At 36.9% G+C, this 72,089-nt stretch overlaps 1 protein-coding gene across 4 annotated transcripts; it reads right to left on the bottom strand.

Moving 5' to 3' along the window:
* Positions 1-26,626: 26,626 nt before the first annotated feature.
* Positions 26,627-57,726, bottom strand: CNR1 (cannabinoid receptor 1). Of its 4 annotated transcripts, none has more exons than XM_044001273.1 (3): positions 57,520-57,726; positions 55,825-55,913; positions 26,627-32,451 (listed from the first exon to the last, which is right to left on the bottom strand). In XM_044001273.1, the coding sequence occupies exon 3, from the start codon at positions 32,387-32,389 to the stop codon at positions 30,968-30,970; it is 1,422 nt and encodes a 473-aa protein (XP_043857208.1). In that variant the 5' UTR covers positions 32,390-32,451; positions 55,825-55,913; positions 57,520-57,726; the 3' UTR covers positions 26,627-30,967. The 4 variants fall into 4 exon arrangements, with proteins under 4 accessions (XP_043857208.1, XP_043857210.1, XP_043857209.1 ...); XM_044001275.1 differs by lacking the exon at positions 57,520-57,726 and adding an exon at positions 57,094-57,112; XM_044001274.1 differs by lacking the exon at positions 57,520-57,726 and adding an exon at positions 54,256-54,293 and having other exon boundaries at positions 55,825-56,097.
* Between the last annotated feature and the right edge of the window lie 14,363 nt (positions 57,727-72,089).

Consider the following 72,089-nt stretch of genomic DNA (forward strand, 5'->3'; position numbering starts at 1 on the left):
TTATCTTTAGTAAATTTATTGATTGTATCTATGATTTTTTTCTTTGATCCATTCATTATTTAGGATTATTTAATTTCCAATTAATTTTAATCCATATTTCCATGGCCCTTTATTGGATATAATTTTTATTGTATTACGATCTGGAAAAGATGAATTTAATATTTCTGCTTTTCTGCATTTGGTTGTGAGATTTTTATTCCCTAACATATAGTCTATATATGTGCGTGTGTGTGTGTGTGTGTGTGTGTGTATGCTATGTGCCACTGAGAAAAAGGTATATATTCCTTAGAGATCTATCATGTCTAACTTTTCTTACACTGTACTCAACATATTTCTTGTTTATTTTGTGGTTATAGTTACCTAATTCTGAGAGGGAAAAGTTTGGATTCCCCACTACTATAGCTTTAATATTTCCTCCTGTTACTCCTATAATTTCATCCTTAAAAATTTGGATGCGATACTATTTGGTGCATATATGCTTAGTATTGATATTATTTCATTGTCTATGGTACCTTTTGACAAGATATAGTTTCCTTCCTCATTTCTTTTAATAGATCTACTTTTGCTTTTGCACTAAAATCAGGACTTCTACCCCTGTTTTTTTTTTCCTCTTCAGCTGAAGCATAATAGATTCTGCTCCAACTACACTGTGTGTGTCTCCCTGCTTCAAATGTGTTTCAAATAAACAACATGTTGCAGTATTTTGTATTTTAATCCATTCTGCTATCTGTTTCCATTTTATGGGTGAGTTCATTCCATTCATAGTTATGATTACTAATGGGTATTTCCCTCCATCCTATTTTCCTCCTGTTTATCCTCTCTTTCTCTTCCTTTACCCTGTCCCTCCTCACAAGTATTTTGCTTCTGTCTCCCACCTCTCGCAATCCAACCTCCCTTCTGTCAGCTCCCCACCTCCTTCTCTTATTTCCCTTCACTCTTACTTCCATATGGGGTAAGATAGATTTCTAAACCTAACTGAATGTGTATGTTATTCCCCCTTTGACCCAATTGTGATAAGAGTAAAGTTCAAGCATTCCCTGCTAGCTACTTTTGCCATCTTCCCCTTCACTGTAATAGTTCTTTCATGCGTCTTTTATGTGAAATCATTTACCCCATTCTACCTCTCCCTTTCCCCTTCACCCAATGTATCCCTCTTTCTCACCCCTTATTTTTTTATATAATCCCATTACAGTTAACTCACACCTGCACCCTCTGTCTATGTACACTTCTAACTGTCCTAATAATGATGAAGTTCTTAAGAGTTATAAGTATCATCTTCCTGTATAGAAATGTAAACAGTTTAACTTTATTACATTTCTTATTTTCTCTTTCCTATCTACCTTTTTATGCTTCTTTTGAGTCTTTTATCTGAAAATCAAATTTTCTTCTCAGCTGTGGTATTTTCGTCAGGAATGCTTGAAAATCCTCTATTTCATTAAATATCCATTTGGTTTTTACTCTGAAGAATGATATGCAGTTTCATTGGGTAGGTGATTCTTGATTATAATACAAGCTCCTTTGCCTTTTGAAATATCTCAAGACCTCCAATACTTTTTATATGGAAGAAGCTAAATCCTGTGTAATCCTGATTGTGGCTACATGATATCTGTATTTTTGTTGTTGTTTGTTTGTTTTTGGCTGCTTGAAGTATTTCTTCCTTGGCCTGAGGGCTCTGGAATTTGGCTATAATATTCCTGGGAGTTTTCATTTGGGGATATTTTAAATGAGGTGATTGGTGGATTCTTTCAATTTCTATTTTACTTTCTGGCTCTAGGATATCAGGGCAACTTTCCTTGATAATTTCATGAAAAATGAGGTCTAAGCTCTTTTTTTTCTCATGGCTTTCAGGTAATCCAGTAATTCTTAAATTACCTTTCGTTGATCTATTTTTCTGGTCATTTTTTTTTCTAAATGAGAGATTACATATTTCCTTCTCTCTTTCCATTAATTTGATTTTGTTGTATTGTTTCTCGATGTCTCATGTAGTAATTTGCTTTTCCTTGCCTAATTCTAACTTTTAAGGAATTATTTTCTTCAGTGAATTTTTGTACCTACTTTTCCATTTGTCCAGTTCTACTTTTTAAGGTGTTTTTTTCTTCAGTTAATTTTTTCCAATTCCCCCCATTTTTTTGTGCAAGCTTTAGCAAGCTGATGACTCTTTTTTCATGATTATATTGTATAACTCTCATTTCTTTCCTCAATTTTTAAAATCTCTCTTTTTGGTTTTTAAAATTCTTTTTGAGCTTTTCCAATAGTTATTTTTGGGCTTGACACCAATTCACATTTTTCTTTGAGGCTTTACATGTACAATTTTGACATTGTTGTCCTCTTCTGAGTTTGTGTTTTGATCTTCTTTGTCACCATAGTAGTTTTCTATGCTTAGATTCTTTTTTGCTGTTGTTTACTCATTTCCTCAGCCTATTTCTTGACTTTTAATTTTATATTAAAGTTGGGCTCTGCTCCTGGGGTGGAGAAGGGCATTGTTCCAAACTTCAGATTTTTCATGATGCTGTTTTCAGAGATAATTCTGGGTACCTATAAGTTTTTGGTTCTTCCAAGGTCTAAGGAGAGGTGTGGTCACTGCTCTCTTGGCCTGTGCTCTGGTTTGTGAGCAACCAGTAGTTCTCTTTTTGGCCCTGGACCTGTGACCAAGATCCTCACTCCCCTGCAGCTGCACACTCTAGTGTTTTAGTGCTCCTGGGACTGTGACCTGGGTCTTTGACTTAGATCCTCATTTGGGCAATGCAAAGTTTCCCCTATAATCTTCTTCTGACCAGTTTTCTGGCCCTCTTACCATCTGTGGTCTGAGAACTCTAGGAGTTAACTATTGCTGATTCATTTAACTTCAAGGCCTGTACTGTCTTCCTGGGGTGAGGTCTCCTATTGGCTTGTGCTGGGGCCCTGAGTTTCACCGATGGCTTGAATGAGAGCTGGACACATGGGGTGGGGGAAGATGGCTTGGGCCCTTACTGTTGGCTTGTGCCTCACTGCTGGACTGTCTGTTGCTGACTTGCCTGAGTCTCCTGCACTGGACTGTGTTTCACCCTCAACTCAGTGAGACAGACCTTTCCTTTCAACCTTCTAAGCTCTCTTGGAGTGGAAATGTTTTCATCCCATCATTCTCTGGTTCTTCAATGTCATAATTCATTTTGAGGCATTATTTTTAAGTTGTTTGGAGGGGAATTTTGGAAAGCTCAGGTGAATTCCTATCTTACTCTGTGATCTTGGCTCCAAGGGTGAGGGGGGATTTTGATAGCATTCTACTAAAAGACAAGGAATGAGAAACTATGGATTTTATTCTAAAATTCAATCGGCTTATTCCTTCTATTCCTCTCTCCCTTGCCATTCAAATTTCTCCCAGCCCACCAAACAAGCACATAGGTCTCTCTCTGCTTTCACATACAAATCCTTGCTGCTTTTGGTGAATAGAAAGACACCAAAGCATTTGAATTCCCAGATCACTGTCTATTTACTATATGATCTGAGAAAAGTCACTAAATTCTCAGACCAGTTTCAATATTTACAATTATAAGTGGGAGGCCATTCTCATCTCAGGATGGTCTTTTAAAAATCAGCATAAATTACTTTGGGCTCCTTGGGTAGAAAAAAAACACTAATGAAAAATGCTAATGGATGAGTCTAATAAATACCAATTATGATTGGAGATGTAGAAAAGCATGCTTACATTCTAACCCATAAAATTCAGAAGGTAAATATACCCAACTGAGTCCAACTAATAAATGATGGGGCATCACTTTACAAAGTAGGAAATGCCACGCAAATGTATGAAAGGACTTTTACTAATTGCAGGGGGATCTTGTATTCTTCAAATACTTGAATCCATCAAGACCATCATGGATCACTTTTATTACTTAAAAGAACTGATTTTAGAATTTACAAAAGGACATTCCAAGTTGTGATTAGGCAAGAAGCACATTTTTCTTGATGGAACTCCAGAAGCTTAAAAGGTATTAGAAGAAGGTTATGACTGTAGCCTATTAAGCTTCTCAGAGGTGAGATAAAGATATTTGAAAGAGGATTAACAGAAAATAGTATGGTATCTCATCTTAAGGGAAAAGGAATTTTAATACTGGATATGTGTAGTACAGAAATATGCTTTGAAAATATAGACTGTAATATAGGCTCTATCAGCCTTATAATTATATAGCTTCTGACTCTCAATTATTTCTCAAAGATTTTTAATAAGATTCGAATAAGTTCTTTGATCCTCAAGTTTCTTTAGGCAATAATTCAAGTAGATGGAAATTGGTATTAAATCGTCTCCATACTAATTTTTAAAGGAATGATAACATTGAATTTAGGGAAACTAATGCTTGTGTTATACAACTAGTAAATATCTGAGGCCATATTTGAACTCAGGTCTTCCTGATTTCAGACCCTACATTCTAACCACCATCTAGATGCATCCCTATGTGCTAGGAAAGCTTTGATATTGCTTCACTGCAAATAACGCTAGCTTTTGGCTATAGAAATACACTTTTGTTGATGTTGTTGAGTTGTTTCAGTAATGACTAACTCTTTGTTACTCCATTTGGGATTTTCTTGGCAAAGTGGGTTGCTATGTCCTTCTCCAGTTCATTTTACAGATAAGAAAACTGAGACAAAGAGCATTAAGTGACTTGCTCAGGGTCAGACAGCCAGATTTGAATTCACAAAGATGAACCTATATGATTCCAGAACCAGCACTCTATGTACTGCACCACCTAGCTGCCCCACCCTATACATTATACTATACAATTGACTATATTATGCTATGCTATGCTATAACTACACTATATTATACTATACTGTCCACGGTATATAGATAGCTGTATAGTATGATTTTTTGCATGCCTGAGTGCTTTATTTGATCAAAGACTTTTCTTTTTATATAATTATATGGTTTTAAAAAAATATAATTGTATTTGTTGTTGTACCAATGTTGAACCATACAATTTGGTCATAAGGAGTACCTTTTTGGAGATATTATAGTCTTCTTGCTAGATTTTAAATATGTGTATCAATATTCATTGGTAAAATTGGTTATTCTCTGTTTTTTTCAATCATTTATGTTTTAGGTCATATTAGTCTCAAAAAACAAGTTTGGTAGGGTACTCAATTTCCCAAGTATTGAGAAAATTTGGGCAGTAAAGATATTAATTGCTTTTAAAATATTTGCTAAAATTCAACTGTTCATCTCTATGGATGGGTGTTTTTATTTTTTGTTTTTATTTTATTCCTTCATTTTCTGAAATTTTAAAAATATTTCTATTTTTTATTTAGTTAATTTGAGTATTTTATGTTTTGTATATAAAATTTTCCTTTACTCACTTTTGCTTTAGGTTCATCACAGAAATTTTGTTATCTGATTTTTAGTGTTTCCTTTTATATAGTTTTTCATAAATTCTTATTTGATCATTTTTTAGACTATCATGGTCAATGCTCATTTTGGTCTGTATCTTTTGCTTTTGTTCCCTATATTAATTAATATTTTAATCATATTATATTTTCTAATGATTATTTTTGTTACATGTAGCTTTATATATTTATTTCTATTTTTTTGTTCCCTTGTGCATTCTACATTTTTGTAAAGTTACACTGACTCTGAAAAACTTGTATATTATTTAATGCTCTCATTCTAAGGATGCCATGGGTCTTTCATATCTAAATTATCTAGGACTTTGTCCAGATTTATCCTTTACTTTTTGTTGTTTTCTTGTTTTATTTATTTATTTCTGAAAGAGAGACATGAAAATTTCCTTAAAATATTGTTACTGTCTTTGTCTCTTGAAAAACAGTTAACTTTTCCATCACAAATGTAATGCTATGTCACTTCTTGTATACACACTTAGTAATGATTTTTTCATTGTCTAAGGCTTTTTAAAATCAGGAGTTCTTAACCTTGCATTCACTAGGGGTCTGTGAATACATTTCAAGGGGTTTATGAACTTGAATAGGAAAAAATTCACAACTTTATTTTCATTACCTCTTCATTTTTTTGTAATCTTATGAAATTTATTTTATGTAGTATTTTACAAACAATAAGCACTTAATAATGGTTTTACTCATACAAAGTTGTCTTTTTTATTTTATATTTAATTAGTTAATGTATTCTACCTGGACTTTGGTTTCCTCATCTATAAAATTTTGGTATTAGATTGGATGGTCTCTGAAGTGCTTTCCCTTACTAGATCTATGACATATGATTTTATTCTTCTGTGCATTACACTGTTAGCTCTTTGAGGGCAGGGATTGTCTTGTTGGCCTTTATATATATCCGTAATGCTTAGCACAGTTCAAGCACAGAGTAGGTGGTTATTAAATGTTCTCTCTATCCAGTAATTACACCACAGGATTTATATCCTAAGGGGGCCAATGACAGGAAAAAAAGTGGCATGCTTACCATAATATTCATAGCATTGCTTATAATAACAAAAAGCTTGTGACATATTTCTGGAGAAGGAAATGGCAAACCACTCCAGTATCTTTGTCAAGAAAACCACAAGTGGGGTCATGAAGATTAGGGCACAACTGAATAACTGAACAACAACAAAAGGAATATATTTGATATCTAAGAACTTGGAAATAGTTTTACAATTTGTGATATACTCATATAATGAAGTATAATTGTGTCACAAAGAACAATGTACACAAAGAGGTCAGAAAAAAACATGGGAAGAATTGTATGAACTGATGCAAAGTGAAGAAAACAATAAAAAGAACAAGATTCACAATAATTAAAATATAAAAACTTCACTAAGAGGCAATAAATCTCAGGTAAAATACAATGGTAAATGTTGTTTCCGAATTCTTAAATGCTAAAGTACATCTTTTTTTCTGTTAACAGAAAGTAAGTTTTTAAAAGGCAAGTAATTTATTATTGGTTGCAATTATTTAATCAGATGGTTTTATTCAATTGTTTTGTTTTTTATGGAAAGATACAATGGGAACTTTTAAAAGGTAAGTGACTGATATACCAAACAAACTTTATGAATAAAAATTTTTACAATGTTAAACATAAAATGAAAACAATCTATAATTTCATCAGTAAGAACAATAAAGATGAAAACTGGTCTATTATTTAGTGCATAGATCTAAGGGAGCTGCATGGTTTCACAGCTAATAAATGTCAGAGGTATGATTTTAATGCCACTCTCCCTAATCAACCTTTGAAAGTGGTTCTGTACCTCCATGCGGCTCAATAAGACAAAGACTCATCACTAAGGGACAGAAAATATTTGACATCAGGGAATTAAAAGTCCATTAGTGAAACAGGTTTCCTGTGTATTATAAGATAATATAGCTTTTCCAAAGTTGTTTCCCCCCCCCTTCAATAGGGGTGATAATAACTATGTTTATTCATAGCTAGTGTTTGTATGGTGCTTTAAGATTTGCAAATCACTTTAAAATATCTCATTTATTGATGAGCAAGGCAGATTTCAAAGAAACCTGGAATGACTAGCATGAACTGATGATGAGTGAGATGAACAGAACCAGGAGAACATTGTACACAGTATCAACAACATTGTGTGTTGATCAACTGTGATAGACTTGATTCTTTTCAGCAATACAATGGTCCAAGATAGTTCCAAGGGGCTCATGATGGAAAAAGCTCTCCAAATCCAGGAAAAAAAAAAAGAACTGTTGAATCTGGATGCAGATCGAACCATACTATTTCTATTTTGTTGTTGTTTTACTTTTTTGAGGTTTTTCCTTTTTGCTCTGATTCTTCTCTCATTATGTGACTGGTGCAGAAATATGTTTGATGTGATTGTACATATATAACCTATATCAGATTACTTGCTGTCTTGTGGAGGGGTGAGAGAGGGAGAAAAATTTGAAACAAAAAATCTTATAAAAACAAATGTTGAAAACTATCTCTACATGTAACTGGAAAATAATAAAATATATAAATATTTTAATATAAATATTTCCATATAAATATGGAAAAAATATAATTTATCCTCACACTCTCCCTGAGAGGTAGGTGCTATTATCATTGTCCATTTACATTTGGGGAAACTGAGGCAGATAGCAGTCATTTGTCCAGGGAGTACAACTAGTAAATGTCTGAGGCAGGTTTTGAATTTAGGTCTTCCTGACTCCAGGTCCAGCACTCTGTCTACTGTGCTACCTAACTGCCTAAAGGTTTGGGTTTTTTAAATAAGTTTTTGTAATAAACATTTGTTCATGCCTCCACAATCTCATATTAGGAGGGAATAACTGCATTTATACAAAGGCTGACTAAACAGTATTGACCTTACCAGGATGGTGTTTTTTCTATGCAACTGAGAGAAGCAGTCACAGGAAGTCCATTAACTACCACATGAATTAAAATATCATGAGATGACATCTGCTCTGAGAAAGTTATCAGGTTATCCTGTTCTGTTTGAGTAGGAAAATGTCTGAATTTGATTCTTCATCTCAGATGATATTGATTCCAAAAAGTAGCACCCACAGCAGAGCAGTGAATAAAGGGCTCTGTAACTGGGAGGAGTTGCTGTGTACCTCAAAATCTGCCAGATATGGTTTCTTTCTTAACTTCAGGACTGTCACTTCATAGCAACATGTATTTAGGCAGTGTAGACCAGCTGTCTGTCATCTCTGGGGAAAATGATGAAAACTGAAAAGGGGTTAACTTTATGTATGAATTCTGGGCACATAAACTGACTGATACTGAGTCACCTAGAAGACCCTGGGGAGATCTAGGTGTCACTGAAATTGATGAAATAAGACAGAATCATATTTTTCAAAATAAATCTCTCCAGTAACTCACAGAAAGCAGGGATTTGCCACTTTTGTCAGTGGAGTTCCACCAACACTGAAGCATTCCTGCAGAGGGGAAGGGTTGAGGTGGGAGATTGACCTATTCCTTGGTTTGAATACAGGAGTTAGGCCCTTTGGAGGGCCTGTGTGAAGTTTTAGATTATGTCAGAAGGACTACTACTCCTACTTGTACCCCTGAAACCTCTCTATAAATACTCTAGGGAGTATGGATGCATATGGAAGCAGAAAGTGGGATTTTATTGGCATAAGGAACTCCCATATATGGCATCTCCCTCTTCCAATGTAGGTCAGCATCTTTTCTGAGACTTCTAGTCTAAGAGAATTGCCCAGAAAGCCCAGGGTCACACAGACAGAATGTGGCAAAGGAGGGACCATGTCTTCTTGACTCTGAGACTGGTTCTATTGCACCAGTCTACATTTCTTTAATGCTATCCTTTACATCACTCCTTCATAATTCCTCATTTGTAAAATGGTACAGCTTGCTCAAACCAACCATGTGTTTCTCCATTGTCCTTTGGGTAATCTTTAACTTTAATTCTTGGAGACCATAGTGTTCCATGGTACAGTCATACAACATGACCCATCATACAGTTATGTGAGGATCAAATGAAATGATGTATATGAAGCACTATTTGAATTTGAGCTATTAATTTTTTTTAAATTAAGTTACCATAACTTTAGGGGTTGGAGGCTTTGGAAAATTAGAAGTGGTATAGTATTGGGTAGAACATCAAGCTGGAAATCAGGAGTCCTGTGTTTGAATCCTGCCTCCAATACTTACCATTTTGGGGGTTAGTTCCTCAATCTATCAGGAACTAATTTTTCTCATCTGTAAAAATGGTTGTAATGTGTTATTTGAAATATTGTGGGACTACACTGTTTCTGTATAAATTATTGGGGAAATAGGCTGGGGTTTCTAAAATATTTCTACTTATAAATTAATGGTTATTGCACCCATTTAGGTAGTAAGCATTTATTACATCATATTAAATGTCAGTAGAGCATTGACCACATTTAACACAAGCTGGAAAACCCCCAGCACCATATTGTCTCTAAGAGAGAGCACATGACTCCAAGCAGAGTTCAGAAGCCCTACATTACCTAACCAGGAGAGAGCTCAGCTATCGGACAGCCTGCTTCACCTAGCATGTGACCCAGAATAGCATTTGCCTCGTGGTCCCAGTCTTTTTCCTCTTCCAATAGAGGTGGCTCTTACACACTGATCAAAGCTAGCATCATTCAATTCCATTGGTTGATGTGACCTGAGGGTGGCCCATATTAAAATGAGTTTTACCTATGACCTAATGGGGAAGTGTGCAAAAAGACCATCTCTGAAGGGCAAGGCAGATGAAGTCCAGGTGTGGCTAATCTCATCCAGTCAATCTCCATTTCTATTGATCTACCCATGGGCTCCTGGGCTGGTCCCAGAAGAGATTAGCTAAAGTTTCTAAGAACTATGCTTTCTGAAGTTGGGGGTGAAAAGGGCTGACTTAGACTGGGTCCCTGTGTCCCCCAAGAAATCCATTATTAATTATTTTCTCACAGAAATAATACTTGTAGCATTTACTTTATGGAGTTGCTGCAAAGAAAGTGTTTTATCAACTTCAGTGGGCAGCTAAGTGGTGTAGTGGATAAAAGCACCAGCCCTGGATTCAGGAGGACCTGAGTTTAAATCCGGCCTCAGACACTTGATACTTACTAGCTGTGTGACCCTGGGCATGTCACTTAACCCTCATTGCCCTGCAAAAAAAAAAAAAACCCAAAACAAAACAAACCACAAAAAAACCCCCACAAAAAAACAAAAAAATTCACAGAGATACAGAAATGTGAGTTATTATTATAGTGTTCTTCACACTGGGATAATAATAAACACTAATAAATAGTCATTGTCTTGTAGTGGTAGTAACTGCTTTTTAGAGAATACCTCCAAAGGCTTTTGAGATATTACTCAAATCTGCTGCCTTTGGAGACATGTGCCAAGGCTTCTTTTATTGGCTTCTTTTATTGGAATGTAAGTTCCTTGAGAGCAAGAACTGTATTGTTTGCTTCTATTTATATTCCCAGGCCAGGGCTTAGCAAAGTGCCTGGCACATAGAAAATACTTTAGAAATGCTTTTCATTCACTTATTCATTCATTCAAATCAGTCCAATTAACCCACTTGCTAGTACAAATGGCAATAGTGGGGTGGGAAACACTGCACATTTTATATAAAGTGATATTCTAGAACTATTTATGGATTTCCTCAGTTATATCTAGCATTTCCTTTGGAAAAGGCATTTGCATGTGCCACATGTAACTGTAAATTATAGAGAGGACATTTCTACTTAACCCTATCCCAGATGGGAGCTTAAGCCAATCAGTATGCTCTGTGCCAAAGATGCCCAAGATTGTTCCAAGTCCATGCTTACTTTGCCTCTATTTCTAGCTTGCCACAGACCCACAAACCAAGATGCTTTATCCTCTCTACCTTTCCATCTAACATCAAGGACCAATTAGTTCAAAAGGGCATTTTGCTGTCTACCAGACTTGTTTACTTTGTCCTACCAAGAACAGTAACCCTAATTCATCTAGAGATCCTGCTTCATCCCTACTCCAGGGGGAGTTAAGTTACTCAGTTTTGAGACCTAGGCCATAACTATTTCACATTGATAAAATGATTCTCCCAGAAGTCATATCTGTCCAACTAGCCACAGACCATGATTCATCCCCCAGTCATCTTGACTTTCATCTTGCCATTGGCCTTCAATGACTCTGGAAGAGAGAGTGAAGTTGCAAACTTTGTACAACTCTGCCTCAATTAAATCCAATTTATACTCAAATCAAGACATCACCACTGTGGTATCTTTGGTCTTCTTTGAAAATGAAGGGTAAACAAAAACAGCATACTATTGTATTCATCCCATTTAGCCATCCACTAGGAAACCAAGGCATAGCCAGTATGGGCATATTGCTATGTGCCCTGTCCTTCCTCCATTTCACCTCTTGTTCAGAGAATAGAAATCAAATCAATATTACCACTGATTCTAGACAGGGCATGACAATCTACTGCCCTATGGTTCTACTCATAATTTCTGTGATTTCTTAGACCAAAGATCCCTTACCTGGCCACCCTACTCCCTGATATGAATTATATAAGAGCAATTCTTGTCTTTGTATGCACATTGTCTAGCCTAGAACCTACAACATGGTATTTAATAAATGTTTGTTGATTGATGGTTTGAATAATATATACTAAAAGAACAACAAAAAAAAAGGAGATCATTCTGTTAGCAGAGATATTTATTAGAAAGCTTTCTGGATTAGTGATTATAGAAAAAGATAGGAAATAGTTGAATGGATAATATTTATTGTATGTTTATATGTGCTTACACTAGTTTTAAGATGCAGTTGTGCCTTATTTTACACCATAGATGAATTCCTGACAAATTGCCTACAAACTGATATTTTTAAAAGTTGAAACCATATTTTAAATCCACTAGAGAATATAATTGCTTAACATATGACCCTTTGGGGAGTGTTAAGAATTCCCTCTTCCTTAAAGCAAATAATCCCCTCCAGCTTTGTTTTTTAAACTTGGAATTTTACATATCGAGTTTTCTAAGATACATTTTATTGACCATCTAGTAGATAATTTGATTAATTGTGCAAACAATAAGCATTTATTATGTTGCTACCATGTGCCATGTACTATACTAAATACTGTGGATACAAATATAGTGGTGAGTCAGTTGCTGACCTTAAAGAGTTAACATTATTTAGGGGGATACAACACATATAGGGGAATAGGTGGAATGAAGGGAGTGGCTTGGGGAGTTATGGGGATATTGAAAGGCTCTATAAAACAGTATATTGACTTACCCTTTCTAGTAGCAAAGATAGTATTGATCTGCTTGCTGTTCACAGAGTAAGAACAAGAAGTAGAGGGATGGATGATATGTATCCACTCCTAGGGCAAGATGGCAACATTTGTTGGGCCTGGGTATATATACTGGGTTAAAATGAGTTTTTGTTCACTCACCCAATCAGAACATCCCAGTCCCTGATTGAGTCCCTTACCCTGAAGGGATTAACTTTCAATGGAGAAAGGTAAGGAAAGGTAGGTTTTCTAGAGGACTGGTCCATGAGCATCCTCATTTCTCCTTGCCCCAATTTTCCATATTCATTTTACTTGTGTAGACTGCCTTAGTTTTCTAACAAAGGGCTACCAAAAACAAACAAAACTAAAAAATAGAGTAAATCTGCTTTCCACTTGACCCCCAAGCCTGACTTCCATTTTATAGATAGGCTTTGGGTATAAAGATGGTTGCCTATCTCTGTAGCTCCTTCATTAGGGCCTCAGGTTTAGAAAGATGACATTGGGTGCCAATCTTCCTGTCATTCCTGTCACTTCTTACATCTAAAGACACATGTTTTCTGCTTAACTAGTGTTCTCACATGCATGCCAACACCTTCCAGAAGGTGACCGAACTGTCTTTGGACCCAGTGAAGCTAAGGATTTGTCCATTGTAAAAGTCAGATGAGAGGACTACATCAACTTTAAAACCTAAGTGAACAATTTGAAGTAAAAAAAATCATATTGTAACTCAGTATTATGACAACCCAATTTCTTTCTGATTCTGAACACCCAAGATCCCATATTTCAAGGAGCTTTCTCTTCTATTTTAATCTTCCCCCAATACCACCTTATTAAAATTTGCTTTCATAATCGTTTTTTCAAGAATCAATTTGGCAGGGGCAGCTAGGTGGCACAATGGATAGAGCACTGGCCCTGGAGTCAGGAGTACCTGAGTTCAAATCCGACCTCAGACACTTGACACTAGCTGTGTGACCCTGGACAAGTCACTTAACCCCAATTGTCTCACCTAAAAAAAGAAGAATCAATTTGGCTTTTTTTTCTTATTTCCATTTGATTCATGGCTGCAATGAATACTCCTTTTATATCTGGGATTGCTTGATATGGTTGCTAGAGAAAAGCCTGCTTATTAACCCAGAAATATTTTCCCTTTTCCCTCTATCCATTTACTTTTCCATTTTTGTCTTCCTGAATGATATGAAAGTAAGGTGGGGAAATGTGTGATCTCTGAAGGACTAGTTCATGAGCAATGTTTATCTTCCTTTCTCCTTACTTCAATTCTGTTCAGTGTGGTTGAATGGGAAGAGAGCTGATTGGATGATCCCTGGGAAACTACAAAACTCTTTAGGACCCTTTGCTTATCCCTGGAACAGAAGTCCATTTTTTTTAACCAATAATATTTGCTCAATGATACTGTATGTCTGTGAGGCACAAACCTTCTCAGAATGGAGGCCTTAAAGTGGAAGTTTACAGGATGAACTGACCAATTAGAGGAATGAGTGGCAAGAACAGAGACTGGCCAAATCAGACACATTGAAAATTGATGGGAACAGTATAATAGACTGAAGTGAATAGTTAGGGTGTCTTTCTCCCTTTTTAATATACACAGGGGATTTAATTTGTTGTGTAACTAACAAGAGAGATTTGTTCATTTAAACAGGGAATAAACCATTGAATAAACAAAAAATACTTAACCACGTTAAGGTTTTATTGCTGTTGTTTAACCTTATAAATTAAAAATGATTAGATTTGTGTGATTCTTTTATGAAAGTACATGGAATGGAATATTTAAGTGAAATGGAAAACAATGATTTCAGATTTGGGGGAAGGCAAAAGAACTTCAGTTTATGTTATGGTTTTATGTCAAATGACAGGGACTTCAGGTGTCACATTCAGACAATTGTTTTTGTTGTTGATGGTGGTTGGTTGAGGTTTTTTTCTTCTTTTTTTCTTTTTTTCTTTGTGAGGCAATTGGGGTTAAGTGACTTGCCCAGGGTCACAAAGCTAGTAAGTGTCAAGCATCTGAGGCCGGATTTGGACTCAGGTCCTCCTGAATCTAGGACCAGTGCTCTATCCACTATGCCACCTAGCTACCCCCAGGTTTGTTTGTTTTTTTAAACCAAATTTATATCTGCTCCCCCCACAATAAGAACTCACATGATATTGTCCCTTAGAAAAAATAAATTTATTTCCCCTTCTTAAAATCTGAATTCTAACTGGAAAAAAACCCCACCAACAACAATACCACACCAGGATCTATTGCTTAAATATGAGAAAAATAAAAAATGACTGAACTTAGTAAGCCTTGGGGCTGAGTGACTTTGGGGTGGGGGTTACAAGATAAGGTTACTCTTACCCTTCCTTATTCTGTAGATTGCACAAAGATTTTAATGTCCCTCAAGGCTAACCAAGTAGCAGTGGCAACAATATTATTTATGAAGGGGCAAGAGGCCACTCAATTGAATGTCTCCAGGCATTGGAATTCACTCTGGGTGGTTAATCCTGGCCCAAGTGATGACTGTTCTATTATAAAGCTAGTTGATGCTTCTATTATTCCTAATAAACAGAAACTCAGTCACTGTCAGATGGACATCTCTTCCTGAATGGCCAATAGGTATATCAAACTAATTATGTCTGAAATCTAACCCATTGTCTTACCCCATATGCCCACCCATCCGCCAAACATCCCTATTTCTCTCGAGAAGAATCACCCAGGCTTGTAACCTTAGAATTATTCCAATACTTTCTTCTTTACTCCCCATAGCCAATCAATTTCCAATTCTTAATGATTCTACCTCCACAACATCTCGGGTTTGTACCCTTTTCTCCATCCATACCATTCTCATTTTCATTTGGATCCTCATTAGATTTCTCCTGTATGATTTGTAATAACCACCTAATTGGTGTCCCTGATTCTAGTCCTTCCCCTTCTTGAATCTATCCTTCACGTAACTGACAAAATAATGATCTTTATAAGGTAAATCACTGATCTCCATGTCACTCCCTTGCCCTCAAAACTTTCAATGGCTCCCCAAAGCCCCTAGGATAAAATATAAACTTCATTTTTTAGAATTCATCTTTTTCTTTTAGCCTCAGTTCAAAAGCTACTTCCCTAAGTGAAGCCTTCTGTTACACCCTCTCCCCTCAAATTAGAGAGTTCCAAGTAAAAATTTTAGAAAGTATTCACTTTTCAAGTAGGCACAATCAAAAGAGTGTAGGACTTGGAGTCAGAAGATGAGTTCAAATCCCATTTCTTTCTGGGCTTCAATTTCTTCATCTGTGAAATGAGAGGGTTGGATTAGATAACTGTTTAGATCCTTTCCAGCCCTAAATCTGTGATTCCATTATCCTTTAAAATTATAAAATAATTGGATCTCCACCCCACCCCCCAAAACACAAACACAAGAGTGATATCATTTGATCATTCCATGTCTATGGAGTCAGCAGTTGACAGGATCTTAATTTGTTTAAACTAGATTATTTTTCACTGAAGTTTGCACTCTCCTTGGGGAGATTATAACTGCTGTGCACATAACTCTCTCATATGCTTATCAAGTAACAGTTCGTATTGGTTAACTTTTTTTTATGATCATATTCTCCTTCTAGACAAAAGTATCATAAAGGAAGAAATCCTTGTTGAATTGAATAAATAATTTCCAGCAATACCACACCTGATATTAAGTCAGTGAAGAGTTTCTGAATGTTCGTAGGGCTTAACCAAAGTAATTATTGTATTTAATCGGAAGTACTTTAAGGAAACTTAGAGGATCCTGAGAACATTTTGTAAATAAGCCTTATTGAAGTAGCAAAATCAGGCCCAAAGTTATCCTGATTCTATTACTTTTGGATTAATCCCCTAGCTTCCTATAGGTCACATTGAAGGTATACTGAATCCAGGTAGCTCTAAGAAATTTGCAGTATTGCTCTTCAGACTAAAACTATTCTGATATTGAAATTTCCAAGGTTTTCAGTCAATTCACACACACACACACACACACACACATATATATGTAATGGCCTAGGAGATCTTAGAAGGGAAGTCAAGTGTAATAGAGCAAGTGTCAGGAAATTGAAGTTAGGAAACATTTGGATTCAGATCTATGAAACTTAATGGCTGTGTGATCATGGCCAAGTCACTTAACCTAACTTTCCTCATTAGTGATAGTACATACCACACGCAGTTTTACTTGTCTCAAATGGTTGTTGTGAGATAACTTTTATATGAGAATCATATAAAATAACAGATTTAAAGAACATTGTAAACCTTAAAGCAAAGATTCTTAACCATTTTTGTGTCACTGACTTCTTTGGGAGTCTGCTGAAATCTATGAACCCCTTCATATAATAATTTTTTTTTTGCAGGGCAATAAGGGTTAAGTGACTTGCCCAGGGTCACACAGCTAGTTAAGTGTCAAGTGTCTAAGGCTGGATTTGAACTCAGGGAGTCCTGAATCCAGGGCCGGTGCTCTATCCACTGTACCACCTAGCTGCCCCATAATAATCTTTTAAAATATATCAAATAGGGGCAGCTAGGTGGTACCAGTGGATAGAGCACTGGCCCTGGATTCAGCAGGACCTGAGTTCAGATCTGGCCTCAGACACTTGACACTTACTAGTTGTTTGACCCTGGGCAAGTCACTTAACCCCAATTGCCTCACCAAAAAAAAAAAATACATCAAATAGGGAGGCAGCTAGGAGGCAGAGTGGGTAAAGCACCAGCCCTGGATTCAGGAGGACCTGAATTCAAATCCAACCTCAAACACTTAAAACTTACTAACTGTGTGACCCTGGGCAAGTCACTTAACCCTAATTGCCCCCCCCCCCCAAAAAATTACATCACATACAAAGGATTACAATGGAAACTGATTAGATTGAAATAGTTAGCAAAATACTAAAAATTAAATTCACTGATCCCCTCAAATTCTATCCATGGTATCTAGAGGGGTCCATGGATCCAGCTTAAGAATCCCTGCCTTAAAAAGATTGAGTCTAGGAAGAAAAATTTGAAACTAGAAATCTTATAAAAACAATTGTTGCAAAACTATCTCTAAATGTAACTGGAAAACAATAAAATCCTTTTATGGAAAAAAAGAATTGCATCTAGACCTGTTTTAGGGATTTACAGGTGAGAAAAAGAATTCTACCAATCAATGGTTCTTATGCAGTTTATATTCTCAGTTTGGAGAGTTTGGAGAGGTTGACCAGAGTCATAAGTATATATATCAAAGGTAGGACTTAAAAAGAGGTCTTCTTGGCTTCAAGGCTCTGTCCCTACTATTCCATAGTTTCCTTTAAGCACTTTATACCATTATATACCTGTCACTTATTATTTTAGCAAGTGTTCTTTAAAGACTTGCTATGCTGAAGAGATGATTTCATAATATGCATTCAATGGAACAGGTAAGTAGAGAGCTATTTCCTGGAGACAAAATGTCTTGCTCCATCCGTTATAAGTCAAAATAGGAAGAAAGTGATTTAAAAACTCCACCCCCACTCCTCAGGAACATAGGAGAAATAACTCAAGGTAGTGAAAGAAGGGACATTTTCACTGTTTCCAGGGAAGAGACAGACTAAATTAAATGTGTAAGATGTCATTCACCCAAAGTAATTAGACATCAAGAAAGAAGTAAATACCAGTTTCAAATATTTTATCATCTACATTCCTATTAGGGTTGATAAGTTAAGAATTCTGAAAAACTGAGACTGGGGAAATAACTGAAAGATAAATACAAGTATGTGGTTATAAGCATAACAATAGTAATACCTATCATTTATATAATGCCTTTAAAAACACTTTATATACACACATTATCTCATTGGAGTCTGACAATAATCCTGCAAAGAAGAAGTTATAGTTATATTATTATATAATATAATTATTACTTCCATTTTACAGATAAGGAAACTGAGTCTCAGAGATTTAAATGATGTCCACACTTAAATATATTACCTAAATCAGTCTTCAAATATTTGAAAAACTATAATATAGGAAAGGGGCTAAACATATTCTGCTTGACCCTAGACAGCAAAACTAGGAGCAATAGTTGGAAGTTGCAAAGAGACAAATTTAATGTTGTTATAAGGAAAATTTTCTTAGCAACTAGCTTTATCCCAAAAGATTTGCAAAGGGCTCCCTCAGGATGTCATGGCTCCCATGTCACTGAAGGTCTTCAAGCAAAGGCTAGATAGATGCCCAGTTATTTGTTGTGTAGCAATTGGAATTCTTTTACAGAGATGGTTTGAACTAAATGAATACTAATCTCCTTTTCAATTCTGAAATGCTATTATTCTATGATTTATGAGAGATGCAAAATATATGTCACATCACAAATCTTTCTTTTGTTGTGAGCACTAGACTTAGTTTTCCTCCCTCCTTCCTTTTCTTCCTTCTTTCCTTCCTTCCTTCCTTCCATTTTGTAGTTTCATTAGTATTGAGAACTCTTAATGAAGAAATTCCGTCTATGAATGCATATCAGCACATTTGTTGAGCATAGTTCAACGGGGATTCTTCTTTAGGCATGGTTTGGGCTAGATGATTGCTTAAGTCCCATCTCACTCTGAAATCCTATTAAGTATCAGAGATCTGATATAAATTTCACAATGCAAATCTCAAATTCATGTGTTATTAAATGATCCCACATTTCATAACACAAGGATTTCACAGAAAAAAAATGTGTGAACACTAGAGATTTAGCTCTTATTTTTTACACTGACTAATTATCTAATTTAGCTTTTATTTTCCACTCACTTGTTTGGCATTAAAAGATGAACAATAATTATCCCAATTATATACATAATATCCCTAGAATTGGGTCAGAAGAAAATTGTAAGGGCAGGTCTAAGATGAGTCTTCTCTAATATGTTAGCAACCACACTGTGTACTCTATAGTACATAGGATCTCACTTATCTCATCTTAAATGTATGAAAGAAAAAGAATATGGACTGGTCCCCTTGTGCGAGGGAGGGATAACTGATGGGGAGCCCAATGGTACCCTCACCCTGTCAAAAGAAAACAAAGAGAGCTCCTGTACAGGTTCAGTTCATTTGCTATAATGAATTTATGGGGAAAAAGACCTTCACAGCCTTGGTTCCAATTCACCTTTTCAGCCTTAACAAGACTCCCCTTTCTGTACTCTTCAGTCCAGACAAATAAACCTTTTTCCTGTCCCTCATGTGTGATATCCCACCTCTTATCTCTGTTCACAGGACATCCTTTATACCTGGAATATATTGATGCTTCTTAGAATCTCCAGTTCCCTTCAAAGCTAAAACCAAAGGACTCTTCCCATAGGAAGCTTATTTTGATATGCTAATACTACCCTAATTGCATTATATTTATTTTTCTATATAAATTGTTTGTATACTTTTATGTGTATATGTCAATTTCTACTATAGAATATAATCTCCATTAGGTAAGAAAAACACATAGTCAACACAAAATAAAAACTTGTGGGTTGATTGAATGAGTGATTGGCACAGTTTGGGCAAGCATGCATGAGTTGCAATCTTCATTTTTATAGGGAATGTCTATATAGAAGAAACCATGGATTTATTTAATTACTAAACATATGAATAAATGATGCTACTTTGACTTGATTGATAGTCATGCCAATTGCCATTGGTGGTGGAGGGACAGAAAGAACTGATTATTATTTATTCTATATGTTTATTATTATTATTATTTTGTGAGTGGGGAGATGGATCTGAGAAAACTATTTAACTGGAGAAGAAACTTGAAGACTGAACCATAATCCTGAAAATACAATGAAATAAGAGTTGGACAAGGGAAGAATGTGGAATCTTTATTGATCCCATATATTATTCTAGCCCTATCAATAAATTAGGGAGCCAGGTGTCCCCAGAAATAGGAACTTTGTAGGAAACCCAATAGAGGTTTTGAATGGGAAAGGTAGTGAGTCTGGGAGCAGAAAAGAGGAATGTGGGAAGTAAGCCTTATGAGCCAGTGCCACATGACCTTCAGAGAGGAAAATTTAAGATTCCAGTGCAAGGACATAGGTGAAGAAAGCAACTTCTCTAGCAAGGGAAGAAACAGCCAAAAACAACTGTCCATTGTGGCCAGAAGTGGGATAAAAGAAATGAGTCAAGGGTATCAGGAGGGAAAACAAGACAGAAGACTTAGTAGTCAGTAGAGAACATTTCAAAATAAAGGCATCTTTGGATACCAAATAGGGAAGAGTCTTCCTCCTCCAGGAAGCCAAGGGAGGAAAGGCAGGACTTCACTGAGCTCATTTTCATTGAAACCAAAGACTTCCAGACCTGAAACCCATGGGAGAACTTAGAAGTCCCTCTCACAAGCCTGGGTCTTCCAAACAGAGCTAAGGATTAGGGAAGCAAGTGCCTTGCCAAATGAAACCAACTTTGGCTAAAATCCTCAAATTTGATTCATTCTCTGGGTCAGACAGAAATTGGTCCATTGGATTCAGATAATGATATTATTATTTTTTTTAATAGGTAACATATGGGGCTTTCAAGTTTGCCCAAATTTACAAATCATTTGATTCAAAGATAAGATGAAGGGGAAGCTAAGTGATGCAATGGATAGAGCACCAGTTCTGGAGTCAGGATCCTGAGATCCCAAGATCAAATACAGTCTCAGACACTTACTAGCTGCGTGACTCTGGGCAAGTCACTTAACTATTGTTACCTCCAAAAAGACCTTCAAAGATGAGATGAAGTAAAGAATTTTGTCAGGCAAAAAGGTTTGGATTCTCTTTTTTTTTGGGGGGGGGGGAAAGGTTAGAGTAGATTTCCGATTAAAGTTTAATATCTTTTGCATGCAAGACTATCATGAACTGATAAGACTTCTATAAACTTGCAGCTAGGGGGCAGCTAGGTGGTGCAGTGGATAGAGCACCAGCCCTGGATTCAGGAGTACCTGAGTTCAAATCCAGCCTCAGACACTTGACACTTACTAGCTGTGTGACCCTGGGCAAGTCACTTAAACCCCACTGCCCTGAAAAAAAAAAGGCAAAAAACAAACAAAAAAAACCTTGCAGCTATTCCCTTTTTATTATTATTATTTTCTGTCTTTATTATTTTAACCTCTGCATATTTTCCTAAAGCCCTTAGAACTGAGGTTCCTAACCATGAACTTAAAAAAAATTACACACACACACATATATATTGCAGGGCAATGAGGGTTAAGTGACTTTCCCAGGATCACACAACTAGTGTCAAGTGTCTGAGGCCAAATTTGAACTCAGGTCCTTTTGAATTCAGGGCCAGTGCTTGACTCACTGTGCCACCTAGGTGCCCCTTTAAGTATATTTCAATGTAATTAGTTTCCTTTGTAATCCTATGTGTTTTATTTTATGCATTTAAAAACATTACTCTGAGAAGGGGTCCACAGACTTTACCAGTTTCCCAAAGGGGTCCATGACACACACACAAATGGTCAAGAGCACCTGACTTAGAAGTTTCACAGAAAGGTTGTATGTTATTTCTATCAGGGAGAAAAGTATGAGATGAAGGAAGCATCTGAATTACATTCTTTCTAATAGGAAAATTCAGGGTGGTTGTTGCTTGTTCTTCATTCTGAAAGAGGACCATGACATTGTGGTGATGTTGTGACTTACAGTGAATTGGATTTAGGTGAGGGGGGGCTGTGCAAAGTTACCAACCTCACTTTCTCCTTCAGAGCTATCTGGATCCAGTGGCAAGATATACATCAGGATGACTGGAGATGTCCCCAGATGTTTAAGGCAATTGGGGTTAAGTGACTTGCCCAAGGTCACATAGAAAGTATCTGTGGTGAGATTTGAACTCAGGTCCTCCCATTTTCAGGGCCAGCACTGCCTCAGGGCAGTTAGCAATTTGGTTTAAGACAAAGTGATGGCAGTAAATAATGTGTAGCAAAATCCTGAGGCTTTCTGATGTAAAAAAAAAAAAGTAGGGGACATGGTATGTGTTAAGATGTGCTGTCACAAGTTGGTAGACCCAAAGGAAAAGTCAAGGGGATCTTTGGGAGTTTTGATTATTCTATCCCCTGGGCACAGTATCTGGCACATAGTAGGCAATTAAATTCTGATGGATTGAGTCCCACAAAAATGGTCCCATTCACTTTACAGTATGCATCTCCACACAGCGTCTTATCTGATCCTCTTATAAACACCATACAATAGGCAGGACAAGCAAATTCTTCTTTTAAATGTAAGAAAACTGAGGCTAAAGGAGATTAAATGATATGTCCCTGATATGTTTATCAGGACAAACCTGATATGTCCCAGGTTACAAGAAAATGACTGAGTAACAAGTCGAGCCTATTTCTTGTGACTCCCAAACTTGCAATATTTCCATCTCACAATGTCTATGCCAGGAAAAACTGGATAATTTTGATGTTCACTTTGATTCAGATTTTAGACGAAAAACTAAAGTTGTTTTGTATAAAAAATAGGGGGAAGTCTTCCCTCATGTAAAGGCTGAAAATATTATTTTTGACTTTTTAGAAGGAGAAAACAATCAAAATTATAATTTTGTTTTATTTTTTTATGTATTGGTCCTGAAAGAGGAATAATTCATTTATTCATTCAATGAGTATTGAGCACTTCTTGTTGATAAGACCTGGGGCTAGATGCTTTGAATGAAAGTGTTGTAGCAATTTGACCATAGTGAAGGGGTTAACAGTGTTTAATTTTTTACTAGAATCTTAAAACTGAAATTTCCTTAAATCCTTCCCCAAAGTTATAACTAGGGTTGACTGACTGGAATTTTGTCTCAGAGCACTGATATTGGGTGTGGGGAGAGCATACTTCCTTTCCGATAAAGTCCTCTGGTCTGACTTCATTATGTCTTGCAGTTCTCCATTGGCCATACCTACATCTGTTCCCTTGATTTTCCCAAGGTCAAATGCACAAGCAGCTATCACCTAGGGTCTTGTCTACCCCATCCACCTGTCAATTTTCTGAGGCTGGATTTGAACTCAGATCCTACTGACTCCAGGGCCAGTGCTCTATCCACTGTGCTACCTAGCTGCCCCATCCTTGACTTTTTCTAGGGATTGAGGAACTGGGTTCACCCATGGGGATAAGCTTCTTCATCTTCAGACCTTTTCTTCTTTCAATTAAATTTGCAAAAATTCTTAGTTATAACTGGTTTTCCCTATAATCTTAACTCATTGACTTACTTTATTTTAGATTTTTTTTTGTGGGGCAATGAGGGTTAAGTGACTTGCCCAGGGTCACAAAGCTAGTAAGTGTCAAGGGTCTGAGACCAGATTTGAACTCAAATCCTCCTGAATCCAGGGCCGGTGCTTTATCCACTGTGCCACCTAGCTGCCCCCTCATTGACTTACTTTTAAATAAACCATTCATCCTCTTACTTTTTTCATTCTTTATAATTTTCACCAAACCTCCTCATTACTGGTTATTGAGGCAATGACTAAATTATCCATATCCCTAAAATGCTCAGAGGCCTAGCAAAAGTGATTTAAAAAACTGTCTACTTGGTCCCATCCTGTCCCTCCCCAAGTTCCCTTAGGAGGCAGGCTGTTAGTACTTTACCTAAGTATCAGGATATATGCATTATAATCAGAGGTTCAAATCTTGGCTCTGCAACTACCTGCATGACCTTGGGAAATTGATTTGCCCTTACTGGACTTCAACATTTTTATCTGTGAAATGAGAGGAGTGGGACTAGATTTACTTTAAGACAGGTTCCTTCTAGCTCTAAAGCTCTAAGAAAATAATAATAATATCACTTCTATCGTGCTTTAACAATAATATTATCATTTATATAATGCTTTAAGGTTTTAAAAGCATTTCATATATATATATATTATCACATTTAATGCTATATATGAGCAACAGAGAGCTCAGGAGCAAGAGCAGAATAGGACTCTGAGAATATCAAGGCAGGGCAAAAAGATGTTTCAAGCTATGACTCTTCCAGATATAGAAGAGGGAAAAAGGGAGAGTTGGAGTAAAGCAGAATGGACTAGAGGGACAATCAGTAATGACCATTTAACCTTTGGGCCTCCTTTTTTCTACTTTGTAAAAATTAGAGGATTGGACTAAGTACCTCTGAGGTGTCTTCCAGCTTTGTCTCTGATCCTATAACCTATAGATTCTGTGCATATTTAAATGATTTCATGTTTCCTTCTAATAATCTCTCTCTCTCTCTCTCTCTCTCTCTCTCTCTCTCTCTCTCTCTCTCTCTCTCTCTCTCTCTCTCTCTCTCTCTCTCTCTGTCTTTCTCCCTCCCTCCTCCCACCCCTCTTGTCTACCCCCACCCCCACTCTCCTATCTACTGCTGAATTGGCACTGAAGTTTTTACCTGTTCTGTTTCTGAACTGCGTTGGTTCACTCCCTTCCTTAAGGAGCCCCATGGCCCCTCATTTCCTGGGGGTTCACTTTATTGGTGTTGACTTAGTATGGATACCTTATGGACTTTAGCCCTACTGCAGCTCAGAACTCTTGAATCCAAGCAATCCACCAGCCTCAGCCTCAGGAATATGAGCAGGTACTACAGGCATGCACCATCTTTTTTTTGTTTGTTTTGGGTTTTTTTGTTTTTTTGGTTTTTGCAGGGCAATGAGGGTTAAGTGACTTGCCCAGGGTCACACAGCTAGTAAGTGTCAAGTGTCTGAGGCTGGATTTGAACTCAGGTACTCCTGACTCCAGGGCTGGTGCTTTACCACTGTGCTATCTAGCTGCCCCCATGCACCATCTTTTAATTCTAAATGTGCCTGTTACATTTGAGTTACCAGGACCTGGGAATTCATTATTGCAGTTCTTGGGTTTTGAATTTAAGATGATGGTGCACAGGTTGTGTTTTCATTGAGGGATAATGTGTAGGCAGAGAGTGAACTCAAGGATTTGGTCATATGAAATTCCTGCATTACAGAATTTGCTCAGTTTTTAAAGATTCATCACCATCAACTCTATCAGATACTAGAGAAAACAATGAGTTTAACAGCCCTTAGATTGCAACTTTTTAAAGTCACAAAGTTGCTTGTCCTTCATTCTCAAATAGGACCATGACATTAGGAGGTGATATCATGACTTGCAGTGAATTGGATTTAAGTGAGAGAAGGCTGTACAAGGTCACCAACCTCACTCTCTCCTCTGGAGCAATCTGGGTCCAATGGCAAGATAGACATCAGGATGACTGGAGATGGCCCCAGATGTTTAAGACAATTGGGGTTGAGTGACTTGCCCAGAGTCACACAGCTAGTAATTGTCTAACACCAGATTTGGACTCAGGAATTCCTGACTCCAGGTGTAGCATTCTATCCATTGTACCACCTAGCTGCCCTTACAACTCATTTGACCTGGATAAATTCATTTTATTTCTACTAGTTCCAGGCTCTTCATCAGTTTACTGATGTAGTAGTGGGGGGTGGAGAGCTCAAAAGTTCTTTCCAGTTCTAAATCCAATTGAGTGATTTCATAAAAGGAATGAAAGTAGTATTTAATTACCATGATGTATCTAGTTGATTTAGCAATGTATACATGCATATAAATGTATAAATGCTATTTAGATTTTACTGAGTCCATTCATACTACAAATCGTAAATTTATTGTAATTTATTGGACTATTCTCCTAAACCTCAATGAATGAATGCTCTTTGGTGACTTGATACATTTTTCTTTACTATTGATCAAGGGATGTGTGTGTGTGTGTGTGTGTGTGTGCACTATTGCTTAATTAAAGTTCACATATTCCTTTGCTCATTCCCCAAGGAAATATGTATATCATTTTGAACCATGATAATTTTTCGATAAATGTGGGAGAGATTAATATAAATGTCTTATTCTTTTCATGTGAACATATGAAATGAGAAAACAGCTTCCAAGATCACTTTAGGTTCTCCATGATAATCTAGGGTTTTGATGGCAGTTTTAAATTTTGAAAATTATGGGCATGATTAAATGGTTCCTCTTTGTGTAAGTTTAATGACCTAATAGACACAAAATATAGTCTGCGCACAGTAGATATTAGATAAATATTACTCTGCCAAAGGTAGTTGAATGGTTGAAGCTACTTTTAATGACAATTTTTCCAGAACTTGTGTACAAAGTTTCATACAGATTACTAACAAGGATATTGCAGCGGTTGCAGGGATGTTACCAGCTCAACAAACATCTAACAATACAATATTCTTCTAAGAGAAAGTAATAATGTTAGATTTACAGACAATAAAGAGTTGTGTTCTTCACTTTGAAACATTAGAAATAAAAGTTCAGATAACTCAGCGTCTCAGCTGCTTATTATTACAAGAAAACATTTCCCTTCTTGGGGAATCATGTGTCCCCAGCACTCAATACATGGGATCTATCTGAAGATAGCTTTTAGGTGGCCATAGCGACTTAAACACACTGCCCTATCTGAAAAGCACTGATTTTTAGGCCACTGATTATACACCTGGCTTTTGAAAAACTTATTTACATACATTCAGCCCAAATCAGTAGAAAAAATGTCTTGTCTATGTTACAATAGGTAACATGAACATTTCATCAGAGGGCCAGTGCAAGAAAAAAAACATTTTAGCCTTAGCACAGCATTTAGGAGATCTTAAAATATCATACAAATATACAATTAGATCATGAGGAGTCTAATTTTGCACATGATATAGGTGGTCTCTTTTACAGATATGAAACACCTGAAATGAACAGATAGAATGATAACTACAGCGCTATTCAAGCAGGGCCAAATTCTCCCACAGCGGATGGTGTTGCTTATTACTTGTGGAAGTGATCTGAAGTACCAGAATCTTCTGAAAATGCCATCACACAGCTTTATGGGGTCCTAACAAATAGCTGGTGTTTAGATAAGCAACCCGCATGACAGTCCATCCTAAACCTCAAGTTTCCTTTACATTATACATATGTACATATAATGGAAAAAATCTGGGCTTGACAACCAGTTACTGAGTTGATTGCAGCTGTGAAGACCAGGCCAAAGGAAGTCGGTGCTTGGGTCAGTTCCTTACAAGAAATAAAGTCAACTGGGAGTATGTCCCTTCATGAATGATGGCCCACAATGGTGAAGTATTTAGGACTAAGACCTGTGAGTTGTTTGGATAATTTTTAATCACCAATGGAAAGCTGATGACTGTGTAGCAGATTTACCTAAAGCATACTCACATTAAAGAAACTAGCTTTGCTTAAGGAACTGATTTGTTAACTAATTGTCGTTCTAGTGACAATTTTCAGCAGGGAGTATGTTTTAGTCACTTGAATTAGCAAGTGATTAAAAAAAAGGCAAAGTGTGCAGAACTGGTTTAGAATGTATGCATGTAAGGTATTGTGACAGATACATGGTAGTATCTTACACAAGATGCTATTTCTTATTATATAGATAAGCACCGAGTTTAGTGCTGACAGCCCCATTGTCCCTTGATTTATTACATACAATTTAGATCTTGAAAGCACAACAAATTTACAAAATCTGCATTGAATTCACAGGAACACAGTTTCAAAAAGAGGATCTTGGATATATTTTTTTTAAAGCTTGGCCTTCCTCCAATTCCTTCTCCCACTCAATTTCACTGAGGACAGAGTTTCATAACAGAGAAGAGAGTTGGTAGCTAGCTACCTGGTGAATTCTGAGCTGTACAGATAACCACTTTGAACAATTCAGGGCAAAAGAATGGTTATTTTTTTTAAAGGGCTATTAGGCCCTAGCAGAATTTATTCATAAGTCAACCTTCTCTTCTTCTCCAGAGAAATTATTATTACCATAGCACCCTAGGGTCTCATCTGCACTTAGAGACTTTGAGGCAATCTGGTCTATGAAGACAGCCAATTCCAGTTTTGTCCACAGAGAAGTTTGATCAGAGATCATAATTGTGAGATGGGAGAATAGGGGAAGGGACTTAAAGACTAGTAGAGAAACTTTTTTTTTTTACTGAATCCACCAGATAATTTTAAACTTTCCACTTCACCTTGTGCTGTACAGACCTAGCCTCAGGGTGCTGCAGGAGTAATGATTTGTCTCTGGAAGGAGAGAAGATTGTGTATAAATAAAATCCATCAGGGTTTATCAGCCTCTTAAATCTCATTCTTTTTGGCAGAATACCCATTTTTGGGCCCCTATGACACCGTGAAGGGATAAAATATTGGGACCTAAAAAAAGCCTCATTTTGACCAATCTTTACTTGTCAATAAATCTCAGTCAACTGCCAGGATTAGGACAGTGGTCTCATAAAAGTGGAGTTTGCACAGGAAATGCAAGACAGAGAGGTCTGTGCATCTACCAAGTGAATCTGGGCAAAAGAGAGAGGTGATCTTGCTGAATTTGGGTTCCAAAAGCGAGTCAGGCTCCAATAATCAAGAACATCTCTTCAGTATCTAAATAAACTGCCCAGCCTACTATCTCCTTGTGCCATGTAGGCTGTGACGAGTAGTCATGCCTCATTAGAGGTGGATTTGAGAAAGGCCTGAGATCCCTTTAGTGTCATTAAAACTAGGATTCACAAGGGCTAGATGAACCATTACTTTTTTTTTTAATGGTTTCAAGTTTACTGTGGCATGTTCATCTTTTTATAATGAGGCCTGCCTCCCTCCCTAGAGATAGATGGGGATATAACTCCCAAATGAGGAAATTCCCTCCAGCAATGCAGGTAGGCAGCTAGTCTGCAGTTTATCATCTTCTATATTTACCTAGCATGATCAGAGCTTAAGTAACTTATCCAGCATCTTGTAACCAGTATGTCAAAAGATCCTTGAACCCATGTCTTCCTGGATCTGAGGCCATCTCTTTATCCATTCATTCTACCATGCTGCCTCCTTATATTTTTTAATGTTCTGTGCTCCAAGTTGGGAAATTAGAATGTTTTTCTTTAGCACTGAAAGTACAGGATTTTTCATTGAATTATATTTAATCAATTGCTCCTTGTTAAGTGTTGTTCTTGACATGTGCTTGACATACTTTCTCAAAGTGGATGAAAATTTTCTGATTTTTTGCAATCTGTAGTTTCATTAACCAAGATGTTGAAAAGAACTCAATTTTAGAAACTGAATTCATGTGCAAAGAGCGCAACAAGTAATACGATTTAAACCTAGCCACAGTTTTCTAACTTTATAATATCACTGTGACACACACACACACATTTACGGCCTATGCACACACACACACACACACACACACACACACAGAAATTCACACTCACGTAGTGTACTTTTGCTAATCCAGACAATATTTCTTTTCAATTAAAATAAATGAAGACTCTTGTTTGGCCTCCTAGGCAGAGAATCTACTTAATCCTGGAATATAAAAATGCAATACTCTTCAAGTATACATCAACGGCACAGTGATAACACCTTACATTAAGATTGACACATGCTGTCTTAAGAGATATGGGGATAGCTAAAGACTTAAGGAAAAAAATTAGGTGTTGTTAAAAGTAGCCATTAATCCTTTGTTCTTCGGTTCTTGGAGTCATACATTATACAACCAAATAGCAATAGTCCAGAAGACCCTGTCATAAGAAATGTCCTTATAAGAAAATGCAAACTGAATTACTCTAGAACTCAAAATTACAATTTCAAGTTGAAAGTTGGGGATCAATGAATGTTGTTCACTATAGGGAATGGATCTTTATACTCCTATTATGCTTATGTTGTGTTAACAGGAAAATTAAGGGTTAGGGGTATTTGAAATGTTAAAAGAAAGAATGAAAATATTGGAGACAATAAAGTGTAAGATTTCTAAAGTCATTATATGGATGATTGGCAAATAAGGGTTTTCACTGGGATTTATCCACTGCATATTCTGTTTTGTTTCCATACAAGTCTGTATCTTTCTATATTGCCCAACTAGACAAATATAAATAACATGTAATAAACATCAGTACACAGTTCACAGGACAATACAGTTTTACAAAATAGCTCTAATTCTGTACTGCAGCTTTTAGGGGGGGAAAACGGAAACCTCTGTTACTTATAGACATCAAATACATTTTACAATAGCATGAAAGTTATGGTTACAAAGGCTTTACTCGTTTGATGGAATTTTTCAAACAGCTACATAACGTTTGGATCATGTTCCCCCACAAGTTTTCCATTTATTTCACTGGAACTTTTTCCTTTATTTAGTCAAACACAGGTGACTCAAGTAACATGCTTTAAGAAAAAAAAAATCAACCAACCAACTTTCTTAATTGTAAAACCTGTGAAGAGTTGTGTTTTAATTTCTCATTGTTTAAAATGACTAATGAGCATTGTGACAATTACCTTTCAACTGAACATGGTTCAAAAATTCAAAAACATGAGAGGATAGACTCCTTTAAACAAACAAATAAACAAACAAACAAACAAAAATAACCTAATTTCTTTTCTCCCAATGTGGCTGAGAAGTCTTCAGCTCACAACGCCTCGGCTGTGGTATCCGTGGACACAGACATGGTTACTTTGGCAATCTTAACTGTACTCTTGATGCAACTTTCAGCAGCCCTGTGAACATTGCCTGCACTATTTGCATGTTTGTGCGGGCAGTCGGATTCCCCCATACTGTTATCCAGGGGCTGTGCTGTGCCTTCGCAAGTGGGAAACATGCTCCGGAAAGCATGCCTCAGGTCCTTGCTCCTCAGAGCATATATGATAGGGTTCACGGTAGAATTCAGTAAGCAGAGCATACTGCAGAAAGCAAACACTGTCTTAATGAGTTTGTTCATTTTCCCAAAGACATCATAGACCATAATGGCCAGCAGTGGACCCCAGCATATAATCAGGACCACCAGGATTAGGACAAGGGTTTTGGCTAACCTGATGTCCATGCGGGTTTGGTCAGGCCTAGTGACCTGCACCTTGCCATCCTCTGATGTGTGAATAATGATGCTCTTTTGAGTGCCTCGTTGGATCATTCTCACTGCATGACTATGTGCTTTCCACAATATATAAACGTAAGCATACACAATGAACAGCAGTAGAACACTAGTGACGCCAATCCAGAACATTAAGTAGGTTTCATCAATAAGAGGAAAGATGTCTGAGCAAACTGACTGGAGCTTCTTGCAATTCCATCCTAGAAGAGGGAGCACAGCAATCACAATAGCGATGGTCCACATGACACAAAACGCTACCACAGCCTTGGGTCTGGTGACGATCCTCTTATAAGCCAGTGGCCTGTGAATAGATATGTATCTGTCAATGGCCGTGAGGAAGAGGCTGCCAACGGAGGCCGTGAAGGAGGCCGTCACTCCACCCAATTTGAACAAGAATACATTTGGACTATCTTTCCGGTGGAATACATGAAAGTCGACAAAGCTGTAGACAAAAATGACACTTCCCAGCAGGTCTGCCACCGCCAGGCTACCGATAAAGTGATAGGAGGGCCGGCAGCGGAGGCTACGGGAGTGGAGGATGACACACAGCACCAACAGGTTCTCCAGGACTGTGAAAGTGCCCAACGTGAGGGACAATACCGCGATGGCCAGCTGCTGACTAGGGTTTAGAATCATGAAGCATTCCATGTCCATGAAGTTCTCTCCACACTGGATATTCTCCTCATTATCCTTGTAGGAGGACAAGGATTTGTTGTTGTAAAACTCTGTGATATTTATCTGGTCTGATGGAATTAACTGGGGATTATCTCCTGCAGTCATTTTTTCTTGGAATGGACTACCCCTAAAAGAAGTTAAAGGGAACTTCTGTGGGAAGTAGCCTAGTTTGGATGCCATGTTGCCTTTGATATCTTCGTACTGAATATCGTTAGAGCCTGCGTAAAGGAGGTCTGTCGTGATGGTCCGGAAGGTGGTATCCGCGAGGCCATCTAGGTTGGACTTCATAACCCCTGTCTTCAATTATGCAAATTTTGAACAGACCCAGAAGAAACACAGGGGAGAAAATCCTAGTGGGAGGGGAAATAAAAGAAACAGTCAAGGAAGATAAAACCAAGGAGACACAAAATAGTACTATAAACAATGAGCTCCAAAGTAAGGCAGCTGGGAGGCACAATGGATAGGGTGCTGGGCTTGTAGGCAGAAAAACCTGAGTTCAAATCTAACTTCAGATACTTGCTAGCTATGTGACCCTGGGCAAGTCATTTAACCTCTGTTTGCCTCAGTTTCCTAAATTGTAAAATAGGGATAACAATATCACTTATCTCCCAGGGTTGTTAGGAAGAACAACTGAGATTATATTTGTAAATCCCTTAGCACAGTGCCTGGCACATAAAGATAATAGGGGTTATATAAACATTAGATATTATTAAGTATTATTTAATGATAGAGTTATACAACTTAGAAATTCAAGTGAGAAGCTCGATCTCACTTAACAAGTCTTTTGAAAGAGCATTGGGGGGTAGCTAGATGGCACAGTGGATAGAGCACCGGCCCTGGAGTCAGGAGTACTTGAGTTCAAATCCGGCCTCAGACACTTAACACTTACTAGCTGTGTGACCCTGGGCAAGTCACTTAACCCCAATTGCCTCACTAAAAAACCAAAACAAAACAAAGAAAGAGCATTGGACCTACAGTCAGGAGAGATCCAAGTTTGAATCTTGCCACTGATACAGTCTGGATACAGATCAAACTATTAATATTAGTCACTCATTTGTGAGAAAGCCACAAAAAGATGTGATACCACTGAGCTAACTAGAGTCATGTTTCCTTCATTCCTTAAACTATTTGCCCATGAACTAGTATTTCCTGAACAGTTCGATAGAAAAAAAATTGAATAAGCATTATCAAAGAGTAACACATATTTCAAAATTGGTGAGTATTTCTAGAGTGTCTGCTATGCCTTGGGGGCTTGAAGTACCAACACCAAAAAAAACGCTAGATATGATCACTCAACCCATTGAACTCAGTGACTTATTAGGGAGATCTAAAACACACAAAACAACTAGAAGATAATATATGATTAAGTGCTCAATTATATAATGCAAATGTTAAGTGTACCTAGGTTCAGTGGATACAAGGGGACAGACACAAAACTAGACAAGAAGCTGGTGGTTTTTAAATCCTCCCTCACACACTTATAAGTCACTTAATTTCTCCCAGTCTTGGTTTCCTCATCTGTCAAAAAAGTGTAATAATGGCATCTACCTCCAAGGGTTGTTATGAGAATAAAATGAGTTAGCATACAAAAAGTACTTTGCAAGCCTCAAAGCACTACTACTAGATGATGGTGGTGATGGTGATGATGATAGAATCCTGAAAGCTAGAGGAGAGGCCTTGGATTCACTGGTTATGGGACTTTGGTCACATTACTCTTTGGGGCTTAAGATAGATTCCTTAGCTACAAAATCAGGGGATGGCACTTGCTGATCATTGAGGCCATCACTAAGAAAGTAGTACTAATCCTCACAGAAACTCACATTTATATAGTGCTTGATAGTTCATAAAGTATCACGTCATACACTGTGATATAGGTGGTACAAGTATCTGAGCCCTAAAATGTCACTTCCATACTAGCCAGGAAAGATTCCATGGAATAAATGAGATTTCAGCTCAGATTGGAAAGATGAGGAGAGTTCGAGAAGATGATAAGGATGGAGAAGGGTATTCTAGGGTGGAATAAGAAAAAAAAACTTACTCTGAGACACAGTGGCATTCTAATACAAATCAGCTTCACTGGCCCCCTATTGCTTCCATGAGAACATATAGAATCATCTTGTTGGAATATCAGGTCTTTCATAATCTGGCCCCTTCCTGCCTTTTCAGTCTTTTGATATTTGACTTCTCTACATTTACTCTGCTCCATCCAGTGACTCCATGCATTATCATTGACTGTCCTCCACATCTAGAATTCTCTTCCCCTCTCTCCCCTTATCTCCACCTCCTGGGATCCTTAAAGTCTCAGCTAAAAATCTAACCTTCTACAAGAAGCCTTTCCTAATTAGTGCCTACCCTTTGACAACTTATATTTACCTTATTTGTACATAGTTGTTTTCATGTTGTCTCCCTCCCTCTCCCCACCCCAGCTTTTTTTCATATCCCAAGTGTTTGGTACAGTGGCTGGTGATTAATAAATGCTCATTGACTTGACCTGAAATCTTCACCCTGAATAAAAAGGAGACATGCCTGACTTAAACAAAAATTTCCTGTTAGGGAGTAGGAAGAAATTGGGGCATAGGATCAAATCAGAATTAGAAGGGATATTAGAAGTCATTAAATTCAACCCCTTCATTCTACAGATGAGGAAAGAGAGGGTGACTTTTTCAGGGTTACAAAGCTAGTAACTATATGAAGTAGGGTTAGAATCCAAGTGTTCTGGACCCTAGGTTGAGTGCCTTATCCACTATTAAAACAGCCACCCTGCTGTTTTAATAGGTATAGAGGGTCAAAAACTTGAATCCTAAGCCCTTGAGTTTGTTATCCAAAGAGGAAAACATTGTGGGTCTCTTAGTAAGTCAATGATTTCCATATCTACAAAAATCTGTTACACTGACATTGCTGCCTTGCTTTTGTGAAATCCAATAACCATAATAAGTTATTAATAAATATATTATTTAATTAATTACAAATTGAATAATTTCATTTAAAAATATGAACTTTGTTCCCAGGCTTGAATGTACTATATATTGCAAAAGGAAAGATATTTATTCCTGCTTCTGGCAACAATGAATTAGCTCAAAATCCCTTCCTGATGGAATTCAGAGATTGCCCCCACTTGAAGCTAGAACTCAGAAAAAGAAGGCTATCTGTTTTGTGTTTCTAATCACAGAATATTGTAAGTATTCCAATCTCCTTTCTTCCTGCCTTGAAGGCATTTCAAAATAGAAGAAATAACTGATCTTTCCATGGGCAATTATCATTCCAAGAGATAAACAAACTCATGAACTCTTTACCCACTATGAATTTGCATTTGCTAACCAACTTGTTTTCAAGTGTATGATGCAGAGAAGTTGTCTGGCATATTTGAAACATAAAAGTATCATGACTAGGGGAATGGGCATTTAAAATAAAGGCTACTTATAGAAAGATGGGCTAATATGATTTATGACAAAGTTCCTTTAATAAAGGAAGAGACAGAAAGAAATATTTGTATTTATATATGTAAATAGCTTAGGCTTAGCCTGACCATGACAAAGAGTGAGCAGCTTTGACCTTGCTCTTGAGAGTAAAATGAATTATTATAAAGAGATTTTTGTATGTCAAGAATTCCTAGGGACTTCTGGAAGCTTCACTTTATATGATTATTTTATAGTATGCAAAAGAAGAGGAAATGGACCCATATGTACAAAAATATGTAAAAATCAGCTCTTTTCATAATTGCTAAAAATGGGAAACTAAGGAGCTGCCCATCTGCTGGGGAATGGCTAAACAGACTGTTTTATATGAATGGGATGGAATATTGTTGGGCCAAAAGAAATGATGAAGTGGACAGTTCAATAGACAATCGAGAAGACCACTATGAACAATGAAAAAACATAGTAGAGGGGGAGAAAAATTTTGAAACATTAGAACTTTAATCAATGCAGCAATAAACCATGAATCCATAGGAGTAAAGATGAACCACTTCACCCACAACCTTCCAGAGATGATGGACTTAAAATATAGAATTATATATATATATATATATATATATATATATATATATTTGACATGGCCAATGTGAGAATTTGTTTTGGTGAGCTATGCATATTTATTATGATGGTTTTCTTTTTCTGTTTTTAAAAACACAGGTCTTCCTTAGATTGAAGTCTTGAGATAATACTTTAGCTCCATCTTCTTTCTGGTACCCCTTCCTCCACAATATTTGTTCATATATTGATCATACAGTCAATCATATAGAGTATATGAAGTGATTTACCATATGTAAATTACAAAACTATATAGATACAGATAGGAAAATTACAAGAACAGGGTTTATTTATAGAATCAGAGTCAAACATGGCTGCACTTAAAAAGGCGGCATTTGAAATGGTGGAAAAAACATTGAAAGGAAGGCAATGTATTTTTATGGAAAGAATGATGGATTTTGTAAATGAAGAAATGGGTTCAAATTCCAACTCTTCAGCTTACTATATGACCTTGCACAAGTTACTTACTTTGAATTTGCCTGTAAAATGAGTGAGCTGTGTCAGGTTACTTCCAGGGTCTTTTTCAAAGCTAGATCTATGGTTATACAAAAGACCCATATTCAAATCCTGATCCTAAACCGTAACCATTTGACCATGTCACTTAATCCAATTTTGTTTCCCAATCTGTAAAATGGGGCTGATGAACTGGTTTAACCACTTCTCAAAGCTATGGACTGTGAAGCCCAACAGGGAGAATACAGAGGAAATGGTTTGCAAATCTTCAAGCTTTACAGAAGCATTAATTACTATGAACATGCAAGTCTGGCTTCTCAGCTTACCTTACTTCACACTTAGGCCAATTAAACTTCAAGACCTTAGGCTCCAAGAACACAATGAAAATAAGGCCCTTTCTGGCTGAGTTCAGACTGAAAACTATTTTCCTACAAAGCTCTGCCCCCCACCCCCAACTCCAAAGCAAACCGTTCTGTGTCTGTTGCTTTCTCTACCTAGAATCTTTTACACTAAACTTCTCCATATGTCACAGGTCCCTCAGTTCTAATAGATTTTTGTTCTTTATACTCTTAACTCCTATTTTTTACTGGGATCTTAAGAGATTATAGTCCCAGGGCTGGAAGGGCCCTCAAGGCCACCTTGTTTAACCTTCTCATATTACACAAAAGGAAATCGAGTTCCTGGGAGGTTGTGATTTGCCCAAAATCATACACACAGCCTCTCTTCACTTAAATCCAACTCATTTGCAAGTCATGACATCACCTTCCTGATGTCATGGTCCTCTTTGAGAATGAAGGACAAACAACAATGAACAAACAGACAAGGAGTAGAGTCCCATTCCTGGATTTTGAAATCTTCCATATACTCCCTCAAATACAATCTCTCCTTTGGTCAGATTGATCTCTTCACTGACCATGAAAGTTGGTGAGCAGGGGATAACATGATGAAAGGAGAATTTAAAGGGATTTTATTGAGAAAATGAGAAATACAATTTTGCTAGGGACATGAATACTAGAAACAGTACACAGCATTTTATAGTGTAAAATGCGGGAAATACTTCATTCATCCCGATCCATATTTGTGTCTGTTTTATACTTAACACAATGCTAATAAAAACTATTATTTATATAGCATTGTGTGTACATTTTTTTCTTTTGATCTTGATAACTGTATAAGGTAAGTAACTACAAGTGTTGCTATCACCCCCTTTTCGTAGATGAGGAAACAGGTTCAGAGAAGATGAAATGATTTAGCAAATTCAAAAAGGTAGATGTTGGAGAGTAGATTCAAACCCAGATTTCTGATTCTAATAGAAACATCTTTTAAAATGTCATTATGCTGACCCTCTAAGTGTTATGAGGGACAAAACAAAATGAATGGATTTTCCTCATTTATAGTGAACTTAATCTAACTAGGGAGACAATTCAATATAATAAGCACTTATTAAGAACCTGATTTGGGCCCAGCATTATGCTAGGCATTAGTGATACCAAGACAAAAATGAAACAGTGCCTACTCTAGGGATTTTTCCACAATCTGGCAACCAACTATGATTCTAACTTTTTTCTCACACCGCTTCCTTTTGTGAACCCTCTGATAAGTTTAGACTTATCTGCTCAAGAACAAATATGATAGAGCAGAAGGAATACTGATCTTAGAGTTACTCAACATTCAAGGTCAATGCCCACCAAAAAAACTTAGCTATGTGACTGAGGGCAAGCCATTTATCCTCTCTAAGGTTCAGTTTACTCATCTGAAAAATTGGAATAACATGTGTAGTACCCACCTCATCAGGTTAACAAGAAGATCAAATGTTTTGCAAACCTACATGGTTTTATAAACCACTAAAGTTATTATTATTTAAATGCAACTCTCTCCTCCTCCCCAACCTGTCTAATGCCTCCTTCCTAAAAAATAATTTGTATTTTCTGTACCTATTTCTTACCCATCCTTTGAGGTCCAGCTCAAACATCACCTTTCTACTAAATGTTTCTCTAACCACAGCTGATGTAATTTTCTGAATTTTAATAGCATTTCTTATGCATGGTACTTCTTACGATTTGCTTTGCATTTTCAGTTTTCTCAATGTATATTCACCTTGTCTTCCTAACTTAAACTTCTAACATAAACTTCTCCAGAGGAGGGGCCATCTTTTACATCTTTTTGTTTACCCTCATAGTGTCTTGGTACATGCAGTAGGTGGACACGTATCATGGTATAACCAAAGATCTATAACAAAGATCCTTTGGCCATCGTATCTTTCAGGAAAGTCTTCTAGCTACATGGAGATAGATGCCTCTTTGAGATATTTGGCCAATACTAACCTTAGAGCATCATCTACTCAAGTACTATTTCCATCTCTAACCAGGAAAATCTGTTCCTTAGCTCATGCAAATCATTAGGATTATGGTATCATCTGGGCTGAGTGGCACAAGCCTATAATATCTTCTCCTGGGGAAGCTGAGGCTAGTGGACCACTTTGGATTGGGGTTTCTGAGTTTCAGTAGTGTATTTGGAAGCCCATAAGGTCACAGCACTAGGTAGAGTACCAGGATGATAAACCCCTAGGAGTGGTGGCCCACCAGGCGGCCTAAGGTAGAACAAACTGGCTCAGGTCAGAAATTGAGCAGATCTAAGCTTCTGGGATGACCAACAGGGGAATTGGGATACTCTGAACTTTCAGCCTGGGTGAGTAGAAGGACCTAGTCTTAACAAAAGGGGAAAAAGGGGTATGATTCCTAGAATACAAATTTTAGATGAGGACATCTTATGGTTTCAAAGATGTTTAAACAAAGAAAGAATGTAAAAGACCAACGTTCTATGATTCCAAAGGTGTTTATCTCTATGATTCAATTTGGTTACTGCACATGTGACCAAAATTCCAATTTAAATTCAACCATAAACTCACATTAAAGCCAGCTTTATAACATTTCAGCTGTAGCTTACTATACAACTAGTCATCACCCAATATGAGATAGGCTTGGAGGATGGAAGTAAAATCATATGATTTTCATGCTATTTGAGTATTCTGGTAATTTAAAAATGCCACTGTTCCTATGCTGTGGTAACAACAAAGTTAATGGGATCATGACAGACAAATCCCTCTCTGCATTTCAATAATTCTTCTTTCTATTTCTACATTTGGATTATTACAGTAATTTCCACCTTATTGTTTTTGCATTGAGACTTTTCTTTGAGAGTACTTGGGAGTTCATTAGTAATATAGTTTAGGCTTTGGGGGATGCTGCTGACATTAATTTTGTTTGTGTTTGCTACTGGGAAAATCATAATTGGAAATCTCTGGCAAAATGTGTGGCTGCACCTATTAAATTGGCAGTTGATTTTTATTAAAGTTGCAGTAAAACAGTGACTCAACAACATCTAAATGGGTTTTACTAGAATTTTACTTGTTTTAATATAGACAATATATTGGGTCCATTTAAGCTATATATGGTACCTACAATGCCACCCACATATTGTCTACTGGATTGTACTGGCAAAATTCATTAATTTCTGGGTAATTGCCTCTCCACACCTCCACATTGCTCCCCTCAAAAATCATCAGCATATAGTGCTGTCAAAGGCATTTCAAGATTGTAGTATCAGGTTTTGTTTGTTTTTTTAAATTGAGTTTCTACCCATAATTTCTATCAGTTTTCCACAGTATTTAAAACCATAATTCTGACAGCTAGGCAATCGTAGGCACACAATAAAAAATGCTTTAATTGGGGCCGTGTTTTTTTTTTTTGCTAGTATAATTGAATGGCAAGTGATTTGTTTTAGCTTTCAAGTCCTCATTCTAGAGATGAATTTCTTTATGCCAGCTAAATCTTCACCCAAATCACAGATTTTATTGTGGTGGTTGTTTTGAGAACTAGATTACTTCTACTATTTTTTTTCTTTTAGAAAAGATATATAGTTGACATCTTTATTAAATCAGGTTATCTACTGTCTTTACTTCATGTAGTATACTTTCATATTTTGTCAGATAAAAAGTTGACAGATGGAACAATGAGATCCTCTATAGCAGGAATTTTTTTTTTTTTTGGCTGGGCAATGGGGGTTAAGTGACTTGCCCAGGGTCACACAGCTAGTAAGTCAAGTGTCTGAGGCCGGGTTTGAACTCAGGTACTCCTGAATCCAAGGCCGGTTCTTTATCCACTGCGCCACCTAGCCGCCCCTATAGCCGGAATTTTTAATGGTGGGTCCACAAATGCCTAAAGACCTATGGATAAATTTCAGAGCATCCATTAACTTGGATGTGAAAACATTTTTTACTAATATCTAACTAAAATTTCATATTTCCTTTCATCATGATTTGGAAAAAAAAATCATAAGAAGGGGTCCATATGCCGCACTGCCAATGAGGTCCATGGCACAAAAGGTAAAGAGCCCTGTGTCCTATAGGTACGTAATGCTGTCCACACTAACATTGAAGTTTTGGGGTTTATTTTAGTCCAATATGCTACCACTTCAAAATAAGGAAGAGCCATCATGGGAAAGTTCTATTTTGAAGTCTTATTTTTACCAAAAAAGAGAACACCATTTGATGGGATGGAAATGATGAGAACCTTGGGAGGAAGTTGCCATTCAGTCTTAGAGTGTGCAATGGAGTAGAGAAAAGCTAAGAATAGTCTGACATGAGCCCTAAATTGTAGGAAAGCAGGTTTCAAAGCATTCAAAAATGAAAAGTAGGATACCATGGATTAAAATTTTACTGGGGGGACATCTAGGTGGTACAATGGATAAAGCACCAGCCCTGTATTCAGGAGGACCTGTGTTCAAATCTGGCCTCAGACACATGACACTTACTAGCTGTGTGACCCTGGGCAAGTCACTTAACCCTCATTGCCCTGCCAAAACAAAATAAAACATTTTATTGGAAAAGTCAGCCCACAGGGGATAAAAATTTCTCAGGAATGAAATTCTAAAGACACAAAGAGAGTCAGTTCCCATAGTGGGGGTGGGGGGTGGGGGGTGGGGGGTGAGTCAGTTAAGACACAATTCAGTTGTGCAGTGAACTCAAAACCCAACTTTCTATAAAAAAAGTATTGATATATAGTGAAGATGGAAGTTAGGGCAGATAACATGGACTAAATACAGAAGTACAACACAGTCCTGTAATGTATCAGAAATGCTAAACCTCAAAATGATCTGAGAGGCCAGCAAGGAAAATGAAAAAAAAATATTAAGGGGAGGGTTTCTTAAGCCATATAGGAATAAAGGGGATCAAAGATGAGATAGTATTTCCATTGGTATGGATGGGCCTAATGACAGATCACTGCTCCAATTTGCTCCTCCTTGATTTTTCAAGATTTTTTGGACTGGAAAAGATAAAACAAAAAAATGTCATGTAGGAAGTTGATACTCAGTAAGATGATAGTAAGAAAGCATTGTTTTGATAAGTTGAGGAATCTGTCCCGAGTTATCTATGATACAACAAAGGTTAAGAACCTCTGGTCTAGAATTTTTCTAGGAATTAAAGTCAAGGTACCTAGATTATAGTTTGCATACTTCATTTTCTTCTCTTTTTTGAAAATTGAGACATTTTTTCTTTCTCTAACTCTGTGGTACCTCTCCTGTTCTTCATAGCCTTTACAATCTCTCTCTCTCTCTCTCTCTCTCTCTCTCTCTCTCTCTCTCTCTCTCTCTCTCTCTCTCTCTCTCTCTCTTTCAGGGCAAGTGACTCACCCATGGTCACACAGCTAGTAAGTGTCAAGTGTCTGAGGCTGGATTTGAACTCAGTTTCTCCTGAATCCAGAGTCAGTGCTTTATTCACTGCACCACCTAGTTGTCCCCTCAAATATTTTTTTGACAGGGATATCCAACTTATTTCAAAGGAAGTTTGTAGATATGGTTTACCAACATTTTAGCAAAGTATATGATAAAGTCTCTCACTCTATTCTTGCAAAAAAGAAGATGTAATATAGGCTAGAAGAGAATATAATTAGATGAATTTGGAGGATATCAAATTGCTGGTAGTAGTTAGTGGAATTGGAAGATCTTCAATATAGTGACCTAGCCATCGCTGCTTGGCTCTATATTGTTTAATAAAAAAATGATAAAGACATACAGAAAAGCAATCTTGTATATTGGGAAAGGGCTCTGGATTTGAAGTCATAAGCTTTGGGTCTAAATCCCATCCCTGTCACTTACTATCTTATGACCTTGGGCAAACCATTTAAACTGACTTTGCCTCAGTTTACTTATTTATAAAATGAGTGATCTGGGCAAATGTCTAATGTCTCCATTATACTCTCCAGCTCCAAGTCTCTTTTCATAAGATTCTGAAATAAATGGCATGTTTATTACATTTTCAGATGATGCAAATCTGGGAGGGAGAGGAAACATACTGGATAACACATTGCAAAAAGGTCTTAAAAGGCTAGAAAATTGAATAAAATTGGATTAGGTAAAGTTTAATAGGGGTGAATATAAAGCCTTACTCTTGGATTTAAAGGACAAGTATATAAAATAAGGGTGGTGTTGCTTAATAGTATTTTCTCAGAAAAAAGTCATGGAGGTTTTAGTGAACTGTAAGCTCAAAGCTTATGCAATCTTAGCCTGAATTGAGAGGCACAAGAGAGGAGATAGACCTGCAGTACTTTGCCCTGGTCAGATGAAACTGAGTACTGCATGTTCGGTTCTGAGCACTGCATTATATGAAAGACATTGATTAACTGGAGAGTGCTCAGAGGTATGGACAATCAGGATGGTGTAGTCTCAACTTCATACTATGTAAAAATCAACTAGAAGAACTGGATATAATTAGGCTGCAGAAGAGATTGAGCTGGACATAACCATATTTGAAAGATTGTCACACACCAAAAAGTATTAGACTTGGGTTTGTTTTTTGTTTTGTTTTTTGACCATTGGAGTATAATTAGAAGCAATGTGAAGATGTTGAAAAAAAAGTTCATTTAGGTTTGATGTTTAGAAAAACTTCCTAAAAATTAGAGCTGTCCAAAAAAAAAAAAATGGAATGGTGAGCTCCCATTCAATGGAGGTCTTCAAAAACCAGTATGGATAATCACTTCTTAGGGATGTTGTAAAGAGGATTCTTACTCAGAAATTGGATGGATTACATTCCCTGCGAGGTCCATTCCAACTTTTAGAACCTGTGATTCTTGATTCACCCTCCAATAAACTTTGTGAGTTCAGAAACATTGGGGAAACATTTTTCATCTTGCCTAAACTGAGAAATCACATGATCACTGAACTAGGAGTTAAGAGACTTGAGATATACACCCAGCTTGACTGCCAACTGTGGGACTTTGAAGAAGGGGTTGGATAAGATCACCTCTAAGGTCCCTTTTTGGTTTAACATTTGATGGTTCTATAGCACCAGAATAGAAGGGGTTCTTGTCCTCTACTAAATTTATTTTCCCTTGCTCAATGGTTCTATATTGTTTTTGATAGACTTATGAAAGGGTTAAGAGAATGAGATATCTAATGGATATACTTATTAAATTAATTAGTTACTTAATTTCAGAGTTCAAATTCCCTTTAATTCAATATTGTAACATCTCTTGCCAATACATGTCCCCCAGATAATAAGGAACATTTTAGTAAGCTATTTTAAATGGATTATATCCAAATCAGGTTCTCAATAGAAATAGTAGACCTTTTTTCTCCCTCAAGCAAAATTCATCACATCAAGGACATGTATTTATTACTATCAAGACTGTGTATGTAAGTCAACAACTAAAACTTGTTACAAAATTGTGCTTATTCAATGTGGTTTAATAATTACATGTAATAATCAATTAAGTAAATTGACTAGTTTGTTTCCTTTTTCTCCAGAGCCAAAGTAAATTGGGAATTTGATTTAGTTATTCCAATATTTCAGATAAAATATATAATCACTTAACTTTAATCATTACTAACATCTTTTCCAATATTAAAAAGAATTCTATTATGGTACAGATAATTCATTGACTCCCAGGCCTTTAGCTCTTCATACACATTTCAGTGGTGGAATGAAAGTGGTAAGTGTATGCTCTAGAAACAACATAGAGTCAACCATTGGAGACTCTTCATGGAGATGTGGAAACTGCTATATGTATATGTATACACACATATAGGTGTATATATTTTACTAAAGATAAAACTCAGTCCTTCTTCAAGACAGAGCTATACAAATACAAATCATGGTTCCTAGGAAGCTATTTTTCCATTTAACCATAATTTGAAAATATTTCCAACCACTTTGTACTTAATGCTATCCACATGAACTCAATCCATAAAAATGTTTTCTTTAAAACACTTAGACAAACATTCCAATTAAGAAAATTACACTAAAAACCCCTAGATGTTTTACACAATTAAAAAGACAGTGAATCATCCTTATAAATTGTGTAAAAACCATCCTTTCCAATGCTCACTTTTTACTTGTTTCTCTTTATATTCAGTTTTATAATAAATACTTAATACATGAATAAAATGTGTATAATATAATATTAATTATATGAAACCACATACATCTCCACTTTATCCTTCACAAGAGAAAGTAATCAGGTGTTAGTAATGTAACATATTTTTTAAAACAAAAGAAAATTAAAAGGGTTTCAACTTAATAGAGACAATAGCTCACATACAAAACTATTAGTGGATACTGGACTTCTTAAATGAAGTTTGGCTATTAAAAGTAAAGATATATCAATTCTTTTCTAATAGCTGGAACATGTACAACAAATACATTCTCTTACTGTACCTTTGACTTCTTAGCATTCAGTAATAAAGGCTTGAAGTCAAAACTATTAAATGTGCTATATGCCCTCCCATTTGCCAAAGACATATTTTCACTTCCTTTCCCTTTGACAAATTAGCAAGAAAGATACTCCTAAGTCCTAGGAAAGACTCAGCACTTAAATAAAGACCAGCTTTAAAGAATGTCTTGTTTCTTAGGATTCAGGACATTATCTTGAAGTATGATTTGTATGAATTAAAAAGAGAGAATTTCTGATTCCTGAATTCTCTCACCAAGAATTGTTGATTCCCCACTACCAACAAATCCTTAAGTATCAGGAGGCCTCAGAAACTGTTCCTTAAGATATACAGCTCTTCAATTCTGGGTAAAAGAGGAAGATTTTGGATTGGTGAGTGGGAATCAAGCACTTGAGGCCTCTTTCCTTTTATCCCCTACTCTCCTACTCCATGCATTAGTCCAAAGGCAAGCCTCACAAAATACTGGAAGGGCATACACCCTTAAAATGGCGCTTGCTTGTCTACATATTACAATAGACTCAGAATTGGAGATAACTTCATAATTTGGAATTTCTAACCCTAGGTTACCAACTGACTTATACAACCTTTGGTCTACAACCTTTCCACTTTACTGCCTTGCTCACCCAAACCAAAACAAAACTAAGTAAACCTGACAATTTCATCAACAGATTGTAATAAAGAGGAAAAATGGAGGAGGGGTGTTTTTCTTTATTTTGTATATTGTGAAAAATATCATTTTGTGTTTTGTTTTAGTGACATCTCTGAAAATTTCATCATGGGGGCAACATAAGGACAGCATAGCTAAGGACAGTTCCCCAAAGAACTTGCCTTTTGGGCTTAGAGGTCTTCTCAAGGTAAGGGATGAAGTACAACATAGATAGCACATGAAAGTTTAAAAGAGACTTCTAAAAATTAAGAAATTCAATTTAGCTTAAAATCAGTGTTAGCTTCACTCTACTAGAAAAGGCACTACTCATCAGTGAGTAGGGGGAAAGAAAAGTTTCCTCCTTTATTCTTCCCTGGAATTAGATTACAATTTAGAATAAGCTTCTATTATCTTACCATCATTGTTATTGAATTCATGGCTATGACAAAAATATATTGTATATATCCATTTAGTATAGTAATGTGACTACTGATTATTGTCCTTAATATTTTCCAGTCCACAGGCCTTTTACATGGTATGTGGCCTAACAGACATATTTGGACAGTGGTATTACTTCCCTTGGAGGACAAGGAAGTAGGTGATATCTCCCTACATAATATAATTTTAATAATATGAAGATACATCTCCCTACAAAAGTATAGTTCCATTGCCTGTATTGAGCAAGCAGACCTAGTTATTAAAACATTCAACAATTACAAGATCTATAATAATGAAATAATAATGGGTTGTCCAAATCTGAAGATGGTGCCTCTGATCAATCCATTCATGGAGGTCCTCTCCTTATTAGCTGTGGCTCATGCTGTGTGCTTAATCATCATCCCTTGTGACCCAGGTTGTGCATATGCAAGACAGATGACTGGGACAAGAAGTTTATGCCTATGGATAGCTTTCTTCCTCCAAAGCCGTGGTTTTTGAATCAGAATCAAATACCAAACAGCCTCATCCTCACTATGACCCAACCAAAACAGCTAAGTCATCTGAGTATGAAGTGATTTCATGGAAAGTATTAATGCCATCAACCACAGAAATTTGTTCCTCACTGTCAAAAGCTAAAATGCCTGCAAGTAGTGTATGAACCATCATCAGGTAAGCATTTTTTTTATTCCAATCTTTGCCTGGCTTATACATGAGTGATTTAGTAAAGAAATATTTATTCACATACACAGATTGTGTTCACATATATTTATATGTGTGTACATATATATGTGTGTATGTATACATGTGTAAATGTATACACACATACATACATGCAAACATACCCACATGTATGTCTCATGAAAAGTTGCAAGGACAATAGCTGGTACTGATATAAGGGCTTGTATTGCCTAAGGCATACTTAAAACCTTAATTATATATACCTGAACTTTAACTTTAAAGTTAATGCACAATCAATTCTTTCTTTACAAAAATGTCCATTAGTCTTTATCAATATTTCCCAAATTCGTTTCTCTACATGCAAGGGACTTTTTACAACTACCATAGTTCTGTAAAATGCCAGCCACTAGATGGAGTGGCATTTACTGAGAGGCATTTATAAACCCACAGTGGCCAATTTGTTTTTTGTTCAATGGCCATGGATTTTGTTTTATGTGGATGAGCAATCTATCTTCCTGCTACAATGTTTTATGCATTTTTACAAATGAATTAATTGAAAGCTAAACGAGAAAAAATTATTTGGGGGGAAATGGGCAATAACAAATCTAATTGCCTTTTTCTAGGCAGAATGGTATGTGGAAATTCTAATACACTGAAAAACAAAATAAATTGTGAATATTTGGAATTTGGCACCAGGAAAATAAATGAAAGTAAAGGAAAATGTTTCTTCCTCTGAAAGCCAATGATATGTCCATGCCAAGAGATGTTAAGAGCAGGAGAGGAAGAATGTCTCAGAGGCCAAAAAATCAATTGCAAGAATAACTATATTGCTCTTTCTAGGAGACACTTGGGTTTCCATTCTTCAGAGCTTGAAAAAAATTGTGAAAGTCACAACATAGGTAATTTTATTTCTTCATTCTATTAAGTATAGTGTTAAATCATCTGTCATAACTCGAAAAAGTATATAGAATTCTCAATCAGCATAGACCTAGTTGAGATTGTAATGGTGAAACTGACCATTGAAACTGCAAACTGTATTCAGATTTGGCCTAAATTTTTGAAAGAGGGTTAATAATCCTTGATTTACTTCAAAATACTCTCCTTTGTCAATACCATTTCAAAAAATTAAAGCTATTTGTTTCTTCTACTCTGGTAAAAGTGTTGAAGGGAAGAACTCTCTAACATCTACAGGTAATACAGCCAAAGGGGAAGGGGAAAAGGAGAGGGAGAGAGAGGGGGGAGAGAGAGGGAGAGAGAAGAGGAAAGAGAGGGGAGAAAGAGAGAGAGAGAGAGAGCTAGTAGATATCAAATGAGAACATAAACAGCACACTGGAAAGAGATCATTGAGATGGAGCTCAATGTGCTTCAGATGGATTTTAAAAGAGAGCATGAAACATAAGCTCCTTGATTTAGTGCTGGCACATAGCTTAGAGGTTATCTAGCCTTATCACTTGATTTTACAGATGATCATATGATTTCAGATATAGAGCTGGAAAGGGCCTTAGAGATCATTGAGTCAAGCCCCCTCATCTTGTAGATGAGAAAACTGAGCTCAGGGCATTTAAGTGACTTCTTCAAGGTTATACAAGTAGTAACTGCCCTAGGTAGCATTTATACCCAAGTCCTAACTCCAGTTTCATTGTTCTTTCTATTATAATATACATATAAACCATCATATAAATCAAAATATGTCTTAGAGAAGCCAGGAGGCATTCTACCCATAACACTGCTTTATACAACTCAGACTCTGAACTGAGTTGTGCCTTGGAAACTTTTGAAAGGGTTCAGAAGACAGTCTCAATGATGGACTTTTTTCAAAATAAAATGATCACCAGGTAGTTAAAAGGACTGATGTTATTCAGTCTTACGTAAGGAAAGGCTGAGCAAAAACTTAATAGTTTTCTTGAGAATAAAAGGCATTAGCATACAGATGGTGACTGGCTGTAAAAGGCAGAAGAAATGAAAGTAAGCTATAAGACTGCAAGTCAGAATTAAAGGAAGACTTCCCTGGTAGTACGGGTTTTTGCAACATTTGGAATGGGTTGCTAAGGGAATCTGCTTATTTTAGAATGTCCTTTCCTAGAGATCTTTTTAAAAAAAATTAGAAAAATTCTTATCTAATTGGAATAGTATTGGGGTAGTACTATCTAAGGATAAGGGTAAAGAGTAAATATTCTCTGCACTTTTTTCTAGTATTTGAATTCTTTGTGTTTCTAGACTTATCCAGGAAGGGTAATATCATATATTTAGTCCAGAAAATGAAAGTGACTTTTAGCACTAGGGTGTATATTTAGTTACATAATATACAAAAACAATTAAGAACCCCCCCCCAGCAAAGTTTTCCTAATTATATTTGCAAAATCTATCCAATTTTTTCTGTGTATGTACTGCCAAAACATATATTTACTCTCAATAACTTTGCTTAGGAGTTCATGATTACTCATTTTTAAAAAAAACAAAGGTGAAAAGAAAGGAAAAGTGATTACAATTCACCTTTTCATATTATAAAATGCATAATTTTCAAAACTCTGGCTAAATGCTGCAATGCAGGATGTAAAATTAGGGCTATACAAAGTGAAATAGAGGACTTTGTGACTACCTGAGTAATTCAGGCCCACAGCCAATGGTTTTGCTTGAATTTCCCAGTTAATTATGCAACTCAGTACTCTATAGAGAGGGCCAGATCATTAAAAAACAACAACAACCCTCAGAATTAGAAATATATGAGTAGGGTCTTAAAGCTTAGGTAGTGTGATTCCTTCAGAGAGGATTTATTAAATAAATCAGATAATTTAGATAATCATTAATGTCTTTATTAATGAACTAAGATACAGCTATACATATACATACTGTAATATACAGGTATCTAGAATATGCTGTAATATACAGGTATCTAGATAAAGGGGATTCAAGCAAGATAATATAACTCTATGCAACGTTTCTATCTTGTTAACCCATATGAAATGAAAACCAGCTATTTTCAGAAGTAGCCAATCCTTTTTTCATAACTAAATTCCTTTTGTTTGCTTGTTTTTGCAAAAATGCTTTTTGAAAAATATTTGTCTCCATAAACTCGGTAATAACATAGCTTATTTTGCTTTGTTTTCCCCACATTGTATACACTCTCTGTTCACTTTAACTGGTATTAATTCTCAAGGTAAAAATTTTCCAGTGTCTAAAGAGGTAGGATTGACAACATTTTGAAATTTTGGTTCACTCATATTGGAGTAAACAAAACATCTAAGAGCCCAGTAAGGACCAACTCAAGCTGACTTTTAAGTTATTATAAACTGTTTAAGAGAAAGAACAGTAGGATGAAGACTTGAGTTCATAATGTTCCATACATGTGAATCCCCCTCCCCCTTTTTTTAAGCTTCTTCCCCTACAGAAGTTCAGCTCAGAGCATCACTTAATGTATGTGCTAGAGACAAGAGATTTATTCAAAGTACTGGAATATACCACTGATTTAAATGAAACTCCCTCCCCCCTTGGCACTCTCAGCAGAAACAAAATCCTCTTTAATTACACTTTCATTTTAGTAAATAGTCTAAAAAAGGGAAAGGACAAAAAAATGGTTGAGAGGTGATAATGGAGGCCTCCCATATGTGTTCCTGGGCTCTAAAACATGAAAGGAAACTAATTTCTTCATTATATTAGTATTTTAATGCCATTTAGATACTCTGCTGACATACATAAACAACTTGTTAAAAGTATTTGTCAGTATATTAAGCCACCACACCAGATTGCCTGGCAAGGGTACACATCTTTGAAATATGCCTCTGCTTTTCTTTAAAAAGGAATAGCATATAACTCGTTAGTAAGAATGATAGAAAAACAAGCTATAATATATGCCTACTTTAAGAGCCCATACAACATTCTATCTACTGCCATAAAACACATAATGTAATTCAAAGATATTTTAATAAATAATTAACTAAGCTGAAAGATCACCAATATCTTTTATCCAACCAATCCAAATTCCTAGTTCTAACTGGATAATATGCAAATCTAGGAGGGGGGGGGGATTGGCAAAAGGACACTAAAATGGGAATATACTGACCTCAGAAAAGTTACTTACCACCTATCCTGGGGGGAGAAAAAGAGGGGAACAAACCAACTAAAAACCGATTTGTTTCCTTTTTTTTTTTTTTTTTTGCATTTCTCAAACTCCAATTTCATTTTATGAGCTAACTTATTCATGGAGCTAAAAGCTACTTACTGCACTAGTACCTTCTAAGAGAAGAAAGCTATTAAATGATGACTATTTATATCAGCCACATTTCACATATTTAAAAAAAGAAAAACAAAAAACAAAACAAAACACCCCCCACCAAACATCTTTGGGAGCTTTCCTAAAGTGCAGGTGTGAAAATTACTCCAGCTGGGGCTGAAATAGAATTCATAGTATTCCCTGAACAACTGCTAAAGCTCAACATTGAACATTCACTTAGGTTGGGTGAGTAAACAATGCTTTCCTCCACAGTTTTTGAAATGTCTGAACCACAATAAGATAGAAGATAATTAATCAAAATCCAATATCTTTAGAGGTGCCTGACATAAAACTAAGTGGTACCAGGTGACAAAGTATCATTAAGTAATTTGGATATGAAATGCACCAGATGGATGCTTCTAGATGAAGGAAATTAATATGAACATTTGTATTAAAGGTCTGTTTGCATATCCATATTGTCCTTGGAATTTTAATGTAATGGAGTAAGATGTATTTAAATGCTGTGCATGACTATTTAAAATGGAAAGTTAACTTTTGTTAAGGTTCTTAGAAGAGTCTTTAAACTGAAAATGGAACAATCATTTTATGGTAGTACCTCTGACCTATCAATACTGAAACAAGTTCTAGATGGAACTTTTTCTTCTACAGAATTATTGACATGAAAATATTAGTCAGAAGCTATGAGGAATCACTAAAAATTGTCCTTTTTAAACAGATTTGTTTATAACTATAATTTTATCATGATCATGATGGCATAATTCTATGAAGTATATCATGGTATAAATTATCTGTTTTTCTGTGCAATAGCCATCTTCAATGTCTCTTCATACCACAAAAATACTAGTTTCTAAGTAAATCAAAATGACAGACAGACCTGAAAGAGACAGAGTTGCTGTGTTAAAGCATTTAACGTTAAACTCACAATAGAATGCCATCACTCTTCTTCTGGTAGGTTTGTAAGAATGTTCTCGGACAAAGGAAGTTTAGAAGGATTTCTATATAAATATGAACTGTTTTATCATTCAAAGTGGACATCATCCTTTCAACCTTGTATGTCCATCTATCTACACAGCTGCTTTGAAACTGGCCAAAATCCAGTGTATGCAGAATATATTATAAGTCAGTTTTTTAGTACTCTAATTTTAAAAGATAATAAGGTTTTTAAATTATTATTTTTTTCATGACACTCATTTATAGAAAATGTTACAAATGCATGTACATGTAGTGGTACAAAATAGACCATGACATTTATATCCTATACAGCCTGAGTAACCTTTATGATTTCTATTAGCCAAGAATATTTTAGAGAAATCTATGTAGATGCACCATTTCATAAGCATAAAGAAACTTCACCTATGAATATTATATCTGTGCATATGCATGTATATATGTATGTATGTATGAGTTTGGTGGAAGCTAAAAACATTATGCTACCACAGAAAGTTCAAAGACCTGGAATTTTAAAAATTGTACTGATATATTTTCTACAAGAAATTGATTGGAAAGAACCATAAATCAAAAAGGCTTGAAGTTAAATTTGCCAGTACAAAATAACCAGATTAGTCTGTTTTTTAAACTTCTTTACTAATGCTTAATCAATCAGAAATAAATCAACAGGAAGGCTGTCTCAAAGAAGATAGACATTTGATATTTAAGCCTTGGCTTTAATCACAATTTTCAAGCAATTTTTGATCCATGTTGCATCTGAGTCAAAAGAATAGAGTTAGAAAGAGTAAAAAGCTGTCTCAGTTTCTCATAATGTTTGTTTGATTGGAAAATCATGCATATAAAAACCAGAAGAGTCAGACTTATATTCGTTGAGACATGTCATCCTTTTAGTAGAAAAAGAACACTGTTGTTCTTCATGCTACTGGGCTAACATAATTACCCTCAAGAATAACAGGCACCAACCCAAAGAACAGGCTTCATCTTACTAACCAAATTCAAGAAGCCATAACCCAATCCGGCCTTCTCTAATCACATGTTGTGAGCTATTTTCAAATTCAATTTATTACTTTTCTTCGGTAGCATTCCTGGATAACTAATGGAAAATAATTCATTTCTTCATTTACCAACTTGTTTTCCAGGCAAGAAACATTCGTTAGAGGCTTTGTGGAGACTATGCTGCAACCATTAATTCCATTTCCAAATTGTTAATCTTATAGACTCTGTACTCAGAGTCTAATTCCGTATGCTAATCTGCAAGGATATTGAGAATGTCTAAATTTTCCCACAGTTATGATGCTAAGGCTAAGCCAAAGCAGTTTTTTAAAAGACAAATTTATGTCATTAAAAAGTTTTCCAGGCTTTGTTTCAGTAATTAATAAACTAATACTTCATACCCAATCATTATCATCACTCTAATCCTTGGGGCTTTTCTTAAGGAAAGAGAAATCGATATGCCTTCCAAGTAGTTCCTTGCTAAGGAGGCTATCACATGATAAATAATAATTATCTTGGAAGATTTAATTTCCAACAGTTTCATCTTGGTAACATTTAATAATTTCATTATTTTAACAGTTTGAAATGCCAAAAGAACATGCTGATCCTGCAACTAAGCTTGCTAGAGGACAGCCTTACAAGCAACACAGAGAACATATTCCACTGAGAAAAAGATAACAATAAAAAAAAAGAAATAACAGCTGAACAAAGCAAAATACTTTCACATTTAAGTTTTCACTTTAAAAATTAGAACTTTAGAATTCCAACAAAACTAGATGTCCCACTCTTCAAAAGCTATATAACTATTCACCAGAGACTATATGTATATCAATATTAAGCATCTTGCATATGCACATACAATCTTTTTTTCTGCTATGCATGCAAATATAGTTTTTTTTTTTTTACCTAAATGAGGCAAAGCTATGGACTTCCATCTATGAGCACCACCTTACCCACACTGAATCTAATGAAAACAGTGAGGTTTCTTTCCCATCATATATTTGATACATACCTTGGTAAAGAGGGCTTCCCATGCTGAGTAGGAGATATCTTTGAAACAAAAAGAGGCCTTTTGTAGTAAATCTTGTTAATAGATTATTTAAAATTAACAAATTTGTTAAGACTAATATTGGACCAAGTTTAAATCTCTTGCTCAACTATAAGACTATTGTACTTCCAAACAACTGTCTTCAGGTTTTTTGGGGTTTTTTTTTTAATATTGTAGAAGGGGTAGGGCCATCTTCATATCAATATTTAATCTAAAAATAATTTTGGTGCCACTTAAAGAAATATAAATGACATTTTGATAAAACTGCTCATAAATGGGTTTTGGGAAAGAGAAAAAGGGGTACCAAGAAAAAACCTCAGAGAGAAAAATCAATAAGAATGTCTTCCATTGTAAATTACCAGTAGGATGGGATTAGAAAAGCAACACTTTAAATCAGATAAAGTCCTTTGGGAACCTAAGAGGCTAGTTGCTATAAGCTTCTCAATATACAGGGAAATAGATTAATATTAGTGGTGACATCATTGGTCCTCAATGTGTACTGAGTTTCTTCTAAGAAATTGGCTTCCCCCCTATTGTTCAAAAGATATTAATTTAGGTGATAATAAAAAATGAGAAACAGTCACAGAGCCAATAAAACTCCTATAGTATATTTAAGACCATAAAAACCTGTCCTAATCCCTCATTAGATTAAATGCCTGAGGTGTCTTAATATGCCAACATAGCAACAAAGACAACACTATGTGGAGAAAAAAAATACATGTACATATGCACAATCAGAAAACTAAAATATTTTGGAAACACCCCCCCCCTACAATATGTCTTAATTTAAAAGCTTTTAAGAACAGCAATTTTAAGATTAGAATTCATGTATATTTTAAACTCTCAAATCATCACAGGTTTACTTTTTCCGTGTAGACATATCCATTTAGTATGCGATCATTTGCAAAAAGTAAAAAGAATTAAAGGTTCTAATTCAGCACCAATAAAGAACTTTAAAAATTAAATGTATTAAATACCTGGTCAGTTCCAGTTTTCTGCTATTCTGGTTTTAGTTCAGTGTTTAGCATTTGTTTTCTCTTTATCCTCATTTGCATTTTGCCTTCCAGAAAGTTTATTGTTTCCTATATATTGCTTTTATAAGACAATTAAGGTCTCACTTTATCTGTGTTCTAGGTTTGGTGCAGGGGTCAGTTTGAATTTAAAAGACAGTCTTGTTGATGTTTATAGATATTCAATAACAAACCCGGGAACCCAATTTGCAAACATTTCCTATTATCCATATTCTACAACCATATACAGACAGATCTTCATCAGTGCATATTTAATAAAGAAATGAGAAAGGCATAAGAAACCTTAGGAAGAAAAAAAAGACAGGGAGACCAGTGAAAGGAACATTAAAGCAGACTGATAGCTAGATATTTAAATAACCATATGGATGCATGATTTGTACACATACACACGCATACACTGAACAAGAAAAGCACGCACTAGCTGCTTCAGGGCTCACCCTGGTCAGCGCCACAGGGGCGGGAAGCAGAAAAGTATTGCCGGTGGAACTCTCCCAATCCTTACCCTTCTCATTCCTTGGTCCTCCGCGGGGGATCCGGTACCCTCAGTCCCTCTGGGGCTCCTGACAAACGTTGTGGATGGAGGCTTCTTAGCTAGAATGAAAGATCCCACACTTATTCTATAGACTCCCCTACCCCAGGGCAGGGAGTACTGAAGGCGCCCCGCCCCAGGCTAGGGCCAGGGCCCCAGGCACGAGGGGAGGTAAGAGGCGAGTGAGTCCAAGAGGAGCGAAGAGGAGAAGGCAAAGAAGAGAGGGAGGCGGTGTCGCTGATCGTGAGAGAGAGAGAGAGAGAGAGAGAGAGAGAGAGAGAGAGAGAGAGAGAGAGAGAGAGAGAGAGAGAGAGAGAGAGAGAGAGAAGGGGTAGGGTGGGCTAGACTAGGGTGGAGTGGGGTGTGTCCGTCAGTCTATCTGCCTGTCTGTCCGAGCCCCTGTCAGCACTCTTCTCCGTTGTGTCTTCTCCCACTGATCTAACCCGTAGTCAAAGAAGCTACTCTCGTCTCAAGCTTTTTGCAAAGAAATGGGCAGAGAAGCTGCGCCCTCCTGTCGCCCCCTCTCCTCCCCTCCCCTCCCTTGCCTTCCTCTCCTTTTCTTTTCAGTCTTCCTCCTTCTCCTTCCCCTCCTTCTCCTCTACGCTCTCCAAGCCCAGCTCAGTTGGGGGACGCCTGCCTCCTCTCCTCTCTTCTCCTCTCCCGCTGTCCCCCAGCCAGCCTGGGCTAGTGCGCCTGGCTTCCGCTGGTCTCCCGATCCCTGTCCCTTGCGCGCTCGCTCTCTCTTTTCCTTTTCCTTCCTTTCCCTCCTTCTCCTCCTGCTCGCTCTCTGTATCTGTCTCTCTTGCGCTCTCTCTCCAGTCCCATTTATGAAGCTCGGGTCCCATCACGTGTTAATGAGCCTTTGTCCTGTCCCTGGCAGCGGCCGCCCAGACACCGCCGCCGCCACGGGAGCTACGAGGGGAGGGACAGGGAAGTGGGGGAGAGGGAGCAGAGAGCAGAGGGGAGGACGCACGGGAGGTGGCTGCGGAGCCTCCAAACTTCGCTCCTGCAGCCTCCGCCTGACGCCTCAGGGAGACCTGCTGCTGCAGCGGCACCCACCGCCACTGGAGCTAAACATCTACCTCCTCCACAGCCAGCCCGAGGGCTCCCCGGGGCTGTGACCCCTGTCTGCTCACAAATGTGCCCACGCCAATACTAGGGGACTCGGGGCTTGACCCTGCATTTCCCCGGACCCCCGGGATCATTTTTGATCGCCACCTCGGTCAGACACATCAGTATCACCTTGCTGCTGGAGCAGTGGCGCGCTTTACCTCCCGGGACTAGACTAAACTGGGTGGGCTGGGGGAGGCGGAGTGAGAAAGCGAGGAAGGACAGAAGGCAGAGACTCTCGGAGCCTGGACCACCTCTACCCACTTAGCGCAGGCCAGCAGCCGAAGAGAAGGCATCCGATGTTTTCGGGTCTCCCCGGGAGGGACTCGAGGTGCTACCTGGGCTGCTGCTTCGCCACCTGTCCCCCTTCCTCGTGGCACCTGTCCTCTTTCCAGGGCGCCAAGCCTCCCCACTTCCATCTCTCTTCTCCTCCTCCCTCGGGCTTCTGGGTCTCCCCTCCTCCATCCCTTCTTTCGCCCCGTGCCATCTCACCCCCCCACCTCCCTCTCCCGGCCCCCTTTTCACCTCGGGGCTCAAGGTCTGGAGCAAATTACTTACAGACTGCCCACCTGGCCAGCCCTCGCTGCAACCACTTTTGATTTGCATCCGTCAGGTGCGGTTGCCTACATTTTCCTCTGTCTCTCCCCACCAACTCCCCTCGCCCCACCCCATGGACTGCACACGCAGTCTGCCTCGCCACAGTGGCCGGAGGAACTGGCTCTCCCGGATCAGCCTTGTGCTCTGGGGCAAGGGGCTGCCACTGAAGACGTCTAGAGATGCGCGTTGCACTCGGAGGTGGCGGCAGGAATTAGGGGACATGCTCGTTAATTGGTTACAATATCAACCGCCGTCTGCCTCCCATGTGCACGGATCAAACCTTAATTGGTCTTTACATTTACTATGGTGAATGTGAACCTCCAGCCTGCCCCCATATCCCCTTCCCCAGTCCATCTCTCAGCTATAGCGGCGGCAGATGAGAAAACAAAAATTCCCTGAGGACTGTGCTGGGTAGTTTCGGTTTGTTGTTGTTTTTTAGACATCTTTATTTCTAGTGTTGTGGCTAGAGGAGGAGGCTCAATCTCCTTCCACCTGATGCGAGCTCCCAGTCACTCAAAATTTGTGCATCGCAAGGAAGGCGGTGTAAACCCAACCAGATTGCTGCCTCTAACGTTTGGGGGTTTTTGCACCTGGAAAGGGTCCGAGGTTCACTCCTCTCCCTTTTGCCTTCTCACTCCCACCTCCAGCACCAAAACAAACACGCACTCGTGTACAGTCAATCCCCAAGAAAGCACGAGAATTGCCCGGGAAAGTAAACAGCAGAAAGATATGGAAGAAGGAATAAAATTAGGAAGGTGTCGCCTGATGTGGTCATACACAGCCACCTATCCCTTTATATTATGGGAAACGTCCGTCATTTTTTCCTTCAGTGGTAAATTGAGATAAAGGTGCATCACTAGTACTTAACAGAAATTTCATTATTTAAAAAAGTGGAAATATCCCAAAGGGAAATTTGATCTACACCAAAATGGCCAAGGAAGGGCATACTTCTCTGATGTAGAAGGAAATCCTACATGAATAGACAGCATCGGCTTTCACCCAGGTATCTAGACTGGAGGCATCTTCCAAAGGTCACAGACTGCTCAGAGTTTGCTATTCTGAATTCTACCTTCTCTCATCTCCTTTCTTCATTGTCACAACCCAATATCGACAGGGGACACTGCCAGGCTTTTGCTCTCTGTAACCTCTCTCAGACATTACCTTCCAGAGTAATTAGTCTCAGTCTCTGCTAAGGGAAGAGATGGCCTGAACATCATGTTCAAAATATCTAGACTGCCTGGTGCCATCAAGTTCAAGTGGCAGCAAATGAAAAGAAAAGGATGCCCAAGCAGGACTTCCTCTCCTTGTTGGAAGGACATTTTTCAGATGACACTGGAAAACTGGCTTAGAGAGAGCCTTTAGTTTGGAGGACTGTGCATAGGAGGTGCTCCATCCAATCCCAATACCACCCTCCTCTATAGAAGGGACTGTCAGTTAATGTATATGGATAATATATCTTCAAGGGACCAAATCTGCTCCATTTCCCCGAAGTAGGGGACACTTACAAATACTGGTGGCACTCAGCCTATTCAGAGCAGTGTTGCCTCAGTCACCCTTTCACTACTGAGTTGTGAAAACCTAATGTGTTATAGAGGGCAATTTGCAGTCTGTGGCACTCCGTGGGGATTTCCTATTTAAATTATGAGAGAATGTCTCCCATCCCAGCCCTCAATTTGCTTCAGAAGAGCAGTCTAATTCACTCAGGTTTTGTTTTGTTTTGTTTTTCCCTAGTCCATCCCAAATCTGTTTGGATTAACTCCTAGATTTTCCATGGAATTTCCTGAATCCTATGGTCCTAAATGAAAACTGAACTGTTTTTCAGAATAGTCTGGAGAATGATGAAGGGATATTTGTTGAGTGCCTGGTGAAGGTGCCTTGGACACTAAGAAAGCATTAAGCATGGGACCAAGTTCCTAATTCCATCAGCCCTTTCTTCTGTTGCCATAGGGGTGGGGATGGGAGCAGAAGCAATCTGAAAGCCGTCAGCTGGTGAATAGAGTTGCCTTTCCATTTTAGACCTCAAGGTTAGTACTTAGCAATGGAAACAAAATGTGACTTCTGACCTAGTATTTCATCTGGGCAAGTAAATGTTTAAGTTGAAAATTAAGAAATTGTTACATTGCTTTATGAACATGTATGTCTATCTTTATAATTTAAAATATAGCTAGGGCCCTTCAAGGATGCTAGATTGACAAATGATATTGTTTTTCCCCCTCCCTGCCAGCAGTTGTCAGTAACATTAGAGACTCTCCCTAGTAACTCAATCCATGTTGGATTTTTTTTTGTTTGTTGGGTTTTTGTTTTCATTTCTTTTACAAAGAATAGCCCTCATAAATGAGAAAATTGTTTAGTCTCCCACATCTGGTAGGTTATTCACCTCACTCCTGAGAGAGTCAGCAAAAATGACAGATGTAATCTGTCAATATACCTATTAGGAACATTATGTTGAGGCCGCACGTTAATTTAACACTAGGCATTGAATGGTCTTTGGCCACTACTAACTTGGGCTGAATTTGAACCACTGATGTTCTGAGGAAGGACCCTGCTGGCCCATTAATAGTAAGCATGATGCCATTCAGTCCCCCACACAAGCCTTTTTGGTTTCTTTTTTCCTTTATCCTTTTAAAATTAGAGCTGAGTGATGATGAGCCAATTTAACTGCTGTTCTGTGTAATTTAGGTTATTCACTCAGTGAAATTAAGAGGATGAGAGCACAGTTAAGACTGCATATTTCAACTTCAAAGAAAGATCTCATTTATTCCTGACAGAAGTGCTAATAGTTACACTGGACAGAGTATTTGGAAAGAATATTCTTCCTTGGCAAGATCTTTGTTGATCTGAAAGGTGTTGTATTTTAAGTTTCTTCTTTTACAGTATCGTGGTCTTCTTCTTTCTAATTCTGTAACATTGTAACAAGGGGGGGAAAGGTTGGTGCAAAGGAAAATGCTGGATTTGGAACCAGGGGACTCTGAATAAGTCATTTTAGCTTTTTCACTTCAATTCTTCATGGAGAAAATGAAGACATTGAATTAGGTGACCTTTTAAGGTCCTTTCCATCCTCAAATCTATTGTCTTTTCCTTTAATCCTTCAAATCAGTTGTGAAGGAGGAGCAGGGTGGAAACAATTCACTAAATCTAAATTTGGATGGCTTGGGTTCAAATCCCAGTTCTGCCCTACAAAACCTGTGTGTCCCCTCTGGGCCTCAAATTCCTTTCTTTAAGATGAGGAGATTGTTTGAGATGTCCTCTAACGTCCTTTCCAGTTCTAATCCTAGGTGGCAAGTTCCCTGAGAATGATGATCAATGGCTTGCCTGGTCAGTGACTTAGAAAACAAAAGTGCAAATATACATATATACATATTTATGCATACATACATTTATGATTGATGTTCAGGCCTCAGTTCTGTCTAATTGCATAGAGTCACTTTGTTCAGATGGGAATGACAGTATAATTTTATTCTAATTTGGAGTGTCTCATTCATTCAACAAACACTTATGAAATGCTGCTACATGCCAGATATCATGTGAGATCCTAGGGCTACAGAAAAAGAAAGAAAGAAAGAGAGAGAGAGAAAGAAAGAAAGAAAGGAAGGAAGGAAGGAAGGAAGGAAGGAAGGAAGGAAGGAAGGAAGGAAGGAAGGAAGGAAGGAAGGAAGGAAGGAAGGAAGGAAGGAAGGAAGAGAGAAAGAGAGAAAGAAAGAAAGAAAGAAAGAGAGAAAGAAAGAAAGAAAGAAGAGAAAGGAAGGAAGGAAAAGAAAGAGATAAAGGAGAAAGAAAGAAAAAAGAAAGAGAGAAAAAACTCTGCTCTCATAGAGCTTACACTCATCTGGGGGATGTCAAATAACATGGACATAAATTAATATATTAAAGCCAAATGCAAAGTCAATATGAAGTATACATTATATTTTCATCAACTCTCTTTGACTCTCCTTTGAAGCATGAATAAAATTGAGTTATCAGTGTTCTCAGTGTTGATGGTAATATATTTCACTTCTAGAACAAGGGACAAGTGTTAGCAATTCCAGGAACTGGAACTCAAAAGAAGCATCCCATCACTTAGAATTTAAAGAAGTTAATGCCTACCTAACTGCTAGCTAAGAGTCTGAGAACTACTCCATTTACAACTTATCCCATTTGAAGGATCCCCTGCAGTATTTCTACATATTCCATGGGAACCAAAAGCTGGGGAGGAAAAATTAATTTTCTTTTTGACTCAATCACCAAACATTAAACTTCATGAAAAAGAACTCAAGGTAAAAATGCTGGTTGCCAGGGAGGGGAGTGAATGAGTGAGGAAGGATGGGTCTCTCTGACCTTGGGGAATACTGCTTTAACATTCTCCAGGCACAAAGGAAATCATGCCAGCTTCTAAGTGATCTTTCAGTACAACGAAACACCCTCATTAGGGTGTTTTTTTTTCTTCACCTTCTCACCTTCTTTCATTAAACCCCTACTCTCTCCAGTCCCAGCTGAGCAACAGCAAGGAGCATTAAGAACTGACAGGAAGGCATTTTCCTTTGTTCCCCTGTTTTGTTTTGTTTTGTTTTTATCACTGAACAGTGGATCAGTAATGAGGAAATAGATCATCTTTTCATTTCAAACCATATGAAAAGTGCCTTCTAAAAGATCATAAACAAGTATATAGCACAAATAAAGGGAGTGAGAAAACAGGTTGGCAAAGCTCGTTTCCCCCATTAATCTATAAACTGTAGCAAAGTCTTCTCTATAAGTACTATATTAGAAATGGCTAGAAACAACTTGTTCCTTTTAAATGCCCCATTTTCTAAAACCAAACAATAGTATAGTATGTAAAACCTGAGCACAGGAATATTGTGAAAGAACAGAAAGGGAATCCAAAAATAGATTTGTTTCTGGAATGTCACTAATCTTTTCTTTTATTTTGGCCTTTGATTAATTTTCTCTCTCTTAATCTTTTATAGTTTCCCTCATATATTAAAAACAAACAACTACCTTGCCTGGAAACTTTTTTTAAACATGGCAATGGCTGCATCTATATAATAAATATACAGAGGACTTTACATGATGTTATGAACTTAATTCTGACTCCATGAGAGTCCTATGCATATGCACAAAATCCAGTTTGAGTAGTTATTAGCCTTGACAACGACTTCTTAACCTTATCCTTTCTTACATCTGTAGTAGTCTTCTGCCATATTGATATTGATCTTAAGTTGTACCCATTACTTATTCCCTTCACTGCACTGTAATTCAGTGAACTTTTCCTTAGAATGGAATAGAAATGAGAATTGGCAAATCGATGGGAATTTGTGACCTTTCAGTAGGTTCTCTCTATAACTGGAGTGTCCAAAGCATGTTAAAGATATAAATAGAGGTTTTGAGCTATTTTTAAGTACTTTGAAGAAATTTAGGGGATAGTTAAGTTCTCACAATGGAATAAATGAACTATCTGGTTAGATATGACTCAGCAGAAAAAGTTGGGGACTGAGCAAAGAAATGAGATCTCATCCTGGCTCTGACACAAACTTGGGCAAGACAGTTGATTGTGTCTCAGTTTTTTTCTTTCATAAAATAAGGATAATTTAAATTATCTCTCAGGAGTATCATGAGACAAAATAAAATAAATGTGCTATCTATATTACTTTTCTGTCCACTAATATCAAGCACAATATCCTCAATAACTTAATAGGCAGTTATTGAAAATTGCTAGAACTGAAAAAGTAGATATCACCTCCATACATTTATGTGGTAGGATGAATCAATGATTCTTCTTTAGGGTCACTACAAATGTGAAAGCATTATGATTGCTTCATGAATTCCTAAGGAAGTACATTGTAAGCACTAGTCCTTAGTTCTTGAATGGCAATCCATTTTCTACTGAAAGCAGAAACAAGAGTAAATATGCTAATAACTGAATAGATATGTCATAAACAAAAGTATTCTCTGTTTTTGCACTGTGTGTAATATGTATTAAAAGGGCTTCTATTGATGGTAAAACAATATTTTTCTGTAGGCTGATAAAGTGACTGACAGCTAAGATTACTCCAGCTACAAGCTACAAACATTATTGCCCACTGGAGGTTATATTTTCAACTTAAAGAGACATAGTTTTCACGTGCATATAAAGTCCCAGAATACAGGTTTTATTTGTACTGTAATATGACTTTCCTTTGAAATGAAAAGCAATATGGCATTGAGGATAGCAAGCCAGCCTTGGAACCAGGAAAACCTGGGTTCAAGTTCTGATTCTAACATATACTGACTTTTTCCTTAGATCTGTCATTTAATATTTCAGTGCTCTAGTCAACTCTCTGAGGCCATAAATTGCAGAGAAAGTGTGTCAACTTGCATTAGTAGAGGGAATTGCTTCATCTGGGAGTTTCCTGCACTGATGAAATAACAGATCAATTTTCCATTCCAAAAATCCCCCTCCCCCCCACAAAAAATGTTGCTTTTTCACTTGCTGTTTGCTTTTTATTTTCATTCACAGTGATGAACTTAGACAACAGTAAAAGTCTAACAAATAGCATTATGGTCTTTCCTATTTACTGTGTGGGATGCAGAAGTCTGATGGTTAGCTTGGGCTATTCTCTTGCATTAAATACATAATAAAGTGTCAAAGGGGCATTGACTGGACCCCAAAAACATGCTTATGAAAACAAATATAAAAGTGATATGATAACTTTTGTAGCTTTGATATCCATAAAAAACACATAGAAAATCTTGTGCATCAGTGTGAAATTTTACACCTGGTATAAGAAGCAAGAAAGGCACCCTCATTTGTTGGAAGGCATCAGAGACCCCAGGACATGTGTGTGAAGTGTAGGGCAGAGAGGACCTCACCCCTGGGAATAATCTTGTAGCTCCTAATACAGTGCAATCCGATGAAATCTAAGCAGTATTTATTTAATGTCTTTTGTGCATTTGTTTAGTACATGATACTTTGCTAGGTGGGCACCTAGGTGGTACACTGGATACAGCACTGGGCCGAGAGTCAGGGAGACTCATCTTCCTGAGTCCAAATCCAGCCTCAGACGATTACTAGCTTTATGACTCTGGGCATGTCACTTAACCTTGTTTGCACCAGTTCTTCATCTATAAAATGGGCTGGAGAAAGAAATGGCAAACTGCTCTAGTATCTTTTGCTAAAAAAAAACAAAAAAAAACCCAAAACCCTAAATGGGGTCACAAAGAGTTGGACATGACTGAATAAAGACTGAACAACAATTGTGCTAGGGACTGGAGATTCAAAGACAAAAAAGAACTTATCTCCTCCCTTCGAAGACCTTATTTTCTACTCAGGGGAAAATCACATGTAAATAGATAAGGATATATCTGGGGAAAAGCCACAGCTACTGGAGGTATACTATATGCCCTTTGTTTCCCTACTCTTGCCTCACTACCAGCCAACTAGAACAACTACACAGTAGCAAGAGTCATCAGCACTTGGAAAATCCTACCCAACTTTCTTTCCCCATCTCTTGTGGTGTGTGGGTTGTCCCAGAACTCACCTAAGTTGGGCCTGAGATTCTTGACTGATCACAGGATTAGAATAAGACAAATGTTTAAAATTCCATTCTTTCTGATGAGATGGAAAACCACTAGGCCTTACTGTCTACCATGAGACTGTCTCTTATGAGCCTCTAGGCTTCGCTCTCTGTCCTGCCTCTGGTCCTTGCAATCCTCAAGCACTGTCATCTTAACTACTTAAGTAGATTAAAGTACTTAAATTAAATTACTTAAGGAAGTTAAAGACCTTTGAATCTTACAATCCTCATCACAAAAGTACTCAGTACTTCTAAAACTTTCCAACTGCCCTGTAGCTGAACTTTATTTTATGAATTGTCTTCATCAATTAGAATGGGAGTTCTATAGCCTTTTTCTTTTCTTTTTCTTTTTTACCAGAAAAAAGGAAAAAAAAAAACCCACAAGAAAGAAGAAAGAACAACAAAAAATCAACAACAAAAGTGAAAATACTATGCTTCGATCTACATTCAGACTCCATGTTGGTACCTCAGGATAGTTTTAATTTGCATTTCTTTAATCAGTAGTGATTGAAAACTTTTTTTCCATATGACTATAGATAACTTTAATTTCATTATATGAAAATTGCATGTTCATATCCTTTGACAATTTCTCAATTGGGAAATGACTTATATTTTTATATATTTGATTCAGTTCTCTCTATATTTGAGATATGAGGCATTTATCAGAAAAACTGGCTGTGAAAATTGTTTCCCAGCTTTCTGCTTTCCTTATAATCTTGTTTACACTGGTTTTGTTTGTGTAAAATATTTTTAATTAAATGTAATCAAAATGATCAGTTTTGCATTTCATAATGTTCTCTATCTCATCTTTGGTTATAAATTTTTCCCCTCTCCATAGATCTGACAAGTAAACTACTCCTTCCTTTTCTAATTTGCCTATGGTATCACCCTTTATGTCTAGATCATGTACCCATTTTGACTTTACTTTGGTGTACAGTGTAAAATGTTGTTTTAAGCCTAGTTTCTGTCATACTAATTTCCAGTTTTCCCAGCAGTTTTTGTCAAGTAGTAAGTTCTTATCCCAGAGGTTAGAATCTTTAGGTTCATCAAACAGGAGATTGCTATATTAATTTACTGCTGTGTTTAGTGTGCCTAACTTATTCCACTGATGGACCACTCTGTTTCTTAGCCAGTACCAAGTAGTTTTGATGGTTGCTATTTTATAGTATAGTTTTAGATCTGGTACAGGTAGGCCACTGTCCTTTGCATTTTTTTCCCACTAATTCAATTGATATTCTTGAACTTTTGTTCTTCCAAATGAATTTTGTTATTATTTTTCTAGCTCTATGAAATAATTTTTTGGTAGTTTGATTTGTATGGCACTGAATATGTAAATTCATTTAGGTAAAATTGTCATTTTTATTATATTAGCACAGCTTGGGAAAACTGGAAGATAGTATGGTAGAAACGAGGCATAGACCAACATCTTACACATTATACTAAAATAAGTTTAAAATGGGTACATGATTTAGACATAAAAGGTGATACCATAGGTAAATTAGGAGAGGAAGGAATAGTTTACCTCTCAGATTTATGGAAAGGAGAACTGTTTATGACCAAACAAGAGACTGTAAGGGGCAAAAATTCTAACTAGTCTGTCTAGAATATCTAATGAGTGATCGCCAATGAATTACAAGCTTTAGCAAGAGTTAGACTTTTTTTTTTAATAGTGAGGCAATTGGGGTTAAGTGACTTGCCCAGGGTCACACAGCTAGTAAGTGTTAAGTGTCTGAGGCCAGATTTGAACTCTGGTACTCCTGACTCCAGGGATGGTGCTCTATCCACTGCACCACCTAACTGCCCGAGTTAGACTTTTAAGCATTTATTAAGGAGAATAAGAATTTGGTAAAGAGGGAGTGAAAGACCTAGATTCCTCTATCTATTAAAGGGAGAGTGCATTCAAGCTCCCTTCTCCACCCGAGTCCTGAGGAAAGAGAGCAAGAGAGCCAGCCTCACCCCACTCTTCCTCCAACAAGCAAACATCACTTCCTGATGCCAAAGAAAAGCTGCATGGCCTTGCCCTCAGAGGCCTTCTCCTCATGGTGGAGTTTTTCCTACAGTAAGTCTCCAGCAGGTGGTGTCATTCCAATCATTATAAGACAGAGAATATTTTAAAATGTAAAATGGATGATTTTGATTACATTAAATTAAAAGGTTTTTGTACAAATAGAAGCAATGCATCCAAAATTAGAAGTGAGGAAGAGAGCTGGAAAACAATTTTTATAGCCAGTATTTCTGATAAAGGCCTCATTTCTAAAATATATAGGGAACTAGGGGGCAGCTAGGTGGTACAGTGGATAAAGCACTGGCCCTGTACTCAGGAGGACCTGAGATCAAATCTGGACTCAGACAGTTGACACTTAACTAGCTGTGTGACCCTGCATTGCCCCGCCAAAAAAAAATTGTTTTCAAATTATATATATATATATATATATATATATATATATATATATATATATATATATATATATATATATATATATATATATATGGAACTAAATCAAATTTTAAGAATGCAAGTCATTCCCCAATTGAGAAATGGTCAAAGGATATGAATAGGCAGTTTTCAGATGAAGAAATCAAAGGTATCTATTGCCATATGAATAAATGCTCTAAATCACTTTTGATTAGAGAAATACAAATTAAAACAACTCTGAGGTACCACCTGACACCTATCAGATTGGCTAATATGACAAAAAGGAAAATGTTGGATGTTGAAGAGGATGTGGAAAAATTGGAACACTAATGCATTATTGGTGGAGCTGTGAACTGATCTAATCATTCTGGAGAACAATTTAGAATTATGCCCAAAGAGTTGTAAAGTTATGCACACCCTTTGACCAAGCAATACCACTATTAGGTCTTTTTCCCAAAGAGATCATAAAAAAGGGAAAAGGACCCACATGTAGAAAAACATTTATAGCTGTTCTTTTTGTGGTGGCAAGAAATTGGAAATTGAGGGGATGCCCATCAATTGGGGAATGGCTGAACAAGTTGTGGTATATGAATGTAATGGAATACTATTGTGCTATAAGAAACAATGAGCAGGAAGATTTCAGAGAAACCCGGAAGGACTTACATGAACTGATGCTGAGTGAAATGAGCAGAACCAGGAGAACATTGTACACAGTATCAACAACATTGTGTCTTGATCAACTGTGATAGACGACTTTTCCCAGCAATACAATGGTCCAAGATAGATCCAAACAAAGGACTCATGATGGAAAATGCTCTCCAAACCCAGAAAAAAGAACTGTGGAATCTAGATGCAGATTGCTCTAATCTATTTCTATTATTTTTGTTTTTCTTTTTTGAGGCTTTTCCCTTTTGTTCTGATTCTTCTTTCACAGCATGACTAATGCAGAAATATGTTTAATGTGATTGTACATATATAACCTGTATCAGATTGCTTGCTGTCTTGGGAAGGGGGGAAAGAGGGAAGGAAAGGAGAAAAATTTGGAACTAGAAATCTTATAAAAACAAATGTTGAAAACTATCTCTACTTGTAATTAGAAAATAATAAAATACTTTTATGATTTATATTAGCACAGCCTACCGATGAGGAATTGGTATGTTTCCATTTGTTTAGATCTGCTTTTATTTGTGTGAAAAGTGTTTTGTAATTGTGGTAATATAGTTCCTGGTTTTTCTTTGGCAGGTAGACTCCCAAATACTTTATATTGTCTACAGTTATTTAAAATGGAATTTCTCTTTCTATCTCTTGATGCTGGACTTGGTCATATATAGACATGCTTATGATTTATGTGGTTTTATTTTATATCCTGCAACTTTGCTAAAGTTGTGGTTTCAAGTAGTTTTTAGTTGATTCTTTCAAATTCTCTAAGTTTACCATCATATCATCCACAAAGAGTGATCATTTTGTTTCCTCCTTGCCAATTTTAATTCTTTCAATTTCTTTTTCCTCTCTTATTGCTAAGGCTAAAATTTCTACTACAATATTGAACAATAGTGCTGGTAATGGATATCTTTGTTTCACCCCAATCTTATTGGGAATGCCTCTAACTTATCCCCATTACATATAATGCTTATGGATGGTTTTACATAGATACTAGTTATCATCTTAAGGAAAGCTCCATTTATTTCTTTGCTCTCTAGAGTTTTTAATTGGAATGGGTGCTATATTTTGTCAAAAGCTTTTTCTGCATCTATTGAGATAATTATATGATTTTGTTTAGTTTTGTTATTGATGTGGTAAAGTATGTTGATAGTTTTCCTAATATTCAACCAGCCCTGCATTCCAGGTATAAATCCCACCTGGTCATAGTATATTATCCTGGTGATACATTGCTCTAATCTCTTTGCTAATATTCTATTTAGAACCTTTGCATTGATATTCATTAGGGGGATTGATCTATAATTTTCTTTCTCTGTTTTTGTTCTTCCTGGTTTTGGTATCAGCACCATATTTGTCTCATAAAAAAAAAAATTGGTAGGGCGCCTTTTTCACCTATTTTCCCAAATAGTTTGTATAGTGTTGGAATTAATTGTTCTTTAAATGTTTGGCAGAATTAACTTGTAAATCCATCTGGCCCAGGAGATTTTTTTCTTAGGGCATTCATTGATAGCTTGTTCAATTTCTTTTTCTAAAATGGGCTTACTTAAGGATTTTATTTCCTCTTCTGTTAATCTGGGCAATTTATATTTTTGTAAATATTCATTAATTTAATTTAGATGGTTAAATCTATAATAATTTATAATAACTCCTAATTATTACTTTAATTTCCTCTTTATTTGGTGGTGAATTCACTCTTTTCATTTTTGATACTGGTATTTTGGTATTCTTTCTTTTTCAAAAACTCAAATTAACCAAAAATATATCTATATGATTGTTTTTTTAATACAACCAGCTCTTAGTTTTATTTATTAATTCTATAGTTTTCTTACTTTCAATTTTATTAATCTCTCCTTAATTTTCAGAATTTCTAATTTGGTATTTAAGTGGGGATTTTTCATTTTTTCTTTTTCTACCTTTTTTAGTTACATTCCCATTTCATTGATCTCCTCTTTTTCTATTTTATTCATGTAGGCATTTAGAGATATAAAATTTTCCCTAAGAACTGCTTTGGCTGTATCCCATAAGTTTTGGTATGTTCTTTCATTGTTGTCATTCTCATGGATGAAATTATTTATTGTTTCTTTGATTTGTTGTTCTTTCAATTACTTTTTTTTTCATGTGGTTCTAAGATATTGGGTCCATTCTTCTTGATGATGCCATGAAATATGCTATCCAGGCTCTTTTTTTGATCATGGTCCTCAGATACTCCAATTATTCTTAAATTGTCCCTCCTGGATCTAATTTCCAGGTCTGCTGTTTTTTCTAAAGATATATTACATGCTTTCTCCTACTTTTATATTCTTTTGATTCTTCTTTTCTACTTTCTATTGTCTAATTGAGTTATTCACTTCCATCTGTCCAATTCTGATTCTTAGTAATAAATTTATTTATTTAGAATTTTCCCAAGTTACATGTAAAAACAAATTTTGACACTGATTTTTTAAAACTTTGTGTTCCAAATTCTCTCCCTTCCTCCTTCCCTACCCTCCCTAAGAAAACAAGTGATTCAATATAAGTTATACATGTGCAGTCATGCAAAACATCTCCACATTAGTCAGGTTGTGAAAGAAAATGGACAAAATAACTTTAGAAAGAGGAACTAACAAAAAATTATACTTCAATCTGTTTTCAGATACCATCAGTTCTTTCTCTGTAGATGGATTGCATTTTTCATAAGTCCTTCTGAAAGCATCCTGCTCATAATTTCTTTCACAATTACTTTTACTAACTGTATTACCATCCATCCTATTCCCTCCCCTTGATATTCACTCTAATTTCTATCTTCTTTCACCCTATGCCTCCTCAAAAGTGTTTTGCTTTTTACTGCCCACTCCCCAAATCTGTCCTTCCTTCCTTCACTTCTTCCTCCTTATCGCCTTCGCCTCCTACTTTCCCACAGGGCAAGATATATTACTATATCCATTTGAATGTCTATGTTATTCCCTCTTTGAGTTGATTCTGATGAAAGTAAGGCTCACTCACTTCCCTGCTCCTTCCCCATAAGCTTTTTCTTGTGTGTTTTTTTTAATGTGAGCTACTTTACCCCATTACACCTTTCCCTTTCTCTTTCTTCCAGTCCATTCCTTTCACCCCTTAATTTTATTTTAAAGATGTCATCATGGGGCAGCTGGGTAACACAATGAACAAAGCACCAGCCCTGGACCCAGGAGGCCCCAAACCCAAATCCTGCCCCAGACATAAGTCAGTCAACCATGCCTGTCCCACAAAAAAGGAAAAAACAAAAATAAATGCTTTACAGATATCATCCTTCATATTTGATTCACATCTCTGCCCTCGAAATATATTCCTTTCAGCAGCCTTAATACTGAGAAAGTTCTTATGAGTTAGAAGTATCATCTTCCCATGTAGGAATGTAAACCTTTCAACATCCCTCATGATTTCTTTTTCCTGTTTACCTTTTTATGTTTCTCTAGGGTCTTGTTTTTGAAAGTCAAATTTTCTATTCAGTTCAGGTCTTTTCTTCACGAATGCCTAAAGGCCTCTTTTTCATTGAAGTCCTATTTTTTCCCCTTAAATATTATACTTAGTATTGCTGGGTAGGTGATTTTTTGTTGTAATCCCAATTCCTTTGCCCTCCAGAGTATCATATTGCATGCCCTCCTATCCTTTAATGTAGAAGGTTCTAGATCTTGTGTTATTCTGACTATAGTTCCACAGTACTTGAATTGTTTCTTTCTAGCTGCTTGCAATATTTTCTTCTTGACCTGGGAGCTCTGGAATTTGGCTATAATATTCATGGAGTTTTCATTTTGGGATCTCTGTCAGGAGGTGATCAGTGGTTTCTTTCAATTTCTATTTTACCTTCTGCTTCTAGAATATCAGGGCAATTTTCCTTGACAATTTCTTGGAAGATGATATCTAAGCTCTTTTTTTGATCATGGTTTTCAGGTAGTCCAATAATTTTCAAA

The sequence above is a fragment of the Dromiciops gliroides genome, chromosome 4 (assembly GCF_019393635.1).
Source record: "Dromiciops gliroides isolate mDroGli1 chromosome 4, mDroGli1.pri, whole genome shotgun sequence".
Lineage (NCBI taxonomy): Eukaryota > Metazoa > Chordata > Mammalia > Microbiotheria > Microbiotheriidae > Dromiciops > Dromiciops gliroides.

Bases quoted from the DNA above. Each gene is read 5' to 3' on its own strand.
- CNR1 (XM_044001273.1), bottom strand. From the start codon at position 32,389: ATGAAGTCCAACCTAGATGGCCTCGCGGATACCACCTTCCGGACCATC.